This window comes from Eublepharis macularius, chromosome 12 (assembly GCF_028583425.1).
Source record: "Eublepharis macularius isolate TG4126 chromosome 12, MPM_Emac_v1.0, whole genome shotgun sequence".
NCBI classification, from domain to species: domain Eukaryota; kingdom Metazoa; phylum Chordata; class Lepidosauria; order Squamata; family Eublepharidae; genus Eublepharis; species Eublepharis macularius.
Genome location: NC_072801.1, coordinates 3,670,977 through 3,741,892, shown reverse-complemented (window position 1 = coordinate 3,741,892; position 70,916 = coordinate 3,670,977). Strand labels below are relative to the sequence as shown.

Below are 70,916 nucleotides of genomic sequence, written 5' to 3'. Positions count from 1 at the left end.
TTCCCCCAGCAGCCAGATAATCCCCACTGATAATTTAATTGTAAATTAAACTCAGTTTGTTCTGGGGTTTATGAGATGGTTGGGGTTTCATCTACCCAACTTCCCGCGCAAAGGTTTTTAAGCCTGCTCATCCATTAAGAGGTCTAATACTAAATGGTTTTCAGTTTTACCACAGCTCTCATTAACTTACTGAAGGGAGGGGATATTAATTTGCAACTACATCCTGCTTCTTAAAAAATAAAAAAAATCCATAAACCTTCACTAAAAGAACCAATTATGTAATTAAGTGTAATGGCTCTCTGAGCAGCTTTTATTTCTAAAAAGAGGGGGAAAGAACAAGAGAGTTAACTGCATAACAAGCTTGGATCAGGAAATGAACAAGACAACATCGGAGATCCGTTGCTCAACCCCCGTGCACTGGGGAGAAACCAAGGCCCAACTCACAGGGAATTGATTCGTGGACTCCCTGGAGAAGAAAAGATGTCTCTGGTTCTGGATAGGCAAAACTGTGGTTTATTTTAACTGTGGTTAGTTTGCAACACCAGCATTGGAACTTGCCCATGATCACTCCCCTAGCAGGCAGATCCCCCCCCTCCCCACCTAGATGGAAACTGGGAGGGGGGGCTGTTTTTTCTCATTCCCATACTACACATCCAAACCCTGCCCCAAAACTCAAAGCCATCTCTGGTCAGTGGTGGTTAAGTCAGCAGACAGGGAGCAGCAGCGGCTCTCCTATAAAACGGCGCACCCCGTCTTTAAGCCACAACACACCAGAGCATTTTCTGGAGCCCTCCTCTCCAAAACAGTCCACAAGACCCATGACTGGGATAGATGGTCAGGAGCAGAGAACCATGGCCGAGGCAGGCATAGCAACAGCTAAAGAATCTTGTTAGAGAGATGCTTTTTGTGGGTTACTATAGAAACAGCTGCATACATTCACCGCCGCGCGATCAAATGGAATTTACCGAGGAAATGGAAATCAATGCCTCTTCACTCAGCGGCCTGGTCGGCGCTGGGGCTGATTGCTCAGATTCAGCGGGGACTGCAGGAAGCTCATCCGTCCTCAAAAATTGCTTTTCTCATTCATCAGCGCCTGGAATATTCAGGGTTTTTTTAAATTTTAATTTACAACTTTATTTGATTTTTTAGAACTTGTACATAACATAACAACCAAACTAAAACAGAACACACTGTTTCATAACTGACCAGTAACAACTAACAATAACTGAGATTTTGAGCAGACAGATCACTAAACCGTACAGATATGGTATGCTTTATATATACAACATATAAGTCAAACCTTCTCCTCATTAATAGAATAGCAATTGATTGTAAGTCTCCTTTGGGTCTTTTTCGTATTGCTGTTTCTTTTTTTAATAAATTTTTATTGGGTGGGTCAATATATAATCAAATTCAAATACAAATATATTCCATTTCAATTCCCCTGTGTATATTTCCCCTCCCCTCCCCCCTTTTCAATAGTGACTTCCAACAGCACTCCAACCCCCTGTTATTTATAATACCTTATTCCTATACTAAAGTTGTTCTTTTCTTATTATTAGTAAAGATCTTAGTTATATCTTATATCTTATCTTACTTAATTTCTTTAAAACCCCTCGAAAGACCATAATTGTCCCTTAACATCCCATTTCTTTTCCATGTATTTTTTCAACTTTTTCCAATCTTCCAAAAATGCTTCTGGATCTTGCTCCTTCAAATTTCTTGTTAGTTTGTCCATTTCAGCCATGTACAACAATTTCCTTGTCCATTCTTCAATTTCAGGTATTTCTTCTCTCTTCCAGTACTGAGCATATATTATTCTAGCTGCTAATATCATATAATATAACAATATCTTATCATTTCTATTAACCTCTTCCAAATGCAATGATAATAACAACATTTCTGGATTTTTTGCAACATTATAACCAAGTATCAAAGACATCTCAGTACATATTTTGGTCCAAAAGTCTCTAGCCTTACGACAAGTCCACCACATATGAAATAGAGAACCTTCATGCTCCTTACATTTCCAACACTTATTAGATAGCTGTTTATTGGCTATGGCTAATTTTTTCGGTGTTAAGTACCATCTATATAACATTTTATAGCCATTCTCTCTAATACTGGTACATGTTGATATTTTTAAAGTATTTTTCCATAATTGTTCCCTTGCTTCCATCATTTCATTATTACAATTTATAGCCCACTTTACCATTTGCACCTTGACTGTTTCATCTTCTGTAAACCACTTCAATAACAATTTGTACATTTTAGAAAATATTTTACCATTATCTCCCAACAGTAATTCTTCTAGCTCTGAATTCTTGGTTCTAAAACCTGTTTTTCTTTGTTCTGTATCAAATAAGTCTTTGATTTGTCTATATTGCAACCAACCATATTTGAATGGCAACTCCTCATTTGGTTTAAGCTTCAACTCATTATCTGTTACTTCTGTTAAGTCTTTGAGGGTAAGCCATTCTTTTCCTTTATATTCTAAGTTTGGGTTGATCACCTCGGCTGGAATAATCCAAAGTGGTTTCTTCTGGTTTATAAATTTTTTGTACTTTAGCCAAGTCAACAGTAAATTTCTTCTCAAATAGTGGTGCTGAAACATTGGTCCATTTTATACTTGTCATACCACATATACGCATGCCATCCAAATAATTTTTTATAACCTTCCAAAGTTAGTAATTTATGATTGGTTAAAGACACCCATTCTTTTAGCCAGACTAAACATATCGCTTCATGGTAAAGTCGAAGATCAGGTAACTGCATTCCACCTATTTCCTTAGCATCACAAAGAACTTTCATCTTTACTCTTGGATTCTTTCCTGCCCACACAAATTCCGATATCTTCTTCTGCCATTTTTCAAATTGTTTTTTGTCTTTTACAATTGGTATTGTTTGCATTAGGAACATCATTCTAGGCAACACATTCATTTTAACTGCAGCAATCCGACCTAACCACGACAAGTTTAATTTGTTCCTATCTCTTTCAATTTGTGTCCAGAGATTTCCATAGTTATTCTTAAATAAATCAATATTTTTAGCTGTCAGCTCTATTCCCAAATATTTGGTCCTATGTACCACTTCACAGTTTGTTACTTCACAGGCAGCCCAATCCTAAGAGGGGCGGGGAAAGTGAATAGGAACCGAACATTTCGCACTCGGTTTTTAGAGCGCATTTGTACCTGTTCCACATTCCATGTTTGCAAGGTTTTCACACTTAAAAGCAGTCATGGGATGCAGTCCCGCTTTTTGTCCGCTGTATCCCCGATTTTTCCCCCTGCGGACATACCCCGATGTTTTTTTAAGTTCGCTGCCGACTGGCAGCTGGCCCGCATTTTGCTAATGTGAACACTTTTGCCTCCTTTTTGCTTCTCTCCCCCCCCCCTCCTTTTCCCTGGGAGCTGATTGGTTTGTGCAGAATTAACCACTCCCACCCTCCTCAGCTCTCTGAACTCCTTGTCCACCATTTTTTTTAGTAAAGCGAGCTGAGGGTCATAAGGCTGCTTCTTCGTTGGTTTCCTTCTGTATGCATGCTGGGTTTTTTTTCAAAAGCCAGGAATGATTTCTAAGCTTGCTGCTAATTCCCTGATAGCTTTAAAATCAAGGAAAGTGTTAAATAGCTGCTTTCTCCTTCCTCCCTTAGGGTATGCACACACATTCTTTTTTTTTTTTTAAAGACAAGAATGGGTTGCAACGTTGTAATGTTCCTGCACTTTCTTCCTGGCTTTAAAATCAAGGAAAGTGTTAAATAGCTGCTTTCTCCTTCCTCCCTTAGGGCATGCACACACATTCTTTTTTTTTTTAAAGACAAGAATGGGTTGCAACGTTGTAATGTTCCTGCACTTTCTTCCTGGCTTTAAAAGCCAGGAAAAGATTAAATGGCTGCTTTTCCCTCCCTCCCAGGCATGTTTCAGACTTTGCTAAAGAGGAGGAAAAAACTCAAGCATTTTGCACAGCCCTTTGGAAACAAGCCTCTGCTTCCTGGGAGGAGATTAATCGGCAGCATTTTAACCCTTTCCTGGCTTGATTTTAAAAAATGAGAGTGGTACATGTTTTCCCCCAGAACTCTGCCACCAATTGCCTCTCCGGTGGGCAGGGGACAGCCCAATCAGCAAAAAGGGGGGAAGGGTTCCAACATTGCAACGTTACTACGCATGCTCAATCTTTTAAAAAAAAGTGTGACGTGAATTGCAAGTCCCCAAAAGCCCAAAATTGCACCGAGGTTTTGAAATGAAGCACAGACACCAAATCGAAATTGCAGTGGACAGTGTGAAATGAACAGGTGCAATGCCAAAGCCACTGCGATTGGGGCGAATGCTCATAAATGGCGGTTTAAACCGTAAGTGCGAAAAGGGTCTAAGGCTTATGACGGCATATCTGGGCTTTACGCCCGCGTAAGTCGCCCTCCGCCCGCGCTGGGACGTGGCGCTGGCCCGCCGGCGGGCCGGCACCAGCGCAAGCCTCAGGCGGCTGGGCGGAGGCAGAGGAGCGGCGTAGAGCCCTGCGCCGGCGTGGGGGAGGGCATGGGGGGAGGGCCGGGCCAGAGTTAGTCTGCTCCCTAAGCCCCTCCAGAAGCGGGAACGCCCACAGCGGCGCAAAAAAGCTACGCCACGGAAAAAGAAGGCATAGCCCATAGGCGCTCATGGAACAGCGAAAAACCGGCCCCCTCTCCGAGCGCCCAGCCCCGCCTCCATGGCCCGAAGGAGCATAGGATGAGAACTATCCCGGGGACCAATCAGCGTGCGCGCCCGGTGTGGACGAGCCCCCCTCTCTGCACCCAATCACCTGCGACCGCGCCCTATAAAACATCCGGCCAGCGCCGGCCAAAACCCTCAGGTAAGTGAGCACGTCGCCGGAGGCTCTGTCCCTCTGTCCGTGTGCTGAGTGGTGTGCTGAGTGGCGTTGCCCCTTTGAACACCGAACAAGGGTGAGGGCATTCACGGTGGCAGGCACGGAATGCACTTGGGGGACTTTGCAAAAAAGTGGGGGGACTTCCCGTAAAAGGGAAGAAGTGCAAATGCCTGGCTAACCCCCTTTCTACCCTGACAGGAAGAACAACTCAACATCTAACTGGACTCATGCAAGCTAGTTGCTTCTAACTAAGCACAAACAAATTAACCCTTCCGTGACAGAACGGAATGACACTTGGCAAATTAACTGCAGCCGCTCCTGTTTCCTTGCAGGTACCCAGGCTCTGGAGCTCCCCCCAGGTGATGACAGACAGAGCGCTGACAGGTGAGGAGGAGGTTGGGGGGGCGTTCCGCAGATTAGTGCAAACCGCCCATTCACCTGAACCCACCCGCTCACTTGCCGCTTTGGGTGAGGCCCAGCAGGGGTGGGGGGCGACCATGGCCGCCCCTGGCCGCCTCAGAGGCAGGCGCGCCAAAAACCACATGTGATCAGGTGTTTGTTATGACCAGCTCATTCTCTCCCGTAAAGGTAAAGGCTTGCCAAGGCCGCGTGCATCCTCGCCAGACTGCCGTGCAGCAGCTGGTCGCTGCTGCCCTCGACTGTGTGCATCCGCCCAGATGGCGGACTGTGGGGCTTGCATTGCCAGTGGAACAAGGCAAAGCCCACATGTGTCTCTTTCTCCCGCAGGCACGTCCAGGACATGGCTGCTCTCCCGCGTCCCACCCTCCCCAAACTTCCCTGACGGACGGTTGGCTGCAGCCCAGGAAGCACTTTCGCGCCGCGGTCTGCACCTCAGCCCCGCCCCTCGGAGCGGGAAGGAGGGCTGTGTGGAATGCTCTGGCTCCCCGGTCAGCCTAAACACAAGCCTGCTTTTTCCAGTGCAATAAAACAAGTTGTAAAACAACTACCTTCTGTGTCTGTAAGCCTGACTTCGTCCTCTGCCCCTCCCCCAACACTCCCGTCACATATCTCCACCTGCACATCGCCACAAATGTATCTGACAGACCCCGTTCTGACTCCCCGCCCCCCTCCCCTCACAGTAACGTCAGGTAGAGGGTTGGGGCAGGGCATGTCAGCGGGGAGGGGGGAGCCACTGAGGGCGATCAATCCCTGGTAGGGCGAGCAGCTGGCACCTGATAAGCCAGGGAGAGGGTTGCCAGGGGTGCTGCTGCAAGGGGGCGGGAGATGGCAGGGGAAACGGTCCGCTCTCCCAAACACTAGCTCCATCAGCAGAGAAACTAGGGTAGAGGCAGGCGGATGCCATATCCCTGGCAGGAGCTCCCACGCGCCAGAGGAAGGTCGCTCCCGTTGCAGCCGCCGCAACACAGTCCCATGAGCAGCCTCCCCCCAGAGTGGGTCCGGCCCCTCGGGTGCCTGCGGCAGCCCCATTGGCCATTACAACACCCTCCACCCTGCGGCGTCCCGCCTTGCATCCAATCCTGCAGGGCAGTTGCCAGCCTCCCACACCAACATGCCATGGTTGTTGGGAGGGGTGGAGTGTGTCCGAGGCTGCGTGTGGCTCCGCCCTGGCCCGGCACCGTCTCCTGCTTTCAGCATCTGTGGCTGCTTGCGTTGCCTTGCGGGGGGGTGGGACCCACTCCTAGGCTGACAGCCCCACCAATCCTGCAGGGGAGGCTGCTGGCCCCACCCGCTGCAGCAGCTCCACCTGCCCCAGAGGCGCCCATCCCTCGGGCCCAGTTGTGTGCAAGAGGCCGGGCCCGTGGACGGCCAAGGGGGTCTGGCCGCCGGCCTCGCCGGTGAGCCCCGCTGCCACCTTCCGGGGGGTGGGGTGTTCTGCTGGACAGGCAGGGCCGCAGCCCAGGGTGTAATACAGCTGCTGGAGACAAGGGGGAAGGGTCCTGGGGGGGGGGCGGGGGCAGCGAAGCGGGGCTTGGCCGCGTGACCTGGTCACAGCAGCCGGGAAGGCTGGGTGGAGGGGCAGCTACTTCTGAACATGCACTCGCACAGGCACCGGATGGCGCAGGGGGCGAGCGGGGAGGGGGCTGGTGAGGCAGCGCCCAGGCTATCGACAGGCTCCTGGCTGCCTGTCCTTCCAAATGGGCTCTCCCCAGCCCTGCCTCCCCATGGTCCCTCGACACCCTACCTCTCCTGCACGCCTCCCCTTCCTCACGTCTGCTGGGGGAGGTGGGATGGTATAATAATAAAGGCTGATTTCTGTGCAACGGGTGTCTGTGGTCTTTGCCTTGGGATGGGGACGGGGGCGGGCCCGCTGTGTCTGCCTCTTGGTGGCAGCCTCAGACCAACCCTCCCCTTCGGCGTGACTTGGTGGCTGTTCCCTACTGCTGGGACTGGCTGCTGCCCTGGATTCCTCATGGCAGGGCGCCTGCCAGTCCCATGCCAACCTCTCTGGACGCGGCCGCCACGGACTTGGCGCTGCATTGGGCAAATGAGGGAGAGGCTCCTCAGATCACGCCCACCCCTCTCCTTCCCGACTGCGAGCCCCGCCCAACGCATGAGCCGGGGTGAAATGAAATTAAATTTCCTCTTATAACTGCCTTGTATGTGTCCCATACCATTTGGATTGAAACTTCATTATTATTATTTATTCAAAAAAAATGTTTTGTCTCCTCTCTCAAATAGTTCAAGTTGTCCTGATTTTGTAATAAATCTTATTCTCCATCTTACTTTTCTCCAACCCGTTATTGCTTTCCATAATATTGGATTATGGTCTGAACTCACCCTTGGCAAAATTTCCACTTTTTTTGTACTTAAAGCTAGTTCTTTTGATGTCCAAATCATGTCTATTCTTGAAAATGATGAATGCCTCGCGGAGTAGTACGTGAAGTCTTTGCCTTTGGGATTTTCTTTTCTCCATACATCCTCAAGTTGTTCTTGCTGGACTAATTCAAAAAATATTTTTGGTAACTTTCCAGATTTTTTGTTACCTCCCTTTATTTTCTTGTCTATTTGTAAATCCACAACACCATATTTCATATTTTAAATCTTTTGAAAGCATTTCCTTCATTTTTTGCAGCAATTCTTTGTGATTTTCTGCAACTTTTTTCTAATCCTTCAATTGCTGCATCTACTGAGGCTTGCCATTCTCTGTCTGCTTTTTTTCCTGCCATCGTAGGACTCGGCTTCGCGCCTCCCCACGTATCCGCTCTTTTCCTTAAATCTGTTTTGAATTCTTTTAGTTCCTCTCTTATTTCAATATATTTAAATAACTTTTATTTAACAATTAAAAATAGTTCATTTTGATTCCAAAATGTCGAGCATTTTTTCTCTATGGTTTCCTAGCTGCTTCTCTACAGTTACTGGCTTCACTTCATACCTCACTTAAAATGGCATGCTTCCTGTTCCTGTAGTCTTGTAGCCTTTCCAGTACTTCCCTTGTTTTGCTTCCGGGTCTTGCTTCTTCTAGTCGGTCTTTCTGCTTCCTGTCCTCTGCTGTCTTCTCTAGGCAACACATTGTCTGCTCCCCTGTTTACTTCCCGTCTCACGATGCTTCCACTAGTTCACACCTCCTTTCTCACGCTGGCTATCTCTCTTCTAACCGCAAGTATATATAAACAATATTTCTTTTAACTTTTTTAGTCCTTAAAACTTCACCAGCATCCAAAATTTAACTCAATAATTGATCCTTGATGTTTACTCTATTAAATTCTGTCCTTTTAAATTTTTTATCCTGGTCTTTTCACTGCCATTTTGATTTACAAAGTCTGATAATGATCTTTACCTTTCGATGATTCTGCGGGTTGTCTGTGCTGTTTCCTTCACTTATAGTTAGTTAAAGCTGTTACTGGAGCTTGGTTTCTGATGATCTTATGCCAATTAAATGACTCCTGAGGTACTGCAGAGTTAGTAGCTCGCCCTTCTCCGAGGGGACCTCAAGGTGGTGGGGAGAATCCTTGATTCAGACCCCCCCTCACTGAGATCACACTCTCTTGGGGTGCGCCGCGTTCGAGCCCAACTTCTCTGAAGTTGGGTTGGTAGCAGGCGTTTGAGTGCCTTGCTTTCCAAAAAAACAGTTCCCCGGACAGCCCAGATCACCAGGCTGCTTCAGATCCCCATTAATCCCAAACCAGAAGTCAAGCCGTTTGCATTGCTTCCTGATCCCAATCCAAAAACTCCACCAAGGCCACAATCATTTTATCTGTAATGTCCTCACCATCTTCTTCTGGAATGGATCTGAACCTCAAAGCAAATTCTTTTTCTCACATTTCTAACAGTGCAAGGTTATCCAGCTGTTTTTCCTTCTGTATATCATGAGAATCTACTTTGTTTTCTATTATCCCAAGCTTCTCATTGATTTGATTCACTTCTGCAGACACTTGTTTCATAGATTGGTCCAATTTTTTAATTTGCTCAGTCATTTGATCTCTCAGAGAAATAATCCTTTTATCTATTTGTTTCTCAAGAGAGTCCATTCTCCCCTCCCGATTCTTCCCCAACTCATCCATCTTATCAGCCATTGCTGGAAATATTTCTGAAACTGTTCGATTTCTGGAAAATCTATAGACCCATGCTGAGTCTTTTTTGTAGTCACTGTAAAAATTGTACATATTCTGTAATTATCAGCAAGTTGCAGTAAGCGTCTAGGATTGTCAAGCAAGAAAGATTCTCTAGTCAGAAAGTTTCCGCCCCCTTTCCTTTCACTATGGCAACCCTATCTTTCACTCTTAATTTAGACCTGTTAGTCCTGTTGCCATAGCAACCAAGGAAAACATTGGCAAGGTCCAAGCAATTCTTATCTTTGTTAGTCAAAACAATGTTTCCCAGCTTCTTTTTAATGAACAATACTTTTAATCCCAAGCATATTTTTCCTCTAAAAATGTGCAAATCCACAATAATAAATCTTGAAAAAGAGTTCAGTATTTAGATTTTTTACTTTCCAGATCTATAAATCTTCCACCAAGTTGGAAAAAGAAAGATTTATTCAAGCATCTTTTATAGTCTCCTGAAAAAAGGCTGTCTCCCCAATGGATATTATCACATTGCTTTGGAGAAAATATCTCTTCATTGTTAAATTAATTAGTCTCTTCTAACATCAAGAAATGAGGAGTGGAAAGCTTAGTGTCTGTTAATAGGCTCCAGCACAGCTCTGAGTAGAGATAACTGTCCCCGTTTCCGATGGCTAGGGTTTTGAATACCAAAACCTTCGTCTTAGCAATAAAGCCCCTCCAGAAATAATCTTTGGGATGCAGATGGGATAAACTCCAGATATGACCTTTTATTCCAGGTAGATAGTCGAGTGGAAATCTCTCCCACTATGGCAAATTAACTGTGCTGCCTCTCAGCTCTCGCTGGGCATCCACCTTCCTTCACCTCCTCACCAGAACTCTCTGCCAGTAATCTTTAAAATGGACTAGATTAGGATTGTCACTGATCCTGTGCTTTGATTTGCAGGACATGAGAATCTTCTTCCCAGGCCAAGGAAAGTGCCACTGGCTGCTCACACTTTTTTTAAAGCAGTAGAAAAGAGCAAGAGTCCAGTAGCACCTATAAGACTAACAAAATTTGTGGTAGGGTAGGAGCTTTCGTGTGTCATGCTCACTTCTTCAGAAACTGTTTTTAAATGTATTGGAGTAGGCAAGGGTCCACCTTCTCAGGTCAGTTGGCAACAGAGAGAGCCAGTGTGGTACAGTCATTAGAGTGTTGGACTAGGATCTGGGAAAGCCAGGTTCAAATCCCTGCTCTGCTATGGAAACTTGCTTGGGTGACTTTGGGCCAGTCACATGAGACGGGAATCGCCCAGTGAGAGAATTTGCAGCCGAATTCAGGGCGTATGCAGCCAAGGTGCGAGACTGGATGGAGTCAGTGAAAATTTAGTTCTTCCATTCCAGTTTAAACCCAGACTTGGTGGCCAAGGCTATGGTTCAGGATGACCCATGCACTTTGCTGGGATGGCTTCAACTTGCATGTAAGATTGAAAATAGAGAGCAGTTGGTGAAACTGCTCCATCTTCAACATCATGCTGGCCAACAGCCAGAAACAGTGGAGTACTAAAGAGGGGACAAGCCCCGTTCAAAAGTGCCGACAGCTCAGGCCAAGAAGGAAAGGAGGATGAAACAAGGGCTGTGCTTGCAGTGAGGGGGGGGGTCAGTGGCCACTGCAGTGGAATGCCCCGGTGGGAAGAAGACTTTCTCTGAGAAGAGGGGATCCAAACAAGGCTGCTCATTTGGCCACTCAAAGCTAGGAGAAGCAGCAGCACAAATCAGCGAGGAAGTGGTGGCAGCAGGAATGAACGGAGGAAGCAACAGTTCAAGAGGCAGCACCCCCTCCAGCAGAGAAGGAGCAGAAGCACCGCCAATGGGAAACAGCGGAGACCTCCTATGAAGGGCACCAGCCAGCAGGTCCCAGGAGAACCGGTGCCACAGAGGGTGAGACCCAAGGGAACTTTATTTTTTATCCCTATTACCCTAGTAAATCTGCAAAAAGGGACCCATATTAGAGTTTGAGCCTTAATTGACTCTGGGTGCAGCTGAGATTTAATAGCCACTGCTTTAGTAACCAGGTTAGGACTTGACCTAGTGAAGCTGCCAGAGCCTCTCAGGTTCGAGCAAATGGATGGATCCCTCATGAAAGAGACATCCCCCATTTACGAGACTAAGTTAACCCGGGTGGGGATGGGGAGCCACTAGGAGGTGAGAGCTTTTGTAGTAAGCCCTATTGCGAAGTTCCCAGTGGTGCTGGGGGTCCGTTGGCTCTATGATCACGACCCATACATACAGTGGAAGATGGGCCATGTTTCCCAGTGGAGGAGTGTCAGAAACACATGTGGGACTTGAAGTCGGGAACCAGCACCCCCTCCTATGCCTGAAACTGTGTGTTTTACACACAGTGTAAAGAAATCCCCCCTGAGTATCAGGATTTGAGCAGGGTGTTTGAGGAAGAGGAGGAGGAGGTTGATGAACTCCCTCCTCACCGGGCCACAGACTGTGCCATTGAGCTGATCCCCGGGCAAAACCTTCCCAAGGGAAAGCTGTACTCTATGAGCCCAACTGAGTGGGTTGAGCTCCATAAGTTCATTGATAAGAACCTGAAGAGGGGTTTCATTCGACCTGCTAGCTCCCCCCACGCTGGCCCAGTATTGTATCGCAAAAAGAAAGGCAGAGGCTTATGGCTGTGCACTGATTATAGAGGAACTAATGCAGTTTCCATGGCAAATGCTTACCCCCTTCCCCTCATTAGAGACTTACTTGGAGTAGAGGCTAAGGGGAAGATCTTTACCAAACTTGGATCTAAGGGATGCATACTTTCGAGTGTGCATCAGGGAGGGGGGATGAGTGGAAAACAGCCTTCAACACCCCCTTGGGACAGTGGCAGTACCTAGTTATGCTGTTCAGACTCCAAGAGGCTCATGGAGTCTTCATGAATCTGATTAATGAGGTTTTATACAAATACCTATACAAGGGAGTGGTTGTTTATCTGAATGATGTACTACTGTATTCTGATTATTATGACTCTCGTGTGAAATTAGTGAGAGAGGTATTGAGTACTCTATACAAGAACAAGCTGTACACCAAATTAAGTGTGAGTTCCACAAGAAGTAGTTAGACTTCCTCGGCTACCGAGTCTCTAGGCATGGACATGGAACGGACCCTGCCAAAGTCCAAGATGTACTGGGGTGGGAACCCCCTAGAACAAGACGTCAGTTACAGTCATTTCTGGGCTTTGCAAACTTTTACAGACCATTCATTAAGAACTTTGCCCAGACGGCCCTGCCCTTAACTGATCTATTGAAAACAAAAAGGAAGGGTCCAGACAGGTTGAAGCTGAGTCCTAAACTAGCCTGGAACAAGGAGTGCCAACAGACTCTTGACAGATTGAAAAATCTATTAACCTCTGAGCCCATTCTGTGTCACCTCAACAAGAATAAAAAATGTATTGTGCAAATGGATGCCAGTGACATCGCAATAGGGGGAGTGATCCTGCAGAATTTCAAAGGGAAAACTGCACCCCTGTGCAGTTCTCTTGGAAATTTCCATAGACTGAGAGGCACTGGTCCATGTGAGGCAAAGAAGCAGTGGCCATCAAACTTGGATTCTCCACCTGGCGGCACTGGCTAGAAGGGACAAAGGTACCTTTTTGTCAGGTTCTTCCAGGTAGATTTCAATAACTTCACTGCATAAGTCCCAAACTGCACAAGTTAAAGCTTTATTGATAATCAACAAGTTCAACAATCCAGTACAGGTTCATTACCAGGAATGAAATTCTACACCAAGCCACAAGCTACATCGAAGTCTAAGTACAGCCCAGTTCCCCCCTCCCTAGCCCCCAATAGCTATGTGTACAGTAAAAGCAAAGCAACTAGGAACAAAAGCAGAGAGGATGTTTTAGAAAGTTCAGAAGTTCCAAGGTTATGTATCCATGACAACAGTTCTTTTTCTCAGGCTGAACAGGCCGATAAGTTCAGGAGGGCTGTCAGTCCTTGGCAAGTAAATCCCCAAGTTCTCCACAGCAATCACACAGGTGATTTGAGTGAAGTAACTTTTATTAGAGATCTATCAGGTTCAAGGTGCTCAGACAGTGGAATTGGCAGAAGTGACGTATTGAGGGAAAGCATGGTTAGTTATAGGTTAAGGTCCCACCCCCAGGTTAGTAACCTGTTGAAATTCTGGTGCGAACGCCAGAGACAAAATTTATCAGAGTTTAGACTACGATGAGCAACAATAGCAAATTGGGTATGAAATCATCCCTGTTCTCAGAGAAGATACAATTCAGACTAGCTGCATCCGGCCTCAAGGCTGTTGGCTACAGAAGTGAAAGCGTTTAACTTCAAAGCAGAGGTAACACACTGAACTTCCACATAACAGGCATTGGAAGGTACTCAGGACTCTCCATAGTGTCAGAGGATTAATAGGTTGCCCATAACATACACATGGCATGTACTGCAGGGCAGGCACACATGACAAGGGCCCTCCCCCCTTCTCTACACGCTTTCACAGGACAGAGAAGGCAGCTTCTAACATCAGGTTTCTAACATAAGAGCACAGTGTCCATTAGAGTCCAGTCCTTTGCCCAGGCTGTTACTAATCAGGTTGGGGGTTGTCAGGCCCCTGAAGTATGGCAGGGGATGCCAAGACACAAAAATGTTCATGTGCGTTCATTCACTGGTCTTCCCAGTGCATTGAATGAACGCACATGTACATGAACATTTTTGAATGCATTATGGAATTGTGTGACTCTTTTGGTGGTACAGAAGTGGCCCCTGAGGAAGTGGATATTTCGTGAAACAAGCTCAAAGAACAAGCCGGCAGCTTGTAGGGCCTGGGGAACCCCCTGCTGGGTTTTCCCCTCTCTTTTTCCATCTTGACTTCCACCTGGATTTGGAGACCAAAGAATAAAACATTAACAGTCAGTTCACTTTCAGCTACAACGTCACACTTACCTGTATGTCTTCGGCTACAACTTCGCACTTACCTGTATGTCTTCAGCTACAATGCCGCACTTACCTGGAGTTGTCCACTTGGGAACCCCTTTGGTGCTTTTGGGGTTCCCGTGCTTCATTTGATTTGCATTTTGAACCTACTGCATATCAATTAGAGGGAGTCCAGAGCTCTTCAAGCAAGAATACATGCTAATAGAAGGACTTTGATAGCTCTAAGAGACTACCTTGAAGGGATGTTGTGATATTCATGTTTGTATTTGGGACTTTGAATTATGGGTACATGTTTGTACTTTGTAAATAATTGCGTATAGCACATTTTGCCACTGAGCCCTCTAAAGAAAAAGTAACTTTTGTTAATTATAGTATCTTAGTCTGTTATTTGTAGCAGCAAGTGCTGTTGTTGGGTGAGCTGCTGTTTTGCACTTGATTTTTGCCTTCTGTGTGTTACCGTTCCCACCTAGAGGCCTTCCTCTTGAACTTGGCTGACCATTACCTCAAAGGGGTGGCGATTTGGGAATTCAACTGTGCTTAGAAACCTACCTATGCTTTGTGCTTGTAGAAAAACGCCATTCCTGTCAAGGATGGAGTAAGCACTGAACTGGTAGCTCATCAATAAAGCTCTTTAACTCATGCAGTGAAGTCTTTTTGAGAGTTACCTGGCAAACCCTTACACAGAGGTGATCCCGACCTGGAACGCTTTGCAGTCCCTTCCAGCCCCAAGAGGGCCCATGACGACCGGGATGGGTGAGGCCAGTGTGGAGCCTGAAGGCTCACCAGAAGCCTGGGAAGAGCATGCCCCTGTAGAGGCCGGCTAGAGAGTGCAACAGCTGTGCACGGATCCAAGGGCAGTCGGCCCTAGTCACAGCACCTTCCCCTTTAGCACCAGTTCATGAAATATGAGACTTGGGGAGATGTTTACAGCAGTCGATAACAAACCACACCCCTACATGCAAGACATGCCTCTTTACAGGATACATCTAGGACTGCCAGTTCCCTGAAGGGGAAACGAGTGCCACGTCCCCTTTGACAGATGCTGAACAGGATGGTATTTACCAGGCGGTGTTATTTACCCCCATGGAATAAAAAGCATCCTCTGCCCATTTCCACACATTAAGCCTCTGTTAAAGGGACAGGACACTTTTCTCCAGGCCTGTTGGCAACTCTAGATATATCTCACAAATGAGGAAACCCCACTGGGTACATTGTTTTTAAATTTTTACACACACACACACACGTACGTATGCTTCAGGGTGGCTAAGTATCTCTTGGCATCAAACCCCCAAATACAAAAACATAACTAATTTACACCAAGATAGGCATAGCAAAAGGCAGTGTTGTCTAGTGATTAGAGTGCTGGATCAAGACTTGGGAGAGCTGGGTTCAAATCCCATCTCTGTCATGGTGCTTTGTTGCTTGTCTGCATTCCTGGAAATTTCCTAATTTTGTTTATGAAAAGTAAGTATCATTTTAAAATCCAGTGGATAAAACATTGACCTTCACAAGGTGCTGGAATGCTCGAAAGCAACCAAAGCCAACATTCGCATATTTTGGCTGGAAAGCCTGTCTTCTCCACCAGACCTACAGCACATAGAGGATAGTGGCAGAAGAAGCAATGCTTGGAGGAAGAAAAGGAAAGGTCATCTTTGCAGTGCTCCTGCCTCCATCCTGCCCGACCCTCCAACTGCAGATTTAATTGGAAATGGAGGCGGGGAGGGCACGGCACATCCTTTGACACTTTCCAGGAAAGCTCAGATCAAGCAGCGAACCTCTCCTCTCTCGGGCTCCCCCTACCTTGCTAGGCCGTCGTGAGGATAAAATAGAGGAAGCGAGAACTATGTACACCATACTGATCTCCCTGGAGGAACAGGGGGCGGGGGATTAAAATGGATTGGACAATCATACAGAAAGCAGCGAGACCAAGGGTTCCCTGAATGAGGGGGCCACGGCCAAGGGGGTCCCGTCCTCGGCAGCCGTCAGGCCAGCTTCAGAAAAGGCAGGCTGCACAGCAGGGCCACTGAGCGAGACCAGCCATCAGGCAGTTCTGCGTGGGGAAACTAGCAATGGCAGGGTATTTTAAAACAGCATTAATTGCGCTCATTGGCGAGAGGGTGGTATGATTCACATTATTTCCCAGATGGATGTTTTTGAATGCTGCTTTATCGATTGAGGGTCACCAGAACTCAGACTCCAGCCTGTAAATACTTGGTGGTGTTTGTTTTTTAAAGGAAGAAAAAAATTGCGTAAATGCTTTAATCGCCTGACAGCTTTCATGGCAATTAGACAAGCTGCCAAAGGAATTTCAAATTTGCAGAACAGGACGGGTGTACATTGTAAAGATGTGGTTGCAAAACGCACAGGATCCACAGCCAGAGATCGGCCCATCAGTTCTTTCTGCACTTGATGGCTGGATAAAAATGGCCTGTTGGTGTTCTATCGATTCTGCTGTTAACCCTACGAAGTTGAACCCTACGAAGACGGAGGTCCTGTACTTGGGCCATGGGCGATAGATACGGGGATTCAGCTCCCGGCCTTTGAAGGGGCACCACTTGTGCCTGTTTCATCGGTCAGGAGCCTTGGTGTGACGCTGGACTCCTCTTTGTCAATGGAGGCCCAGGTCAAGGCAGCTGCCAGAACTGCCTTTTTCCATCTTCAGCAGGCCAGGCAGCTTGCCCCCCTGTCTCTCAAACCATGACCTAACGACGGTGATCCACCTCCAGATTAGATTACTGTAACTCGCTCTACGCAGGGCTTCCCTTGGGCCTGACCCGGAAACTGCAGCAGGTCCAAAATGCTGCTGCTCGTGTCCTGACAGGAATTTCGTTCAGGGCACATGTGACTCCAACTCTGCGGCAGCTGCATTGGCTCCCTGTGGAATTCCGGATCAGGTTCAAGGTTCTGACCTATAAAGCCCTAAATGGACTGGGACCAGCATACCTGAGGGACCGCCTCTCCCCATATGTACCTCGGAGAGCTCTTAGATCTGCAAGTAAACACCTACTGGAGGTCTCTGGCCCCAGGGAGGCTCAGCTGGCCTCGATCAGGGCCAGGGCATTTTCTGTCCTGGCCCCAACCTGGTGGAACTCTGCCGGAAGACACTCGGGCCCGCCAGGATCTTGTATCTTTTTGGCGGGCCTGTAAGACAGAGCTGTTCCGCCAGGCATATGGTTGAGGCCAGCACTGGATCCATCTAATCAGCCTCCCTGCTGGTCTCCTGTCAGTGTGTGTGTGGGGGGGGGACATATGGTCCATCTGCCTCCCCGTGCTTGAGGAGTTAGAGGTTCACCAACCCACACCTCCACCCTTTTCTTCCCTTGTGTATGGTGGGCAGGGAAAGGGGGAAGGGTGCCCCATCTGGAATGTGGATATCCATGTTTGCACTGAGGTGCTATTTTATTGGTTTTACCTATTGTACCTTATTTATGATTGTAACCCGCCCTGAGCCTGCTTGTGGGGAGGGGGGGCTGAAAATCCAATAAGCACACAAACAAACAAAAATAAATAAATACGTTTTGGTGTTCAAATGAATGGTGGGGGTAGAAGGAATGCAAACTCTTCCCCGACATCGTGTGAGTGCGTAGCTGGGGCGCGGGGGGGGGGGTCCGGTCTCATAAACAGCGTGTTCTGCATCTTGGTAATGGCTCAGTTACAAATACTTACCTTGCCTTGAACTCGTCTTCAGCTCACTCATATGAAGGGGGGGGGGAGTCATGCTCTTTCATTCACAATTCCCATGTGCTTCTGGAAGTGCAGAACTTAGCACCCGAGTTTCAGGGCCCGCCAGACTTCTGAGTCTAGGTCAGAGGGAAATGAACCTCCTTGGAAAAGGCAAACCCTGTGCCCCAGAAGACTCTCTGCAGGGAAGAGTTCGCATTCCTTATACCCCCACCATTCATTTGAACCCCAAGTCCCAATTTCAGTGTATTTCTCCCTTATGCAAATCAAACCTATAGTGCCCCCCGCCCTATTTCAGGCCATTTTCTTTTTGATGATGTAGATTTTCCTCCTGAAACATACATATTTTTGAATGCAAGTCCATAAAATCAACATTATACATTGTGCAGATAGGGCACGCTTAACAACATATTTTGTCTGGGTAAGAACCGCCATGAATATTAAAGCCAAGCCACGTGTCTGCATGAGATGCCAGAGGTCAGGAAGCCCAGCTGGGGACCCAGGACCCGCTGAACCCGGCCGAGGTGACCCATGCAACAGAAACGGTCAAGGATTTCTTGCCACACTTCTGAATTTTATTTCAACAAAAGAATAGGGGAGGGAGATGGGAGCATAAATACTTATGGGGCCTTAATAAGTTACATTCCTATGACTCTTGGTGACTAACATCTACCCCGCTAGCTGAGGCAACGTCCCTACTGGTAACCTGCTAGTCTCAGAACGGTGGGGTATCGGGTACGGTGGGCCATGCATTTCTGCCGGTCGATGAAGAGGCTGTTGGTTTTCACTGCAATCTCCTTCTCCAGACTCATCCGGGTGTCCTCCAGATTCCGCAAAGACTGCTCAGCGTCCAAAAGCTTCTTCTTGAGCGCCTTGATGGACTCATTCAGTTCTTCAACTTCGCTGATCAGCCTGGGCAGCATTAGTGAACAGAGAGAGCAACAGACGGAGCAGCCTTAGACGGAGCGGGACCCTCCGTCTTCCTAGCCCTGCCTTGTTCCCCTGATGGGCAGCAGTTCTCTAGGATCTCAGGACCGGAAGCATCTTTCCCAAATGCTTATCACATGACCCGTTAACAGGAGGCTGGACCGGGAAACTTCTGCCCGGTATACAGGGCTTTTTTTCTGGGAAAATAGGTAGTGGAATGCAGTGGGTTGCCCTTGGAGAAAATGGTCACATGGCTGGTGGCCCCGCCCCCTGATCTCCAGGCAGAGGGGAGTTGAGATTGCCCTACACGCCGCTCGGCAGCGCGGAAGGCAATCTAAACTCCCCTCTGTCTGGAGATCAGGGGGCGGGGCTACCAGCCATGTGACCATTTTCAAGAGGTGCCACAACTCCGTTCCCCCACGTTCCCCCTGAAAAAAAGCCCTGCCGGTATATAACCACTATACCTAAAATAAGTACCTAAAATAAGCCCTAAAGCCCCTGCACTGTGGCCCCTCTCCAGTGATTTTTAAGAATTAAAAAGAGGGAGAAAAGACATCAGCCTCCTTTGTCTGGACCTTAGCAATCTGGCAAATCTCTAGCCTCCGCCTTGAGCCTGGCAGATGTATTGTTTGCCCCACTTTGCTGATGTTGTGAGCCATGCTGCTTTCACACTTCCGAGCCAATCAAAATGTGTCCAGCAACTGACACAATGTGCTTTGTGTGAGCTCGTTGGGGCCAAGATTTTTGCCATGGCAATTTGCCCCACCACAGGGGACACGTCCAAGAAATATTTTTTCTTTGGCCCATTAGGTTTTTTTCCTCCAAAGAAGGAAGCCACAAGGATCAGCCCGTCAGATCTTGCTGCAACCCCATCGCCTGCGTCCACGCATAACACTGAGGTGCTGTGTGCTGGGACAGCAGTGCACCCTCTTTGTTTCCTTGCTCACCCGTGGGCCACCCTGGCACAATTTAACAAACTAATGCATCCTACACTTAAAAAGACAGAAAATTCCCTTATGAAATGTTCCTCCCAAGGAAGCGGAGAGTTTCAAGGACATTCCTGAAGTAATGGCTTGCCTGCTAGCTTTCCAGCTACAGTCTGGAGATGTTTACTATGAATCCATTCAGCTGCTGCCTCAAATAATGCCAGCTAATCAGGTGGGCACAGCTGACAGCATGAACAAACTGGGCCCAGAGGGCAATTTCCCTCAGGGGGCCATCATCAAGGGGACAGCGGAAAGAAGAACAGTCAGTACCTTCGCCCACATTTGGGGAACACACACAGAGCAATGACTGCGACGGTGATCAGCCAATGGGACATTACACTCTCCCCCGTCCTTCTAAATCTTCAGGCCACCAGCGACTCTGGAGAGGGGGGGTTGCATTTGGCTGGCGGAGAGGGGGACGTTTTGCATGTGCTTGAGATCTCTTGCTTGCATATGGGTGCCCGTTAACTAATGCAGGTGCTGACCTGGATAGCCTGGGCAAACCCGATCTCATCAGATCTCAGAAGCTAAGCAGGGTCGGCCTTGGTTAGTAATTGGATGGGAGACCTCCAAGGAAGACCAGGGTTGCAGAGGCAGGCACTGGCAAACCACCTCTGTTAGTCTCTTGCCATGAAAACCCCACTAGGGGTCGCCATAAGTCAGCTATGATTTGACAGCACTCTTTACCCACCACCAACTAATGTAGAGTAGTACTTCCCCAAGTGCATGTTCACACCCCAAAGGATACATGGGTGTGGGGTGTCCGTTTCGATTGGTGGCACATCAGATAGCGGTCTACTATGGCAATCTTACTTAGCATTACAAGACAATCAAAACTGCCCTGGACTGAATTCCCATCTCCACCCGCCAAGCTGAAGGTTACACACACCTGCTCAAGGAACCTCACCTGAACTGGGCAGCATCTCTGCAGAGCTCAACATTTGGCCTAAAGGAGCGGTCATACAGTCTCGTCTGAGCCACTTTGAGGGGTGACTCCTTATCTTTGATGGCCTGCCTGAGTGCAGCAATGTTGTACTCCTGATCCCCGATCTCCTTAAGTGTCTGTCAAAACAAACATTCATTGGAAGCAATACTGGACCACCTTGTGGAAGTCGCAGGAGTGGAGCTCTCGCTGAGGAGTGCCCAGCTGTCCAGAGAGTCAGGCGGATGAACGGCTTTCCCAACTCGGATGCCCCCTGAAATCCCTTTAACTTCCCATTTGAGCACAGGCGCTGTTTTCCCCGATAAAATATGTTTGTGTTGCCATCCCTTGCTATGCAAAAAATGCAAACTATGATACTCATTAGCAAGTGATAGAATAAGAATAACAACAACAACAACAACATTCGATTTATATACCGCCCTTCAGGACAACTTAACACCCACTCAGAGCGGTTTACAAACTATGTCATTGTTATCCCCACAACAACTATCACCCTGTGAGGTGGGTGGGGCTGAGAGAGCTCTGAGAAGCTGTGACGGGCCCAACGCCACCCAGCTGGCTTCAAGTGGAGGAGTGGGGAAATCAAACCCGGTTCTCCAGATTAGAGTCCTGCACTCTTAACCACGACACCAAAGAGCGGCTTTTTTAAAAGTTTCAGGCTGGGGAAGTCGCTCTGGAAAGAGGTGGTGCTACAGAATTTCAAGAAAAATGTAATTTGCTGATTTAAGGGATAATTCCTTGGTAAAGAAGTTGTTAACGTTTGTTTTATACTGAATGAACCATTTAACACTTAACATCTCCTGGATAATCTTGTGTATGTATACTTTCTTGCTTGTTGTAAGTATTGCTGTTTCTCCCCCCACCCCCCTCAAAAAAAGTGAACATAGGAACTTGTTTAGACACACGTTCCCTTTTAAGGTACTTAATTTCCTGTCAGAGTGGTAGAGTACTTTGTGCACATCCATGTAGGATGTGGGAGACTCGGGTTCAAATCCCTACTCTGCCGTGAATAGAATGGAGGAAAAGAGAACAACGTAAGCTGCTTTGAGTCCTAATTGGGGAGGAAGGAGGGGGTATAAAGAGCCAATTGGCTCTTCGATTGTTCAGTAAACACAGGCCCCGTGTCCCTGAAAGGCCTACAATAATAATAATAGTAACTGCACTTATATACCTCTCTTCTAGGCAAATTAGTGCCCACTCAGAGGAGTCAACAAGGTCAGTGTTGTTATTATCCTCACAATACAGCTGAACTCATGACACTCATGAGATGTGAACCAGCAGAGTGCTGACCTGCAACCCAACCACTTAGCCGCTACGCGACAGCAGCCAGGCATAAAGGACCGCAGCCTTCCCCCTCTTCTTGTGCCCCCGTATTTTTAGATACACTGCCTCTGTGTCCTGAGGTTCTCTTTAGCCACCGTGGCCAACAGCCTCTTGCACCCGGGACAGAACAGAAGCACCTACTTTCTTCAGGTGATGTTCCAGTTTGTGCTTGGCATCGTCCAGCTCCTCGCAGCGCTTGGCAAAGGCCTCGTTCACCGTGTCGCACTGCATGCGCAGGTCCTCAGCTGTGTCATGGAGGATGTTGTCGATCAGCGCACGGAGGTTGACAGAGGCCAGCCTCTCTCGCTCGGCCCGATAGATGTTGTCGTGGCTGTACTTCGCCCAGGTCTCTGGCGTGGAAGCACTGTGAGAAGGGAGGGGGCCAGAGGGAGGAAGCACATCATAGAGCCAGTAAAGTAGTCTAATATTTTTAAGTCTAGATAAACGAGCATGGGTCCCCATGGCATCAGACCACATCTCCAGAGGCTCAGTGGTCGGGTTGGCATGCAAGAGGTCTAGTGCCAGTGCCTGGCGTCTCTTGACAGAGCCTCTCAGGTAATAGACCAGGGGAAGATCCGGCTTGACGCCCTAGGTTCTTCCCTACCCTGAGGAACCCTGGTTTCAGATAGTTTGGTAAGTGGCGTACAGAAGTTGCCTTGCACTACGGCGCAATTAGGTATGATCCACCAATGGTTTTACAAGGACCAGGCTCCCAAATGTGCCCTGGTTTTCTGAGCCATGGGAGATGGTTTTTGCAAGGCTCTTGGGCGCGGCCTTCCCTACCTGTCCTCAAACTTGGACGAGCTCGGATGGAACTGGATGTTGGTGCTCTGGTTGTTGTAGCGACCACACTTCTCATCAATGTTGTACGTTTCAAGCTTGTCTGACCAGTCCATCTCGCAGAGCTGTTTGTGATCTCGGTTTAACCTGGAGGAACAAAGGACCACATTTATTATCATTATTATTACCACTACTCCTACTCCTACTCCACCTTTCTCACTGAGATCCACCACAGATTACACACTGCAAGTGAATACAATATAATCAATAGCTACGACATTCATTGATCAAAATCCATATTGTATGTTTATTGTTATGATCCAAGATCAGAAATGGGAATCAAAATCATCAACAGACTTATATATTAAATACATATCATAAATATATAAAATATACTAAGCATAAAATACAGGTAAAATTTGCTAAAGCAAAGCCATGTTCTGCATGCCAGGGCACAAAATCTTGCTACTTTAAAAGAAATTTAATTACAATGATTGCCAAGAAGGAGTGAAATATAAAATTGATTTGATCTACCAGGATAATTGGGCGTAAGTGGAGTAATATATACATTTGGAATGTTCTGATAAAGCCGACAGTATAAGAGGACACGCTCAGTTGTTCCTACCATACCAGAGTGACATGGACAGACGTTTCTCGTATGGAATGCGAGCATATCTCCCGTCCAGAAGAGAAGATGGAAGAACATTTAGTCCAGCAAGGGTAAAAGCTCTACGGTGTTTGGGGAATTCCAATGTATGGAAGTATGAGGGTGGAACAAAGTTTTGGCTATAATTCCCCACTGCTGGGAAAAGATGGGCTTGAGATATGGCCAACTGGAGAGAAATATCCCATAGTCTCTGTTTAATTATTGTTTTGGCTTCCTGATAGCCCAGATGTAAAAGTGCTATACTAGAGAAACCTAGAAGCTCCTCTATTACTCCCATCCACTTTGATCGAAAACTATCCACAAAAATTTAAGAAGTTAATCTGGGATGGAGGAGTTTAACTTCAACCAGAAACGTATGGCTAACTACCAAACCGGATCCGTCAAAATTTGAACTAATATACGCACTTTACATGAAAACAATCGTGTGTCCCATGAAAACAACTGTGTGCTCCCAACAGAGTAGCCAGGTTCTCCTAGCCCCGCAGTGGGAGATGTTGTGGGAGCTGGCTCCTACCTTGTTCTTTGTGCGCATACTCCTGGCTTGCAAAATGACGTCACTTCCGGGACTTCCCCAGGAGGCCAAATCAGGTCAGTACAGAGTGCGGCAGTGCTCCTGTGCTATGCGGCGGCCCAAACCTGGGTCAAATTAGGCTGTTGCAGAGCGCGGCAGTGCTCCCGCACTACGCAGTGCCCCAATTCAGGCCCAAATCAGCCTGAATCCTGCCACTGCAGAGCACAACAGCCCAAATCGGATTAAATCTGGGCCAAATCTGAATCTGGGCCGAATCTGGCCTGATTCCAGCTGAATTGGGCTGCTGCAGCACATAGGAGCATACTGTGCCACCCAGGGGGGGGCGCCACCCCCGTTGGCCAGGTAAGCAGGGGTGGGGGGGTGGAAGGTGGGAGCAGCCTGTTGAATAGAAGGGGAGGCTAGATGGCTGTCTTCTTTTGTTCAGGTGGAATAGACGGAATGGGTGTCCCAAAGTCTAAGGAAGTAGAGGAAAGAGAAATTGTATCCTCAACCTCCTCATTATATAGGAAGTTAGAGTGACTCAACACGCTACCATAAGGGCTGTAGAATCAATTGAGTCGCTCCACCTAAGCGTTTTTCTCCCAGGAACTGTACAGAGCTTGTCCTTGAAGCTGTTTCCTCAATACTTGAAAGCGGTGGACTCAAGCCCTTACTTGGTACCGTGTCAGGAGCTCTCTTGGGAGCACTACAGAACAAAGTTAAATCGATCTTAGATGATAAGTTACCATTAGTACCGGCACCATTGTGAACGTGAGCTGGAGGGCTTGCCTTGCTTTTAGCCTCCTGGTCCCTGGGAGGCGTCAGTTGAGAGCTTCAGCCACGTCTCCCAGTTGGTGTATAGAATGTTTTAAGTTGTTGAGAATGGAAGCAATATACTCGAGCTCGTCACGCAGAGCCTCTTTTGCAAAAGTTAGGTTATGAAGCGGTGTTTGAGATGGAAACGCTTTGTTGCCTGCACCTGCAGAGAGGACTGACTCAGGGTCAGAACGGCTCACCTGCTACCTGGGAGCTCCTCAGCAGGCATGGGGAAACCCTCTCATCTGCAGCCGGAGGCAAGATGGCGATGCAAGAACAGCCCTATTAATTGCTCTCCAGCTTCAACTGCCTTTTGATTAACTTTTCCTTATCTGGCTACAACTGGGATAATTGGACTGATTTTTATGTCTCTTATGTTATTACATGGTCTGAATTTTGACTGGCTTGGATAACATAGCAACTGCCCTTCTTGGGAGACTCAAGAGCTGAATACCCTTAATTCCCCCGGAAAGTTATTAAGATATCAATCTCAATTCGATCTCAATGCAATATTCAGTGGAAGGATAAAACAGGTTTTACTTACCATAACTGTTGTTCATCTAGGTCTTCTGTGCAGGCACACATGGGACTGCGCACGCGCAGGCCTGCCGATACCGGAGATTTTAATAGCTAAAAACCACCAGGGGGCGCTCCCGCCTCCAAGCGCGCATGCGCGGCCGCTTTCCCACCGAAATGGCTCCTAGGAGGCGGAGCGCCCCTCACATACCCTCAGTTCCTCTTTCGCCGCCCCCTGCAAGGTAATTACCAAAAGAGTTAGCGGGGAAGGAGGGAGGGCATGTGTGCCTGCACGGAAGACCTAGATGAACAACAGTTATGGTAAGTAAAACCTGTTTTTCATCTACGGTCTTCCTGTGCAGTCCCACATGGGAAGATTCCAAAGCTAAATACCTGGGTGGAGGTGACGCCAAAGCATCACTCAAAGATGGAGTGCAGAACTGCTGTGCCCACCGCTGTCTCCTTCCTATCTAGGATGTCCAGCGCGTAATGCTTCACAAAGGTATCCGCCCAGGCCCACGTCGCCGCTCTGCAGATGTCTTGGAGTGAAACACCCCTGAAGAGAGCCGCTGACGACGCCTGGGACCTGGTGGAGTGGGCATGCACTTCCAAAGGACAAGGTAAGTTAGCAGCAGAATAACAAGTCAGTATAGCCTGGACCACCCATCTAGAGATAGTCTGAGACGAGGCCCGTTTACCTTTATGCTGTCCAGCAAAACAAACAAACAAACTAGAGTCAATCCTAAACGGTTTCACCCTATCCAAATAAAATAGAATGGCCCTGCGAACATCCAAAGAATGAAGGGCTGTCTCTGCCTCAGAAGCCGGAGTTGGAAAGAAAACCGGCAGAACCAGTTCCTGAGACAAATGAAAATGGGATACCACCTTAGGCAAAAACTCGACCTTTGTACGAAGAACGACCTTCTCAGGGTGGAATTTCAAATAAGGGGGCTCGCAGGATAACGCCGCTAGCTCCCCAACCCTCCTGGCTGAAGTAGCCGCAATCAAAAAGGCCACTTTCATAGACAAAAAACGGAGTGGACAGGAAGCCAAGGGTTCAAAAGGCTTAGACATCAAACGAGTCAGAACCAGGGGCAATGACCACTGAGGGACCAAAGCCCGCACAGGGGGAAACAAATTATTCAACCCCCGCAAAAACAATTTAGCAGAATAGTGGGAAAAAACAGATTTTCTATCCACCGGAGGGTGAAAAGCAGAGATGGCTGCCAGATAAACCTTGACTGAGGAGTTGGCCAAACCCTCCTGTTATGATCTTCACTTTCTTTAGGGTGGATTTTGCTTTAAATCTCCCCCTTACACCCTCTGGGTAGTTTGCTGCCACCAGGAATATATTATTCCAAAATGTTTTATTTAAATTCTCCCTTTCGTAACGTGTTTGAGCGTCAGGCTCCTTCGTGGTTCTATGTGGCCCTGAGGATAGGAATGGGAGATAACTCTGGGATATAACAAAACACAGTTTATTTTTTTAAGAAGCGTATTGGTTACATAAAAGTCGTTCTTAGTTCTTCTAGTTGCTTCATCCAAACTCATTCACACAGATCTCTTGTAAGGCTTCACACACAGTTAGCCTCTTCAAATAGAGTGAATATATAGTCTCCCAGACACGCTCAGTTCAGGCTTCCCCTCAGGTTGCCTTTCCCTCACAAATACATGAACACCCTCAGGCTGCACACAGCTCGCCTCTCTTGCCCTAACTGAATCTTTTTTCTCTTCCTCAGTAACTGAAAACCGCCTTCACTCCGCCCACTCTGTCATCAACCAATCATATCACTCACTCATCTCTCTCTTTCACCCCCCACTCTTCACCTATCTCACCAAACATTTAAAGACACATGCACCCATTTCTTGAAATCATTACAAATCCCCCCCCTTCTCCTTTAAGCGGAACACATCTCTTTTCCAGAAGAGTTGTGTGCAGCTTTCTCCGGCTTAGGGCATGTTTTATTGTCTCTGTAGTTCCAGTTAAGTCCACTTCTCACCTCCCACAAAAATTCCAAAATATCAGAAAGGGTGGACTGAAAAGGATCCAAGCTCCTATGACTACACCACACAGAAAATTTGTCCCACTTAAGGGCATAAGACTGCCTGGTAGACAAGCGTCTAGCATTCAAGAGAACATTAGTCACAGCCTCGGAGAAGGCACCCCCGGTCTGATCAACCACGCTGTGAGTTTGAGTCTCCCGATGTCGTGGTGAAGAACCCCCCCCCCCCGCAGGTCAGGAGATCGGGAACCACCGGGAGACGGATTGATCAAGTCTGAAGACTCAGAAGGGAGTGAAACCAGGGTTGCCTCGGCCAATACGGGGTCACCAGGATGACGGACGCCCTGTCCCTCTGGACCTTGCTGAGGACCCGTGCCAGAAGCGGGAACGGAGGAAAGGCATAACACAGGGGACCTGACCAACTTAATTGAAATGCGTCCCCACTTGATTCTGGGCCTACTCCTCCTCTGGAACAATAAGCTAGGACCTTGCGATTTTCCACTGTCGCAAAGAGGTCCAACTCTGGAGTCCCCCACTCCGAGAAGATAGGGGCGAGATACTTGTCTTGGAGGGACCACTCGTAGTTTTCCCTGTGGAGTCTGCTCAGATGGTCCGCCATGGAATTCTGTACCCCCGGGATGTGAACTGCATGCAGCCACACAGCGTGATCTATGGCCCACTTCCAGAGCCTCATCGCCTCTGTGCAGAGAGCCACAGACGCCGTGCCACCTTGCTTGTTGATGTAAAACATTGCCGTCGTGTTGTCTGTCAGGACTTGAACGGACTTGTTCCACACGACATCTGAAAAGGAGATCAACGCATATAAAATTGCCCGTAACTCAAGAATATTAATATGTTCCTCACATTCAGACTCAGACCATAACCCATGGGCATAAAAGCCTGCACAGTGAGCCCCCCAACTGAAAAGGGAAGCATCCGAAGTAACTGACAGATGAGTTTGTCGAAAACCAAACTCCACCCCTTTAAATAAATTAGCATCATCCAGCCACCACTCCAGGGAGGACACCACCCCCCTAGGGACGGAAAGCCTCCTATTTTGAGAATCACGGGCCGGTGAGAACACCGAATTGAACCACAATTGGAAGGGTCGCATAAATAACCTGGCTAGTGGAACCACTGCTGTAGTAGAAGCCATGCAACCCAAAAGGGTCTGGATAAAGCGAACAGATTGGAAACGACACCTCTGAAGAGTCGAAATAAGTCTTTTGATTTTTGAAGCACGCTCTGCAGGTAAGAAGCCTGCATCTCTAACACCAAAATTACTCCAATAAATTGGATGGAGCGCACAGGGGTCAACTTGGATTTCTTCTGATTAACAAAAAGACCCAGGCGTAAGCATAAATTTAAAGTGAGAGACACCTGATTAGATACAGATTCAGCAGAATCACCAACCAAGAGCCAGTCATCCAGATAAGGAAAGATTTGGCAGCCCTGGAGGCGTAAATAAGCCACCACCACTGCCACACACTTAGTGAACACTCTAGGTGCAGTGGCCAACCCAAAGGGCAAAACATTGTATTGAAAAACACGTTGACCATAGACAAAACGTAAAAACTTTCTGTGCTCAGGGAAAATTGAAATATGAAAGTACGCATCTTTCAGATCCAGGACTGCAAACCAAGACTGTCAGGGTAACAAAGTTAAAACCGTTTGTAAAGTAACCATTTTGAATTTACGAATTCGTATAAATTTATTCAATCCCCTGAGATCCAGGATAGGCCGAAGCCCACCATCTTTCTTCTCCACTAGAAACAGGTTGGAATAGAATCCCAAACCAGCTGAAGCAACCGGAACCTCCTCTATAGCCCCTTTCTGCAATAGGGCTGAGAGCTCCCCCAGGATCTCTGAACGAGGGGGGTCAGAAGAAAACACAGGGAGACGTAGGTAAGGTAAACCAAGAAATTCAACTTTATAACCAAACTGGATAATAGACAAAACCCAAACATCGGAACAAATTGAACACCATGCATCCAAGAAAGCACTAAACCTGTCCCCAAATGTGGGGTCAGGTCCCTGTGATTGTCAGAATTGCTTATGCAATTGGTCCTGGTCCTTGGCCTGATGCTGTTGGGAACCAGGCTTGGGACGTTGGCCCTGTCTCCGTCTGGGAAAGGCAGATTGTGGGCTCTGGTAGCTCCTGCACGGCTGGTAAGCATGCCCTTGATAGGGCTGATAGCGGTGTTGTCTGCCACGCTGGAAGGAGCGATAGTATGGGCGAGAAGACTGCTGTGACGGCTGGTGTAGAACCCCATACGAGCGGGCTGTCAGACAGTCGGTCCTCTTCTTAGAGAGGAACTCGTCAGTTTTCTCCGAGAACAGGGTGTTGCCCTCGAACAGCAGGTCCTCAACCCTGTTCCTCGTCTCCACTGGTAGGGCGGTCGTGCGAAGCCAGGTGTACCTGCGCAGTACCACCGAGGAGAGGAGCGATCTAGATGCGGTGTCAACCATACTCCTACCAACATTGATCTGGTGTCTGGACAGGCGGACAGCCTCCTCCTGAATGACCCGAAGCAAGGTGCGCTGGTCTTCAGGAATCTTTGGAAGGAAAGATGCCACCTTCTTCCATAAGAACAATTGGTAAGCCGCCATCATCGCGGCATAATTCGCCACTTTGATGCCAAACGTAACTGAAGTATACAACTTCCTGCCCAAGGCATCGATCTTCCTACTATCCTTGTCAGTTGGAGCCGACAGAGAGCCCTGGCGAGGCCGAGCTTGCATCTCCTCAGTGACAAGTGAGGATGGAGGAGGGTGAACAGCCAGGAACGGATAAGCATCATCTTTGGTTCTGTACAAGCTCTCCACCTTCCAGTTAGTGGCCGTAGCAGACGCAGGTCGAGACTGCAGCTTCTTCCAAAGATCAGCAAACCCCTCAATAAGGGGAAAGGCAATCGAGGGAGTTGATCCCGAATAGATATGTTGCAATATCTTATCGGTAAATTTAGATTCAGTGGAAGTCACTTCAAGGTCCAAGGCTTTCGCCATTCTTTGGAGCAACTCGTTATAGGCCCGAAAATCATCGGTGGGTGAAGCCTCATCAGATGGCCCAATTTCTCTTTCAGGTGACTCCGACAAAGGAGAAACACTGCAGTGGGCACAGGGCCGCGAAGAAACCCTATCCGACGGAAGACGGGACGGGTCATACCCAACATTGGAACCGACTCGAAACGAGGGAGACAACGAAGCACCTCTATAATGCCGGTCAGAGTAGTATGAACTCTCCCTACTAAAATAACGAGGAGCTGGCTCATCTCGACGTCGACTCTCCCTGGATCGGCTCCGGTAGGACTGCGGCGGGCTCCGATAGCTAGAGCAATGGGTAGACCAACTCTGTCGACTCCGAACCGAACGAACCGAGCCCGATTTGTAGGAGGCCGATCAGGTCGGACCCGAAGGCGTAAGAGGCTTCTCGAGGAGTATGACGTCGTCCTCCTGAGTCTCCCGGTCCGGAGGAGTCTTGGACTGCGGACGACCACCCGCTTCTGCCTGCTGCTCCACTTGGACAGGAGTGCAGTCGATCGTAACCGACGGGGGAGAGGTGAGTAGACCTTCCAACACTGCCTTATCATGCTTGCTGGAATGCTTATGCTTTTTCTTCTTCTTTTCAGGAACGGTCTTCGACTTTACAGACGGATCCGAAGTCGTCGGAACCGTAGAGGTTGTTTGAGTCGGAGGAGTCGACCTCGGAACCGACGGGGTCGAACTTCTACGGGCTCCATGGGCGGGTGAAGCCTGGACAGCCGACGAGATCGAAGGAGGTCGACTTGTCAAATGTCTCGGAACCGAAGCGGTCGGTTCCGACAAACTCTGACCCGAAGGGATCCTCTCGGGCCTCGACTCCGAGCGACTCGGAGACGGTTGGGAACGAGGAGTCTTGGAACCCGACGCCACAGGAGGACGAGAGGACGCAGACGGAGCAGACGAAGACTTCGGTGGAGGGTCCTCGACCGACATCGCACACTGCCAGAGGAAGGCATGCAAACGATCCGCCCGTTTCGCCCTGGCCTTGGAGGTAAACGCGCGGCAATGCTTGCACGCCTGAGTGTTGTGTGTTTCTCCAAGGCAATATAAGCAAACGGAATTACCATCCGACCTTGTCATCTTACGATTGCAGGTCTCGCAACGCTTAAACAAGGCCTTCTCAGACATCGCGAACGAAGAAAGCTGTAAACCTCAATGATCGGCGGCGAAAGAGAAACTGAGGGTATATGAGGGGCACTCCACCTCCTAGGAGCCGTTTCGGCGGGAAAGTGGCCGCGCATGCGCGCTTGGAGGCGGGAGCGCCCCCTGGTGGTTTTTAGCTATTAAAATCTCCGGTATCGGCAGGCCTGCGCGTGCGCAGTCCCATGTGGGACTGCACAGGAAGACCGTAGATGAACAACAGGGTACGGCAGTAGGAAATTTGAAAACAAGCGTAAAGTCGAGCATAGAGATGAAATCTTCTGAAACAATGCAGAATTAATTTGCATGACATGTTAAGCAATGTGCAAAGTCTCTAGTGGTGCTTATCTGCATCCTCAGACAGTATTCAGTAGCATAGCATATAATCCCTCTCCCTAGTAAAGCACTGAGCAAAATACAATATGATCAACTGTTAGGACATTCAATTTAATTACACCCTGTAGGAGTGTATCTACATCAACAGACAGTACCCAATAGCGTAGTCTATAGTCCGTGTCCCTTACCAAGGAATCTCTTTGGGTTGTTTTTTAGGATACAGCCCTATAATCTGAGTAGAAAGCCATCTTGAATAATTCAGGTTTGCATAGTTTGCAGAAAGCCAGGAGAATGGGAGCCTTCCTGACCTCCTCAGGCCGTTCCATAAGGTGGAGGGTGCCAGAGGGAAAGCACATGGGCAGGCAGCGGTTGACTTTGCCCAGCTGCAGGGTGGTTGTCATGTCTGCACCCCTGCATCCATGTCATTGTGCTATATGTCCTAGGTGTTGAACCATTGCTAATGCTGTACCTTGTTTGCATTTTGCAAATGCTCTAACACTTTCATTTCTCAAACAGCCTGAGAACCCAGCTGTGTTATCTCGTTTCTTTGAAGCTCACAGAAGTGGCCTTGCACTGTCTGAAATGTTACAGTTTACTCTCATGCATTCCCAGACCCTTTCGCCGCGCAAACCTGCGGTCTAGCTGGGAGGGGGGAAATGAGTGAGCATTTAGAGTTATACTTTCCTCAGGTCTTTATTCCTATCAAGGAAGCGTGTACTGCTTGGATGCTTTCCTGCCTCTGAGTAACTCTATGGACATATGTATGGAAAAGATTGGATTTCTGAATAAAACCACTTAACCAAGAGCTTGGACTTACTTGTTGCAATGGTGCAGGGACCTCTCTACCACATCCTCTCATCCGTAGTCTGACAGTGGTATCTGCAGAAGGCCCAGTTCAGATAAGTGAAGCTGATACTCTTGATGACCTTGAATGGAGCCTGGTAACTGTTGAGAAGGCAACGGAGTGACAGCAGAATGGGAGTGACGGGCATGCTCTGTCAGGCTCCTCAGAGTAAATGAGCTGCAGCACTGCACCAGCTGGAGTCTCCGAGTCAACTATGAGGGAAGACCTATGCAAAGAGTATTACAGTAGTCTAGTCTCAATGTTACTGTGCCATGAATCCAGGTGGCCAGGTCACTTGTGTTAAGGTCAGGGGCCATCTTCCAGGCTAGTCTAAGTTGGGAAAGGGCCTTCTTTGCAGCTGCATTTACTTGTTTCTGTAGCAGCGGTGCCGGATCGGGTATAATCCCTAGGCTCTTAACTGAGTCAGTCAGAGCCAACTAGACTCCATCAAAGTTCTGAGGCACAGTATCCTTCAAGACCTCTGCTTTTTCAACCAGCATCAAGGGTCAAACCCATCCATAATCCTCAAATCCAGTTAGAGGAGATTTCCATAGCAAAAGTTGTAACCATAAATGGGCTTCCTTCCTCAATCCCCAGCCGCACAGAACAGAAATGCACGTTCCCCCCCTCCTCCCTTCACATGATTATCTGCGGGCAATGTAAAGGACAGGCTAAGGAAGCCGTTAAATAATATGGCACTGAGATCACCTCTAAACTGAATGAATTCACACGGGTGGAATCCACACCTGACACTTGCTTTAATGGAAGTGATTAATGGTAATTAGAATGTAACCTAAGCAATGCGGCACAAGGTATGTCAAGATCCCATTTTATGCAAATATTTATCTATAGCAGCACTTGCCAAGAATTTTGCAAATGCCAACAGGTTGAGCATCCAGTCAGGTTTGGGAATTCTAAACAGCTGTTGGCCTCGGGGTGCCTCGGGTTCCTGGGGGAACTGAACTCCCGGGAAATGGACTGTGCTACTTCAGGTGGCGGGGGGGAGAATCACAGGTTTGGAATGCTGCCCCTATGAAAAATACCTTGCAGCTAAAAAATCAGCACCACAAGGCAAGAGGGGAGGGGGGGGGCTTTTCTCCCTGCTGGCAGATTTGTTTTATATGAATGAATGGACAAAGCTTGGATCCCCTCCCTGTGATCTGAAGCGATGAGGTCCACTTTGCCAACGGAAGCTCTTTAATGTGTGAGCCCAGGGCTCCACCTGCCTCGGGCAAAATGACATTCAGCCTGGTGAGCCACCTCAAAGGCTGGAAGTCCATCTATGGAGGCAGAAACTGGCATGGCTCAGAACAGACTTGGCCAGCTGCATGCCATGTCCTGTTCCCTTACAGGTCATTACAAAGCAAGGTGGTTCCACCAGCCAGCCAGGTGTCAGGCTATGGATGGCAGGATACGGTAAACGGGTCTCTGTACCATTGCAGCAAGAAGTCCAAGCTCTTGGTTAAATGGTTTTTATTCAGAAATCCAATCTTTCCATATATATATATGACGATAGATTTACTCAGAGGCAAGAGAGCATCCAAGCAGTACATGCTTCCTTGATAGGAATAGAGACTTAAGGAAAATACAGTTCTAAATACTCAAACCTTCCGCCCACCCCCACCTAGACCACAGAATTGCACAGGAAGGAGTCTGGGAACTTCTTCTGGAGTTTAGCTAGACAGGACAAAGAGGCATAAAAAGAAACTGTGACATTTCAGACAGTAGAAGGTCATTCCAGCGAGCTTCAAAGGAAGAGAGAACACAGCTGGGTTCTCAGACAGCTAGAGGGGGAGAAACGAAAGTGATGATTAGAGCATTTGCAACATGAAATCAAGGCACAGCATTAGCAATGGTTCAACACCTAGAACGATGACATGGATGCAGGGGTGCAGACATGACACCAGGAGGATGCAGTAAAGGGTATTTTCCATCGAACAGCCAGAGCAAAGCCAGCATTCGGGTCTCCAGGTGCAGAACTGCCCTTTTCATCATCGAAAACGTCCCCTGGCCAACAGCCTGAAGGCACAAGCTTGCTCTGCTTGGAGATCAAAACTCAGATCCCAAGAATCATGACTGGCTTCTTCAAAAGCATCTTTGTACCCCCCCATCCCCTGGCCTTCTCCCTTCCCTTCCTCCCCCTAATCCCCTTGCCCTTGTGTCTACCTGTTTCCACCAAGTGAGGATAAACTTTCAGGCCTCCCACAAAGTGGGCTCCAACTCACAAAAGGCCAAAATATGTGGGTCAGTCTTGGAGGTGAACTGAAGCTCCTTGGTTGCTTTGAGGCAAGGGAAAGGCACCTCTGAGCATGCGGGAAAGCTTCCTCTCCAGGCGACAGCCCCCCTCTGTACGAAGCTGCCCATTCACAAAGCTTCTCACCAGAGGCCCCCTCCTGAAAGCAAGGCTGGTGGCAGCTAGAGACGGGGGCCTTGCAGTGGTGACCCGCATCTCTGGACTGCTCTTCCCCACAATGTCTGCTTGGCACCTTGATAATTAACCCAAGGTAAAAAAGGTTTTGTTTTATTCTGCCGTTAGCTGAGGGTTGCTTAAAAGGGTTTCTGGTTGGCTAGTCTGGGCACAGACGGTCTGCCCCTGTTTTTGCAGCACTGCTTCACAATGGATCTGCTTGCTTCCCCCATCCCTTCCTCTTCATGCTCCCATCAGATTAGTTTAAGTCACATTGTTGATTGTATTTTATACTGCATGTTTTAATTGGTTAAGAGGTACTTTGGGCAATTAATTCTGGAAAAGGTGGGATACAAGTCATTGGAATGAACTAAAAAGTAAGAGTTGCCTCTTCTCTTTTTTCCCTCCATAAAGGTGCCAGAAATTATTCAAGTAATACTCGCACACGGAGGTGGGGGTTGCAAAACTGGTGTTCTGCAGACTTTTTACAAAGCTGTTTTACAAGTGCAAACATATACGAACACACACACACACACGCGCGCAGAAAGGATGTTTGGGCGTGACAGAGCTCAGGGTGAGGGTGGCTGGACCTTATTTATTTTATGGGTGAATACACACATGCTTCACTTTACACCCAAGCCTGCAATCCCAGCAATTAATATCCATCATAGAAATAGAATATAGTGACTGGGTTTGTTGGCTTTAAAGAGAGAGCGTATTTCCCAGTCATGACGACCCACAGATGGCAGCATTGGCTAAGAAAACTGAAAGGTTTGAGTGCCGAGTCCGGAGGGGAGCTGTCAAAATGAAACTTCCATGGCCAGAGGCAGTGTAACTCTGAATAGCGGTGCTGGGAGGCAACAACAGAGGGCAGCCTTGGCCTCTGGGCCCTGCTTATAGGGTTTTGTTTAGGTTGTTTACAGAGCAGGAGCAGCTGTTCTGATGCAATATAACATCCTGCAGCTTCTGGTGGCTCTTGATGGCACAGCCCAGGGGGGGCCGATTCTTCTGTGAGTGGAAGGGGAGCTCTAGCTGCACTGGACGAGGTGGCTGGCCTGGGTGGGGCAGGCATTTCTTGGAGGGGGGCAACCTCTGCCTCAGCCACTCAAATAAGCTGCAGAGAACCAGCAAGGCCGGAAACATTTCTGATCTCTTAGCTAATGCTGCCATCTGGTGTTGACGACGGGGAAACACGCTCTCTTTAAAAATATATATATTTGCTTTGTTCAAACGGCTACACACAGATGTTAAGACAGCCCTGTAAGGTAGGCCAGTGTTATTACCCTCCCTGTTGCAGACGGGGAGGGGAGGCTTTAAGGTTTACCACAAGAGCTGGGAAAAAATGTCCTGCTTTCTTTAACCGAGGTTTACTGTGTGGAAAAAGCAGCTGGACTTTTTCTTGGTGTGGAGGAACTACGTTCACCTAGCAAATAACATCCCATCAAGCCTTTGTGCAAGGGACAGGACAGATTTTCTCCAGAAAGTTGGAAACCCTAGAAGGCTCAGAGCAAATGGCTCGTGTAAGGCCATTAATGGTCGAGACGAGCTGAACAGGGACCTGACAGGTCAGAGAGCATTAGCCTCCATTGCTGGAAGTGCCACAGCTAACGAAACACACCTGTAGGATCCAACCTGACAGAAACATTAACCTGAAAGGCATGCAACTGAAAAGAGTTGCAGGCACCAAGGTTCCCTTTGGCACCTGGAACATCAAAAACTAAGTGCCAGCTATTTTCTTTAATTTTATTTTACTTTATTTATACCCCACCTTTGTCCTCATTGGGAAACCAAAGCAGATTACGTAGTTCTCCCTTCTTCTGTTTTATCTTCATAACAACCCTATGAGGTAGGTTAGGGCTGAGAGCGCATCATTGGCCCCACAATTAACCTCTGCAGGATGGATGAGCACGAAGAAGAGGGTCTCTGTGGGAACGGGCCCTCCTTCCTGGTCTCCAGTTTTCTTTGGGCTTTCAATTTATGAATGTATTCACTTCATGTATTCCCCACCTTTCTCCCGAAAGGCTTACACCTCTGTTTGATCCTTACAACCACCTTGTGAAGTAGGTTAGTTAGGCTGATAGAGAAGGACTGATCCACAGTCACCCAGTGAGCAGGGCTTTTTTTCTGGGAAAAGAGGTGGTGGAACTTAGTGGTGGAACTCAGGACCGCACAATGACATCACATTGGGTCAGCTGGAACAAGGGGGGAGTTTGAAGTTGAAATTGCCCTGATCTGCAGACAGAGGGGAGTTTAGATTGCCCTCTGCGCCGCTCCAGCTAAACTCCCCTCTGTCTGGAGATCAGGGGGCGGGGCCACCAGCCATGTGACCATTTTTCAAGAGGTGCTGGAACTCCGTTCCACCGCATTCCTGCTGAAAAAAAGCCCTGCCAGTGAGCTTCCATGGCTAGAGTGGGGATTTGAACCTGGTTCTCCTAGGCCTTAGTCCACCACTCTTGGCCATCACACTGCACAGTCTCTGTGAAGCCCAGCACTTTGAATTTGGCCTGGAAAAGAATCAGCACCCCAACAGAGACCATTTAAAACTGGCAGAGATCAGTGTGCATCTGTGCTCAAAGGGGGGTGGATTCCTTAATGGAACTCAAGAGCTCCACCCCTTGGCTCCCCTCCGTTTTAGCCTCTCCTATTTGTCCTTGTAAGCTCCAGCTGCAGCTCTGTTCCCATGGAATGCTGTACAAATTCTTCTTTCCAGTCCATTGAGGAAAAGAAAATTTGCAAGGGATCTGCCTGCAGCTCTATGTTCTCCTGCTTTCTTTGTGAGAGGTGGGCTCTAGAATGTCAAATGACCTCCCCCCACATCAATGCTGGACTCACCAAAGAAAGACCGCCCCACACCCGCACCCCCCCCCATGGAAAGGCATATCCACCTGGAGGACGATGCCCTTCCACGAAGCAAATCCTCCCTCGCTACTGTGAAGTCTGCCCTGTCTGTTCCCCCTCCCCACTGGGAGCAAGCTGCACTCCTTTCCACGGGCAGTTTGCCAAAATGTCACCTGGTCACAGGGGAAGGCAGAGCTTACTGCATCTGGTTAATTGCTTGCTTCAGAGTCCTCTTCAGGAGCTCCTGGATGTTTCTGATGAGCTCGGCTTCCTGGAAGAAAACGGACCAGATATTAGTAGCGGGAACTATGGAGGGGGGGGGGTTCCTTCGCAACAGTCAATGCCCCCCCCTTGTGATGGGCCATTGGCAAGGCTGTACCATCGCCATGACTTTGTTGGAGCGGTGAAAAGACTCAGAGCGTGGTGCTTGCTGCAGAATTCACCTTTCATTCATTAAAGGAAAAAGTTTCTCGTTCTTCTCTGATTGCAGCTGTGTGGCTGCAGGTTAAGTGGCAGGTCCGAGGAGGCCACGGGGGGGGGGTGCAATAACAGGCCCCAGCATTGTGCTGGGTGGTCTTCAGCCAGTCACGCAGCCTCACTGGGCTGTTGAGAAATGGGGAAGGGAAAACCAGGTGTGCCCCCTGGGTTCCTGGGAGAAGGGAGGGATAAAGAGGGAGGGGCTTTGCCCCTTCTGTACATTCCCTGGAAAACTGTCACCAGTCAGGATAGACTGAGCTGCTCTAGGGAGACTAAGATTTTCTGTTTTAGAAAAAAAACAATTATGCAAAAGAGATGACGTCACAGAATAAATTATATATAGAATAAGGGAAGTTCTGCAAAAGAACAAAGGTTGCTGAATCCAGATTTTTGTAGCCAATTCAGTCTGTCTTAAGCCAGAAACAATCGGATCCATCAAAATGACACTGAAGAATTTGGTTTATTTTAATCACCTCAAACTTAACTACTCCTGCTTAACTTGCACTGGTACTGAACTGCCTTGGTAGCACGATTGGACAATGAATCATACCCTTTAGACTGCAGGAGGGGAATGTCACATTTGGATACAACAAAAAACCCAAGTACATCAAGGAGGAAAATGAGCCCAGCCCACTCTCTGGTGTACTGGTTTTCTAGTTGCAGGGATTTCCCCTTGTTCCCCCCCCACCCAAAACATTAAAAGTTAATTCCTCCCCTCCACAAGCACTAACAGTCTGAAGTTGTGAGGTTTTTTCTAACACTGAAAAAGCCTTTGCCATCTTGTTTATCTAGAATGTTTTTGCCCCACTTTTCTGTCCCCATATAGAGGACACCTCAGCTGACCAACGGCCAATGTTGCCATAGTAAAAATATGTTTAAAAGCTCTCTAAAAATATCACAGACCAAAACAAAGGATCAAAAAACGCTAGTGTGACCAAAGTGCTTTAAAGATCCAGAAGATCCAGAATTACCACGCATGTTATAAAAATTATACTAAACTGGGATCTACCACTAAGAATGAGGCGTGAGAACCAGGAAGAGCAGTAGTTGCAGTCTCCACTCTGGAACAGACTTACTAGGAGACTTTGATCCGGGTCACTCCCTCTCAGCCTGGCTTACCTCAAAGGGTCGTTGTGAGGATAAAATAAGGAAGGGAGGACAGAGAGAGGCCGCAAGGCCGAATAAGCTTGAGTGATACACAAAACGGCCTACCTTAAGCAGTTCCACCTCCACCTGGTCCCGCACCAGATCTGGGGGCTGCCGGCGCTCCCGACACTGAAGGTTGTCAGTGGTGATAGTGTAGGGGGTCTCAGTGGTGTCGAGGGCCCGCTCTAGGCGCACCTTCTGAGCAGCCATCAAGTCTGTCTCGGCCGTGAGGTCCTCGATCTCCTTCTGGAGCTCCGACTTCCAGAAGTGGATATCCTGCAGGCGTTCACCCACTTTTGTGGTCGAATCCTGCTGGGTGCGCTGGGCCAAGTCGGCAGTGTAGGCTGCCAGGTTCTGGGACTCCTGGCGGCATCGCTCCGAGTGGTCGCGGTCAGCAAAGGCCTCGTGGTACCGGATGTAGTTGTTCTGGTGCCATTCCTCAGGCAGGTACTTGGCAGTGCGGAAGCCCGCCGTGGCCAGCCCGCAAGAAGACTCCGGCCCGGTGTTGAGAGCTGCCTCATAGACCTTCATCGGGAGCTCAGAGACCGGGACGGTCTGTGGAGCAGGCTCCCGGGTGAGGAGCACGCCGGTCTGGGCCATGGCTAACCTTCCCAGGCAGTCCTTGAGAAGAGCCGCTCAAGAGGGTCCCACCACCTGGTCCAGGAGAGCCCCGGCCCAGAGGATGCTGGCCTGCACCCGGGCAGGCTTTGCATGGCGTCTTCCTGTTGCTATGGGCGATGTCCCTAGCCAATGAGCAGGCAGGCAGTGTGTATAGAAATCCTAACTGCTGCACGGAAGCTTTGTGTGTTCTCCGGTTGCCCCTGGTGACGCAGGCAGCCAATGAGCCAAGTGGGGAATGCTCACTGGTGCATGGGAGACTGCAGGCATACAAAGACAAGGAAAACATCCTGGGGCGAAGTATGGAAGCAGAAATGTTTGGGCGCTCTTCTGACACAAAAAGCAGCCAGGTCACACTACACCCTAGCTATGGAACACACGAAAATAAAAACAGTCCATCCCCCAAGAAAAAAACATGATGGGGAATTCAAAACACAGGTGATGTCAGCATGGTGACATCAGAGACTAAAGGGAGAAAGTATCCTCTTCTAAATAAGTAGATCTCTTGATACGGTTAGAAATATTCACACCTCTCTACTTCACAGGGTGCCAAAAATGGTTCTCTGCCCAATTCATTTAGCCTCTGTAAAATACGCCACCCTGACCTGGGCAGCCTAGGCAAACTTGATCTCAACAGATCTTAGAAGCTAAGCAGGGTCAGCCTTGGTTAGTAATTGGATGGGAGACCTCCAAAAAAGACCAGGGCTGCAGAGGCAGCCAATGGCAAACCACCTCCATCAGTCTCTTGCCGTGAAAACTGCAGCAGAGGTGGCCATAAGTCAGCTATGACTTAATGGCACTTTCCACCACCAGCAAAGTAGGCCACTATCCCCACACAGGCACACACAACCAGCTACCAGCAACGGAGTATACAGTTCACCTGGGGAACCACGAAGCTTGTATGAAAGACAAGTATGCCATTCAGATGAGCCGCTTCCCCGCCCTGGCTAACGTGTGCTTGCGTTGCCCTGGTTCCCACTGCACGTCTCCACTAAAGATTTGATATCGAGGGAAAGTTTGGAGATGAAAAAGGGGCGTGAAATTCATTCTCGCCATGCAGGGGCAATATTTTCATGCCCTGCTCTTTCTGCATCCCTTCCCAGAGCAATAAAGGGGAGGCCTCCTCCACCCCGGGTTTCCTACTCAGATCCTGCAGTGGATCAGCACCCTGCCTTTGGCCCAGTCTGCCATGCGTCAAAGACAGCAATGCTTTCTGAGCCGAGACGATCAGTCCCCCTGACTCGTTTTCATCCAACCCTTCCTGCAAGCAGGCGTCAGCTGCAGGCGTCTGGCTCTCCCCTCCTTCATGGGAGCCTTCCAATGCCCTGCAAGGCACGTTAGGCTGAGACCTGAGAAGGCCACCCAGGTGCTTTGCAGCTGCCAGGGGTTGGATCCTTGGCTCCCAGGATTCGCCTGTGCCTGAATCAGGAACGAGTATCTCTGTGCTGCTTCTGTCACATAACGGTTTGGCCCAGGAAGGGGAGACGAAGTTGGCTGTTTATAGTTCCCTTTCCCTCCGACTAAAGGGATTTGAACGCAGATCTTTGCAGTCTTTGAGCTAAACTACAAGAGACAAATTACACGAGGACACTCATGTGAAGGAAGTCGCAATGTTAGCTGGGAAGCTGAGTTTTAAAAGACAGATCGGAAGGCTCTGTCAATTTCCCCTCTCTACTGAACCAGCAAAGATGCTCCTCAGAGGGTTTATTTCCTCTTTGCCTCCTAGAAGGAGAGGTGAAACTGACAGAGCCTTCAGGAGGCAAAGAGGAAATTAGCAGACCCTGAGGAGCCACCTTTGCGGCTCTGTAGAGTGGGGAAACTGACGGAGCCTTCCAATCTTTTAAAACTCAGCTTCCTGGCGAACATTGCGACTCCTTGTGTAATTCGTCAATTGTAGTTTAGTCCTTAGTCCAACCCTAACCCGGACTGGGTAACAAGGGTGCATTCAGTTATTCATTTCATCTATCTGCTGCCTTTCTCCCCAGCGGGGACCCCAAATGACTAAAATGGACCTCCCCTCCCCCGTTTTATCCTCACAGTGACTCAGTGAGGCTGAGAGGGTGTGACTTGGCCCCAGGCCAGCCAGTGAGCTTCCATGGCAGAGTGGGGGATTTGAACCTGGGGCTCCCTGATCCTAATCTGACACTCTAACCACTACACCATGCTGACTGGGAAAGGGCCTCGAGATGGGGTGGGAGCAGCTACAGGAAGCCAATATCACAATATTTGCATCTTTGAAATGTTGGAGGGGCCTGTGCAGAGATGCACAAGTTTCTGGTCAGCAGCAGGAAATCGGTTACAGCCAAGGAGAGACTCAGCAGGTTCGTGGGGCGGAGGCAGCTTCTGCTCTCCACATGCATCATTGGAAAAACACACTCAAAACAAGCAAAGCCAAACAGGGCTCCTTTGGCATCATTTATTTGGGTTGCTGGTTTTTTTAAGTGCATTATTTGGAGTCTGGGCACGTTCCCTGCATTGTTTTAAAAGAAACGCTCTGCTCTACCCAGTTTTAACCGACATTTCTTTCAGGGTGGGGGAGGGTCATTAGGCAGAGCAAAGTTAATTGTGCAATTTCCATAGAGAAATACCAGAAAGAGCAGCTGGCAAAGCGGAACTGCGGTAGCATAGTGGTTAAGTGATTGGGCTGCTCTGCTGGTTCAAATCCCACGACTGCCACGAACGCACTAAGCCGCTCCTCTCAACCCCAGCTGTATTGTGGGGATAACAACAACACTTTGTTCACTGCCCTGAGGCACTAATATGTCTAAAAGAGCAGTATATAAATGCAGCTATTAGTGTTGTAGTTATCATAGCAAGCTTTTGGACTCCACAGAATTCTTCAGTATACACCCAAAAAGCCGGGGGGAGGAATGCTTCATGGCTCATTGGAAGAGCCCCTCACTTGCAATTCAAAGGGAATTCACAAAGTGGGGTGCAGAATTAATTGGGTGAAGCAAAGCAAGAAAATAAGAGGGGTGGCCACTCTCCCTTTAAGAATTATAAAACCCAGCAGTTAATAGAGAGAGGGGATCCAGAGATCATATTGAACTAGCAACTGGATAACTTCTGGATAACACTGGCTGGTGAACCGGTGGAACCTTGGACATTTTGACTCTCTGCCACAAGGTGGCGCTTGAAGGAAGAGGAACTCCATGACCAGAAAGGCTTTTCTCTGTTAGAATCAGACTCGATCTTTACAGGGCAAAAAAGGGGGTCTTTGGGGGCATCATTTGCCTCTCCCCCTTGGGTTCCCTCACCCTGCTACCGCTTGCAGAAGCATGGGCACACAAGAACCACCCCAAAGGGTGTGGGGGAAGCTCTGGCCTCCTTCTGCACCTCCCACCACATGGGCCAACCCTGACTTCCATCCGCCTTGCTTTGCATCGAGTGGCTTAATTATGGGTTGCAGCCTCACATACAAACCAGGCTTCTGCTCATACTTGGGAGAAGATTCTCCCCCAAGTACGGAACAGCACCAGACCGCTTCTCACCTTGGCACTGCAAATCACAGCTTCCCTGGGCCCATGGAGCACCTTCCAATTCAGTGGACCTTTTAAAAATCTCACCTTGCTTTTCCCAGCTCAGTCGCCACAGTTGGCTCTCCCTCTTTTTTATCCTCACAACCACCCTGTGAGGTAGGTTAGGTTGACTGGCCCAAGGACACAGCAAGGCTGAAAATATTCTAATTACTGCAATGACCAGCACAGCTACCTAAAATCTCTGGCAGGCCTGCTGGCATGGGGGCTGGCAGGAGAGGGTTGCTTTGATTTCCCACTCCACGTCCTTTCTGAACTGTCTCCCACAGCAGTTCCATGGGGAGACCAGAATTCTTGAAGATACCAGTTAGGTGGCTGGCAGAGCCACACCAGACTCGGGGCCTACCAGATCCAGCTCTGCTTCCAAGACACTGGGGGGCACACAGAAAGGCAGTAGGGTGTGTGTGTCTCATTTTCAATCTCTAAGAGGTGGATTTAAGCTAACCATTTGTACTCTCGGGCTGAAGGAGATCCAGCCTCTAACCTGCCATCAGCCAGCGACAGGGCACCTGCTCGACACAGTTGATGCCTAGGCCATAGCCTGGCATGGCTGGTTCAGGTACCCAGTGTTAGGGAAGATCTTTCTATGCCTGAGCAGCCAAGATCCAGTGCCAAGCAGAGCAGACAGAGCCGGATGGCCTGATGCAGATGTAAGGTAGCTTGAACCCAGCTTCTGCAAGAGGGGCAACAGGCACACCTCATACAAAAAAAAAAATCAGACCAGCCATGTCCCGTGTCACATGCAGGCTGAGTCACCGCCAAAGCGACTGCTGCAACCGCTGGGAACGTCCTCCATGTCTGCATTCCCATCAGCCCAATGAGATTTAGTCATCATGACCGAGATTAAATGAGCTGCTTCACCTGGCGCTGCAGTCAATTCCTTCAGAAGCACAAGCACCACTTCGGCTGTACTCAAGCTTGTATTGTGATTCCTCAAGGGTGTACAAACCAGAGAAGCACAGGCACTCGCTCCGAAACACCTCCGCTTTCATTCGCCTTTTTGAAAAAGTGGCTCATCCTTAGGGCAAAACCATGTCAGCAGAGGGGCAGGCAAAGGTTTTTCACGCATTCAGCATTCATGCTCCTGCCGTGAGAATAGGCGTTTTGTGCATTAATGTAAATTCATCAAGCGTAACCCCCACCGAGGTTGGGAGGCCGGGTGGGTGGGTGGGAGAGCCTCAGTTCTACATGTGTGACATGAAAGGCCGAGCTAAGTCACTTTATTGACATTTTTATACACGGCTCAAAGCTGCTTACATGTAATAAAATACTCAATTGAAACCAAACATTAGAGCTGCACCCCACCCTCTCACGTAACACCTGCTCTTCCCATACAAAACCCTCACAGGTCCGGGGCAAGGGCTCCCCTCATCGCCTCTCCAGGGCCCATCCACAAGGGGGCAGCCATGCTGGAAGAGGGACTTCTGCCACCCTAAGCGCGGCAGACTGAAGGTTGCTGTGTTGGTGCACAGGCACATCCGGGATGAGATCATCTTTCGGTCGCGTGGGTCTCTAGGCCACCAAGGGATTCAGCACCCCCCCCCCGAATTGAATCCAGAAGCTGGCAGAGTGGCCATTTCAGAATGGGCAACACATACTCCAAGCAGCTGACCAGGCCATCAATGGCAGTCTGCAGCAGAGGCACTCTGTGGACTGCCTTCACCTTGGAGCCCCCCATGACATCTTGCTGACACTCACTGGTGAGCATCTCCTCTCTCAAGTGGCAAGCAGACCAGACACAGGACCCCCCTGCCAGGACCCTCCTGGTATGGGATGCCCCAGGAAGAACCAACAGAAATGAACCCCCAGTCCATGCTAAGGGGGTTGTCTCCCTCTGCGTTTGGAGCTGCTGTCACCATCCAAAAGGCCTTTTGGAGGTCCAAAGAGACCCCATTAGAAAGAGGAAAGCCACACAGAAGGGTCTTTGGAACACGGCTCTGGTAACCTGTCATGGGATCAAAGCTGACCTTTCCCCTTCACTGCTCAGAACTGGGATCCAGGAAGCCCCATCTGGGATGAAGAAAGCAAGCAAGCTCAGCTGATTTTTTAAAATTTTTATTAGGGTTTTAAAAAGGTATCTATTTCTCCAGCAGGTAAGTCACATTTGAGGATCGCAGGAGTTCAATTTCAGACAAAGGGGGGAAAAATCAGCTTTGCATTACCTCACTATAGCTCAAGTGTTTTAATATTCAAATTGAATTTTAATAATATGCAAGCCAAGCTCAGCTTCAATGCAGGATATATTCTATGTAATATCTTCCCCACATTCATGTTAAGTTTGGTTTACACGGGGAAAGAGAGAAAAGGAAGGTCACCAGAAGGCATTCACCCAACTCAAATGAAAACAAAAACAGACACCCACCCCCCCATTCCCCCCCAGCTCAGAACACGTTTTAACAGCAGCATTCCAGAAGTCACAGCCAGTGGGTGACATGGAAATACGCTACCATGAAACATTAAAGGAACTCGCCTGCTACCCATTTGTTTGCTGGATGAGGCCACTATGCAGTTGTTTTTTCAGGGGCTGACCAAAAAAGCCGTCAAAATAAAATTTATCCAAGACTTAACACACACACACCCACTCCATTAGTGCAGCCAGAGTATCAAAGCCTGCTTTTCTCTTGACCAGAAGAAAAATGGCACCTGAATAAGAATAAAAAAAACACTGAACATATTTTGTTCAAAGAAGCTAGACCAAAAGCAAAGCTTCGAAGCGTTAGTAAGGAATTTTAGTACATTCTACTTGTGGGGGAGGAACTCCGCATCAAGTGCTGTTTTTTCTTTTCCTTTTGGAGTTTATTAAGCCATAGACAAAAAACTCAACCCTCTCCATCTAGCATCACGAGTTGGGACTCATGCCATTAACATTGGAGCAGTAAGCATACACCCAGGGAGGATTTATCCCAGCCAGCGCTTAGTGGAGCTGCATAAAAACATACCCAACTAATTCTGTACACACCTATGAACTAATTCGGTTTGGGAAGGGGGGAGGGGGCCATGGAAGCGGCAGGCCTTTCCGCCATTCCAGGCCAGTCGGTGCTGGCCAGAGAGCCCACTCTGTCCACGGCGGCATTTCTGAGTCAAGAATCCTCCTATGCAAGTTCCAAAGTATGACTGGAGGTTTTTGTTTTTTAAATATAGTTATATTTGTTGCTATGATTTTGAGACCCTGCAGGGCACACCAGTGCCAAGTGCAAACTCTCAAAAGGCAGACAATAGTTCTAGGCTGTACGCAAAGGAAACTACTTCTCACATACCAGCCCTGTTAGAAGTCCAACAGCTGGCAATCTTTAGAGTTAGCCCCTAAGATCACACCTGACCAGATGTCAAGACTGGGCTTAAAAACGTACTAACATGGTTTCACGAACTGCTAACCTGTAGCCACAGCACCATAAGAGCTGTTTTAGAAATTCCTGAAACCACTTTGCAAATATTTAAAAGCTCTACAGAACAAAAAACAAGATTGCATGTTCCTGATCCTAGAAGCCGGCAGGTCTCTGGCTTTTTGACCCAGACACGTCCAAGGGGGAGGCTGCCAGCGCCAGGACATCTCGAGGCTTGCCACTCAGCACCTCAGAACAGCTTTCTGACTATCTGACCCTCTTTTTCTGCAACTTCAGAGTTTCAAAGACTTTCCATCTTGACAGGCCTCGCCTGCCCATGGCAAACAAAATGGCAAAAAACCCCGCTGTGTGTCTGCCCAGAAGCCAGGTCAACCAGCATCTAGAGATACGGCATAGATCAAGCCAACAGCAGAGAGACTGAACACAAATCCCAGGGCCCGGGCGGGGCCAAGCCCTTCTCCACTGGCCACTGCAGCTTGCTTCATTCACAGCAGGCAGAGAAGTGCAAGCCCTCACTTCCTGGTTTACTGAGACTGTTAGTGCCCCGGGTATTTGACATTAGTCGTGTCCGATACATTCAGAAATCTGTTTTGAGAGTTTATAGCACTCAGTGCCCTTGCCAGCAGACCTTCAACATTTCATCACTTTCCATCTTAAACCCAAGACTTCCACTGCAAAGTGGTTTACCTCTCCGGCACCTGATGAGATTTCTCAGGGACATTTCTTGGGTGGCACTTCCAAGGACCTGTGGCTCGCTCCAGCCAAGGGAAAGTCGGCACCAGAGGCGGTTCGGCAATTCAGGCAGTTTCCTTAAGCAGCCCAGTAATCACAACCATCATAGAGCACAAACACATCCAACATCCTTTTTAAAAAACTGCTCCCACCTCTTTCCCTCCACTCGTATTTCCCTCCCATATTCTGCGCAGATAATTTCTTTACAGGAAGTGTACCATGAAAGACTCCTTTAAACAACATACATACCTGAAATACTAAAACCACCGGTTCTCCACAGAACACCGCTTGCTCACTGCCAATGAACGCAGGGCCTGCTGCTTGCTTTACAAAGGGAACGCTTCAGTTAGACAGGCAAACCGACTTGCAAAGCCCAATTTAAGGTGGCTTCTGGGGAGGAAGCAATTGGGGCAGCTGAGTTCTACCGTGGCCAAAGCAAACCCAAAAAAGTTCCTTTCTGTTCTGATTTGGGACTGTTACATAAACCAACATCGTACCTCTTTTCCACACAGCCAAACGCTTTTGAAACTTGCACACTTACTATAGGAAATTATGTGCCCAATAGTTTTAAAAAGGAAAAAACATACGCAAAAAGGAAGCCTGCAGGTCTTACATGCCACATCATGTTATTTGTTTTTTGACACTGTTGTCAAAATGGCAATACTGTTTAAGCAAATGTTGAAACACGGAAAGAAAAAAAGGACAAAAAAGCATCTCTGTAACCAAATAAACGTCTGATATTTCCTTTTTCCCTTTAAAAGTACAAGTAAGGTCACTTTTAGCCTTGGAACGGATGCACGTTCTGCCTGTGACGAGCTTGCTAGCCACTACACAGCACTGGAAGTCCTCTGCTAAAGAATCTAAATTTGAAGAAAGCAGTAGTTACGAGAAGACTCTGTTGGTACATAAGCTTTCCTTTTTATGGCAATTAGTGAAAACTTGTGTGACTCCGGAGGAGGGAGCTTGTGTTTGTCTGTCCCAGCGAGATGCTGAGGATCGAGTGGCTTTCAAGCAGCATGGCGGGGGGTGGGAGAGGGAGAGGGCCAAGGGCTCTGCTGTTTAGATCATACGATTGCGTTTATGGGTCGGGGAGTCCGTAATGCCATCTCCGCACTGGGCTGAGGTACGCTTTCTAGTTCCACCATTGTCCAAGTGGAGCGCCATTTCTTCGGATATGAAAGTGTTCAAGTCAACATCATGGAGTCCGTTTCTCCTCCGACTATTGTTGGAGCCGCTGCTCACATGGGTGGGTGAGCCCGGGGTGCTCGAGCGAACGCTTATACTAGCCATTGCCCCGCTAAGACCTAAGGAAGAGAAAGCACTTGTTACAAAACAGTAGCCTCCAGCACAAGCCACAGACAGACAGAAATGGTGGTATTTTGCTGATAGTCACCCTAAAGATGGAGGCAGCTCTTGCTCCACTAGCCTGGCTCTCCTCCCACAGAAAGCACCACCAGAGTAGCCAAGCACCAGAAACTATATGACAAAAAACACAGGACACAGAGGATGTGCCACTTCTCACTAGCTGAGGCCTTGGGGTGCTCAAGGACCTTCTGACACTCTGAGGGCCGCCAACTGTAAGCTCATTAGGGAAGGAAGAGTGGGTCCTCTCTACTTCACACATGCCAGAATCTCAGAGCAGAGTTGGAGAACTTTGTGGAGGGTTCTGCCATGTCATGGCTCAAGCATGGTCCCCTCACCACAAGGCCAGGGCCCCCCCTACCCTCGCCTCGTTGATGTCTTAGCCTTTCCACACAAGAACCCATTCGCTTGGATACTCAGTGGATGCATTTTGGTCAGGCAGCATCTGATGACAGGATTCCTTTCTGGGTCCTCTTCTGCCCCCTCGCCCCAAGCACCATTCAGGCAATACCTGGGAGAAAAGCCAGACCTCAGGCTGTCACGAGGACTCAGAGGAATTCCGCAGGGCCAAGGAGTCCAACTGTTTGTCCAGCTCTGCCTCTAGCCTCCCTGCTTAAGCCTTCAGGTTTGTTTGAACGAACTGCAGGACTGCAGGAGCAGCTGTGGGGGCAGGGGCCGCTCTGGCCAGCATGCCAAGAGGTGCATGCCTGTGAGCCAGGAGGGCTGGCTGACTTGAGAGTACGTTAGCATATCTGGGAGCCTGTCAGGAAGCCATGCAAGGCCTGCCCAGGAGGGACAGGTGAGCTCCCCAAAGGTGGATCCATCACAGAACTCAGGACAACTGCAGCACTTCGCACAGCCCCACAGAAGTGTACTCAGCCCACATGGCATCCAACACACCTGTAAAACGGGCAAAGGCGGAGGAAAACACCCGCTGACGAAAGCTGAGCAGCCCCCTTTGTTTAGGGCGGACACACACACACACACACACACCCCGAATATCAGTGAGCAAGCTCAAGGACTCTCCAAAACTCTTCACCAGGCGCAGTGGTCAGAACTTTAAAAGCGTATGCACTGTGCAATATCAGGGAGTCCTGATAAAGGCATTACACCACAGCATTGGGAAACCAAGCAACATTAATGCAGCACCCTCACCCAGGACACATCACGGGCAAAATTTGGGATTCATCTTTCGGGAGTGCCAGATATCTGAGGAGACGGCAGGCTCAGTCCGGCTAACATACGGGAAGAGAACCTAAAGGAACCAGCAGTAACCGAGTCAACTCACAGAGCTCCTCTTTGCACAAGCAGGCACACTGTGACTGGAGTGAGACGCCCCCAACCTGCTGTACCTGCACCTTCCTATGCTTTCTGGGGGAAGTCAAAAGCAGACTGGCTCCATGTTTTGTGAAGGGCTACGGTAGTTCATGCCGTGTTGGTAAAGAGCAGGAAAGGAGGCAAAAGGGAAAAAAGGGAAGGAACTTGAGTGTTCCAACTGTAAAATCCACGGACGAAGCATCAAGGGCGATGCTTGAAGGAAAACCACACCTTGAGATGTCTGGGGGTGGGGAGGGGAGAAGCAGCAGGAATTCGGGGGGGGGGGACATCTTGAGAAACAATGTCTTTTGAAAAGAGCAAAATGCTCCTCATGAAGAAGTTTTGTTCTCTCAACATGCCTATTAAGACCTATGCAGTATGAAGATTCAGGAAGCAACGACCGCACTGGATAATGAGAATTCCTGAGCATTTTGAGATCTATTTTTGAAAATATGCTGCATATGTTTCTAGATGACAAACATGCCCCTGGACTAGTATGACACTGTGCTTAACACAACATACCTGAAGAGATTAGAGCTGTTATGTTTAACTCAACATTCACGTCGGTGAACAGTCCTTAATAGTGTGACTGTAAGGGAAAAGTTTCTATGCCCGAATTGTAAAACTCTCTCCTTTACTACAAGATTTTTGGTCCCCATTTCCAACTAAAAACTCGTATCTCTGCACTTCAGTGACATTTGTCAAAGTGTAATACTTTGCAACTCTCTCTCCTATTGGGCCTTGGTTTCCATTTTAACTGAACAAAACTAAGGTGTTTATTAGATATGTAGCTACAAAACAAGCAGAATCTCTGAATTAAAAAAAATAAGGGTTTAAAAACCCCAAGACAGAAGCATTGCCTGCAAACACAGGCACCACCAGCCAAACAAAGAGACGTCAAATGAAAAGGTATGATGTTGTTTTGCGCAATCTCAGCAGCAACTCGGTATGCTTTCTGCTCCAAGCCCTCCCCAAACCCACCAGATGATCTGAGAGGAGGGGGCCTGGTGTATGGAAAGTGTGCCTAATGTCCTTCCTACTCTACACCCAGCCACTCCCCACAGCTGATGGGGGGGAACTGAAGGGGGAAAGGGGGCTGTGCCACCTTCTGCCCACTGGCCAAGAACAGACTGCACTGAACTTTATCTCAGTGGAGAAGGAAGAAACTTCCCAAGCATGGAACAAGACTGCTTAGAAAATGACTCTCTTCAGCCTGCTCGTTTTATTGCAGGACCGAGCTGGATAAGGACCGTCAGAACCGGGAGCCCCCGCCAGGCCCTTCTGCAGTTCCACTGGGCTCCTTGCGTCCCACCTGCTGGCACTCTGGTCTAATGAGGATGGAGCACAACGAACGGTGTGATCCGAGCACGTTCCCACGGGAGCAGAGCACCAAATGGAGAACACGCTTTGGGCACAATGAACCAGTCCCACTTCAGGTGAATATGGGCACCAGCGGAGGGCACGGAGTTCTCCACAAATTTAAAATGGGCGTGGGCAGGGGTTCCTCTGGAGTTATCACATTTACAATTTGCACTTTTATTGGAATAAATATGAAACCTGACCAGATCCAACACTGTGTTGTGACCAAAACGAACAGTACCTGCACTGTGATTCCAACAATAAAACTGCAAAACCAACCCCACTGCTGCTTCACAGGGCCAGATTCTAGGGTGGGGTTCCCCACTGGCCCACTGTAACGCCCCACAAAGAACTCTGAGGCGCCCAGAAGACTAGACCTGGGGTCCAGCACATCTTTTACCAAAAACACAGGGCTTAACACACCTTGTTCACTTTACCTAAGCTGCCAGAAGATTCTTAGGGGGAAATCTGCCAAAGAATGCTTTTCTTTACCAGTGAGCCACTGTCTGTCTAGGGGACAAGTCCTCCTTCGGACTCACCTCCAACCACAGACTGTCTGGCAAAGCCCTGGGCTCAGCCCAGACAGGTGCATCATGCCCTCGAGGGCAGCCACAGAGACAGACTCTGACATCTTCAGGGCCTGGCAATGTCTCCCTGTAGCAAACAGCCCCATTCACTGGACACAAACCAAAACAGTCTCTCTTCCCCAAAGCAACCAAGGGATTCTGGCCCACCATGGCAGCCACTCTGTGACTGGCAGCCATACTGTGGGAGCACCCGCAACGTGCTCAAAATTCCAGTAGAGCCCCCAGACTGAATTTCAGGGAGCCCCTGTTGCTTAAGCTGGAAAGGTCAAGGACCAGGTCTTCTGCATACAACTGTGTGCTCTACTGTTAACCAGAGACCCCCTCCTTGCAGAAAATGGGGCCTTTTGCCTAAGGGAGAGCCAAAGAGATAAGCTCTCCACCATTTACAACACAAAAGTGCCTTTAAGAGTTTAATGGTCCGTCCACCCCGCCCCCAACTTAATGGTGGACAAGTGGTTATATTGTCACTGATTAATGTGTCTTGCAACTTGTTGGGAGAGTGGGCCAGGGCACAAACAGAAGCATTTCCTGCTCTCATTTCAATGTGGCAGGAGGTGTGGGAAACAATTCAGAGGGGCTTTCGCAAGGCATATGCCATCGTCACCCGTTTCAGCTGCTGAGTCAATGTTATAACTCTCACTTCACTGCTTATCTTAAGGTCTAAAATCAGCAGTGACGGGGAGAAACCGCCAATAGGCTTCCAAGCACGTGCCAGCTTCACTTCCAGGATGACAGCTGAAGTTCTGGACGTAGCTGGAGTATGCGAGCTCACCAACTTAAAACACGCACTCAGCGAGGCTGGGCTCGAAAAGGAAGTTAAATATACTGTGCCACTCAGTCCCGAAGGCACAGGCTAGGAAGAGACTGGACACATTCCTTTAAGGATTATACCAAATGTTCGGATAAAGCTGCCTTGCACCACCACCCCCAGCCCCTCATGAGCCCAAACGTCTTTCAGAATAGCATTTCTGAACTCAGGACAATGCTCCTGACCTTTCAGTGTGAAGAATCAGGAACCATCTAAGCTTACACAACTGTTTCTAAAGCAGTCATTTGTTCCATCTCTCAGCAAGTGACCCAACAATTAATCCAACAGCGGCGCTGCAGCAAGGGAGGAGGTCTGAGTCTGATTAGTGCCGGGACAGAACCCCCACGTGAGCCACCCCAAGCTTTCTAAAGGGGACGCTGGATACAACTTGCTCGTTGTCCAAAAAAGCAGCACTAGAAACAACCAATTTACCTTAACAGTCAACGACTTACAGAAAAGTCCCATAACAGCTCTGAAGAGCATTCTGGGAATATCACATACCAGATCTTTTCTGCACTGAACATCTAAAGCTGTCTTCTTATTTAACTCAATCTGACCCCTATACCACAATTTGAGCATGTCTACTTCCCTTGAAATCTTTTACCTTTTTTACTTGCATTGTTTTATTTATGCCTTTATTGATATGTTTTTATTGCTGTTTGCTTGGTTTTGTTTTACTGTTTTAGTTACAAGCCATGTTGAACAGATCTGGAGAGGCAGCGCATGCATTTTCACAATAAATAAAATTAACACAGCTTTTAACTTACTTGGTTGTATTATTGCAAACACTATTGTGGATCCTGTAGCAGAATGCATCGGGGGAAGGAGCTTTTTGTTTTGTTAAGAGAATAAAACTGAAGATGCTGGAAGAAGTCAGCACAAGCCTCTGATTCTTGCATGGCCAAAAAGGCATTCCAGGCCTAAGCAAAAATTCGCTGGACTGCCAGCCAAATGGAAATTCCAAGTTCATGCAAGCTTAGCTAAGAAGAATCAGGCATTACACGAACCCATAAAGCATGGGCAACAGCCTCTCCCCGTGTTTCACAACAAAATGCCAGCTACCATAAGCCAACAAGAGGTTCTAGGAAGTTGGGAGCTGTTCAATCCTTTACATACCCAAAATCACATTCTCCTTTCATGAGAGCAGCAGAGAGCTGAAAGCCTTGCTCTAAAGCTCAAGTAAAGCCATCCCTCTAGCAACTGGAACTCAAAACTCTACATTCTGCCTCAAGGTGAAGTACTTAGGACAAGCTACTGTCCATTCCCCCCTTTTTTCATATTTTCCAAGTCCTGAGAGATCACATTCATAACAAACAATGTTTTGCTAAGGGGTTGTTGTTGTTTTTTTGGTTTTAGAGGACAGCGAGCCAGTACAACCCATGGGAACTATACCCCTTTAATCCTCAGTGCTAAATAAAGTCCCTACAGAGAAATGAACTTCAGTCTTGCATTAGAGAAACACTAGAAAAACACAAAAGGGAGGAATATGCTGTTGCACACCCAGCCAAGGGGATGCTAGCATCTAGGGTGCTGTTCTGATGCCTTTACTAATTAGTGTTCGCTGCCAAGAGGGCTTCCAAGCTGTTAAAGGGGTGAGAGACCTTGCAGGCGCCTGCACTAACCAACACCCATCCCTGCATGGGAAGACACCAAACACTGCAAGAGCATTACCATGGAGAGCAATAGCTTCTCGGAAGGGCTGCAAGTCTGCCTCTACAGAAGAGCTTGTTTCCGCCGACGTTGCTCGGTTAGGGGATACTACAGTCAGTCTTGGGGGAGCTCTAGAATTTCGTGGTGGGGGAGCTTTCCCACACAGGAAGCTGATTAAGTCTTCTCGGTGAATAGTTCTTCTGCGTTTTTTAACCCAAGCCAACACGTCCTTATTGCGACGCTGGTAGCCAATATGGATCCCTACATCAAAACTCCGCTGATGGGCATCCACACTTTCTGTAAAAAGAGAGATGCAACAGTATTAGGAGTACTCTGGGTCAAGCAGACTGGAAGATGTGTCAACCTGTGCCCAAGGGCACCTGTGTCACCTGTGTCGCTCTGGAACATTCCCCCCCCCCTTACAGATATAGAAGACAAATGTTGTTTCAAAGGAATTTGTGTCAATTTTGAGATCTGCTAATGGCCACCTACAGGAAGGAAGGTTTACAATGATACTGGTGCAGCACCTCAGTACAGAAGCAGCTTATCTGAGGCCCATTTCTGGCCCTCAACTCATCTCCCTCCACTACCTCCTTCCAAGTTTTATGGCCTCTACTTAAATATCCTGTTACAAGAATACAAAAACATAAGCTGATTCACAAGATAAAGGCACACATGTAAGGTAGAAACAAGAGTTAAAAATCCAAAGAAGCTTAAAACAACAATTAAAGGCATACACAAAGCTTACACGATATTCTTTACAGAATGGGAAGTGTAGCTAAGAACGACTTGCACAGCTAACATAGGCTGTGTACTCGAGCCAGATCTGGCCCACAGCCTCACTCCAGCTCTGCCACCTTGCACTTTCCAAGTAGAGGATGCCTGGACACCTGCAGCACCTACCTACAGGTACGAGCATCTGAGCAATCACAGATTAGCCTTCCAAGTCACTTCATTTCAGCTCCAAAAAAAACAAAAAAAAAATTCAACTGCAAGGCCTCAAATGACAAACGTGCCCCTGGTCTGCGAAAGGAGTAGTCACGGCTTCAGAACAGGCCTCAAAATAAGGCTCTCTGTACCGGGGAGCTCAACTACAGGCAGTTTAAGTTGCTACGCATCTGTGATTATTTTAATTCACTACAGAAATTCAAAGCACAATCCAAATAAGCTGACCAGTTGCTTTAACTGTTCCTGTTCCTTTGAGGTAGTTTTAACAATAGCTTCCTTCCTCCAATGCACAAGAACCACACAGAACAGAGACTGCCATCCAAGAATGGCAGTACTAAGACTCTGCGGGGCTTATATAAGCAAACTCCAGTAACATACACATGCTGATATGACCACTTATTTTTCTAACAAAGGCACTACAAGTACCCCTGGAAAAGACAGCCAGAGACAGAGACACGGGACACTCACCAGACCATTTCCAAGACCAGCAGTGATTTACACAGGCATACTCTGTTCTGTCCTCAGCTATATTGACCCAACAGTGCGCAACAGAACAAGCTGGTAATGTGCCGCGGCTGCACTTTGACAAAATGACAAAGCCGGGACAACTTGCTAGCAGAGCAGCTCCAGGTTTCAGCAGCTAGCTAGAGGATTTAGTCTGTCAGTTTGTCCTTCACTGTCGTGACGCGAGTCCTTCTGTGGGAACACGGCTGAACCCACACTTTAAAAGCATGGCTGTGACAGGGTTGGCTGCTACTTTACTGCTAAAACTGTTGCAGGATGCAGCCGACTGGTGAATGGGTTGCAACTTTCAAAAGTCTGGCGATGTCCTAAATTGCTTCCTCTGCACTTCCAAGATGCTCCAAAGCCAGGATTTTGCACAAGCCCAGGTTGCCTTGTGCTGGCTCACACTGCTAGACAGCTTATCAGGAGGGAAGCGGGGAGAGAGTGAGAGAAGCTGATCATCTACATGCCAAGTGCTTGTCGGAGGCCAACCACCTACCCCAAACAAGCCCCAACTGCATCCATGTTCTGAAAACAAGCCGAACAGCCAGGCCAAGCCACTTAGCAATGGAGAGGATCCTTCCACCACAGCTGTCCCTTGACTCATTCCTTGCTATGGCACACCTTTCCGTGTCAAGCCTTTCTTGTGTCCGGCATCCTTGGTCAGCTGCTCATGGCACTTGCTTCACTGGCAAGGGCAGACCTCTAGCTCCTGGCCTCCCTGTCACATGACCACAGCAAGCCAGGACAACCTCCTTGTGATTCTTATGAGATGGTGCCTGGACATAAATGCAGTACTGGGTTGATTTCAAGGAGTTTGTGGTCACATAATTGTTGTTGATCAGTGAATTGGCTACCCAGTTATTCCAGGATTGAGGTACTGGACACTGCGGACCACTTTCTCCAGCCTTCGGATAAACCGATATGACAAAAGGTGCAGAAACTGAAACCTGGTGGAACAAGGCATCTTACTCGGAGCAGGATCCTGGATACACTTCCACGGTCCACACACAAAAAAGGATGTACTGCTGCTTGCTCGTACTGAAATCCCAGTTGTCTAATGTGACAGAAAACTATCTCCAGAACAGACAGAGGTGCGTGACACTGCATTCCAGAGGAGGAGGCCCGATGACAAGGAGAACTTGTGTTCTTCACCCCAGCCAAGGAGTCACATGCCCCTGAAAGCCGAACTGAAAACCACCCTTGAACTTTTTTCTAGGTCTTGCTGGGTGCTTTCTAAAGTTGGGGTTTTTTTGCAGCGGCACAGCAAGTAAACTTGCTCACCCAGCTGTCCCTTTTCAACCTGTTGTTCAGATCAGTTCTCATAGTTTTGGGACAACCGCAGTTACAAGGCTCGAAAAGTCCAGTAGCACCTTTAAGACTAGCCAACTTTACTGTAGCATAAGCTTTCGAGAATCACAGTTCTCTTCGTCAGATGGGTCTGATGAAGAGAACTGTGATTCTCGAAAGCTTATGCTACAGTAAAGTTGGTTCGTCTTAAAGGTGCTACTGGACTCTTTTCGATTTTGCTACTACAGACTAACACGGCTAACTCCTCTGGATCTAGTTACAAGGCTGTGTAATATCTGTGTATACCTTACCGGGCCTTTTATTCAAGCAGTCACACTGGTTTTGAAGAGACTGGTGTGCTGGCAGGAGAACCCCATTCTACAGTCTAAACTAACCTCTTGCCTTAATTAAGGTAATCATAACACCACCTCAGTATTTTAGAAAACTAAAAATACTTTGCATGCATCTGTAATCCTTAAAGAAGCCCCCACAGAAGGTAGATCAGTATTAATTCCACACCAAGTTACTCTATGGCCAAAGGAAGATGTAAGTCAGGGAACTATCAGCCTTGACAACTATGCAACCTCAGTTCTTTGTCCTACACAAGACCCCTAGAAAATTTCCACCTGCCTGACCTACAGGCTGCTGCTCTGTTAAGAATTATCTTGGTGCCACCCACCCAGCATCCTACAATCTGACCCCTCCTGCCCCAATTCCGAGACTGAACAGGCGCCTGCTGCCCAGGCCGCACTGTGGTCTTCAGCACCAGCAGAGTGCACTGACTATCCAGCTGTTCTGACCAGAGGACGAAGCTGTAAAGTGCATCCTAGGACAGGGCAATCTCAGACAATTAGTCTGCAGTTCACTCCACATGAGCCAATACGGCAGCCAGTCCACAACTTCTACAGAGAAACCAGCATTTTATGAGGCAATAGGTAAGCAAAATGGCAGCTGCATGAATCAAGAAAACATCACTGACCAACACTGTTGGCTGAGCTGGCAAAAGCCCTGCCTTGCTGACTAACCCCCTCTTCCTTCTCTCCTGCATTCCTTCCCAGCCACCACACACTAGAAAACACCTCATCTAATTACACCTATTACTCCATAATACATTACTCACATGACAACAGAAAAAGGTAAGCCCCCAGTGTTATTGGTAACCCTACTTGACTGGATTGCCACATCTGGCACCAGCACAGCAGCTGAAGGCTTAACAAACCACCACTCATAAGGGTACACAGCTGATCAGCTGCTCCTCAAGTGGGCTTCCTTAGGGGAAAAAAGGTTGACCATTTAGTGCCATCTCAGCAACAGTCATGTTATTCTCTAGTTTTCCATCCCAAACACAGAAGCAAAACAAGAAACTTTGGGGGTTCCATGGGGCTCAGTAGTACAAGCATCTGCTATGCATGCAGAAAAGCTCAATCCCCCAAATCGTCTGTTAAAAGGAGCAAATAGTAGGTGGTGGGAAAGACCTTTGCTACCCCCCAAAATTGCTACCTATCACAGACTCCAACAAGGAATCTGATAAAATAACAGCTCAACTCCAGATAAGGGAGAACAGAAGCTCAGAGGTGTCCTACTTGATCAGGCCAGTGGTCCACTCATTCTGGCAACTTCCTTCACACAGGCCCCTCTCCAAATCAAGCTAGTCCACTAAAGGCCAATGATATAACCATAGCACCACAAACCGAACAACAAAAACAGCTTGACTTATCTCCCCTGATCTTCCCAGCACCGAGAATGTTCCGTGTCTCTTCCTGGCTGTTCGAAAGAGCCATGGGCTTTGTCATCTTCCTTCTGAATACTGCCATTTATTTGAAAGCCACTATAAACAGCACAGGTCTGCCACCACAGCGGGCTTCCCCACATCAACCTCTGCAAAGTGAAGGTACCAAGACTTAAAGGGGGCTCTTCTCTGCCTTGGCAGCCTTAAAGTAATGCAAACTATCCAGTGTTGAGGAAACTATGCAGACAAGACTCAATCTTAGAAGCACAGAAGTAAACCTTCTTGTCACTCTCTAAAAGGCCAATGTCCACCATAGGAAGAAAGCCACAAGGCCAGAAGAGAAGTCAGCCTCAGGAGATGCATGATGGGAAAGGCGCTCAACCACACTATACTGTGCTACGTATGGCAGGGAAGCAGGGAAACACTCTCTTGCGTGTAAACCCCCCCTTCAGCAAAGCTGTATTCTTGAGCTACAGGTACAGGTTGTCTCTAGGGCAGGGAACCGACCCTGAGAGAGTGGAGCAGAAGGACACTCACCACCAGCATCCTTTAACCATAACAGGCCCCCAAACTTCCTTTTTATTCTGCAATACATTCACTCTTGTACATCTCTGCCCCATCTTCTAGGGGCAGCATACACGATTTGTTTTTCTCCCACAACCACCCAGTGAGGCAATTTAAGCAGAGAGAACAAGTAGGTAGAATTTACTCAGCAAGCGTTGCAATAGAGCTGGGTTTGAACCCAAGTGCTCCAGGCTAGATCTTGCCCCCTTCTGCTTATCCTTCTTTTCCTCTCTTCCAGGATGGTCCTGCTGTGTAACAACAGGCCCACCATCTACTTGAGCATTCCCAAGCTTCCTGGCCAGACCCAGGTCTTCCTTAGAGTAGTGCAGCCCTGCGAGGCCTACACCCTCCACCCAGCTTCCATCATCCCCCATGTAACTGTCTGCAATGCCACCTTCCCGGCTCCAACAGGCACACCCACAGCCAGGGCTGGACACCTGGCGGCCTCGGCCACCTGATCTGGAGACACTTGTTGTTGCCACAGGCACACGGGAGTAGGCGAGGCCCCTGGAAACAAACGCCAGCCCAAGGCTGCCTGGGCCAGAGCACAGCCAGGCTTGCCTCGGAGTCCGGGCAGCAGAGGCGAGGCGAGGCAAGGCAAGGCAGGGGGGAGAGGGGCGGAATCCAGCGCCGAGCCTCCCGCTGTGAGAGCCCGGCAGGCCCCCCCCCCACAGCCGCCCCCCCCCCCGCGCGGCGCTCACCTTTGTAGAGGTTGGTGACGGCGGTGGCGGCGTTCTGGAAGGGCACCCAGAGCGACAGGCCCGGCTGCTGGCAGACTCGGTCTGTGGGGCGGGGGAGAGAAGACGGGTCAGCCCCGGCCCGGCCCGGCCGCGCCCCTCCCTCCCTCCCTCCCCGCCCGGCGCCGCTCCGGCGCGCTTCCTGCCTCGGCCATGATGGGCTTCGCCATTTTGTTCTGTCGCCCGGACGGAGGAGGAGGAAATGGGCGGCTGCGCCTTCCCACCACCGGGGCGGGGGGGGGGGGCGCCGCTGGGCCTGTGGCCGCCGCCCGCGAAGCCTCCGAGGCGGGGGCAGCCGCGGCCGGCCGGAGCGAGAGAGGCGCCCGGGGAGGGCTCCTGGGCCCGGCGGCGGCGGCGGCGGCGCCTCCCGCCCGTGTTTTCCGCCTCGCCATTTTGTCGGTGGGAGGGGAAGGCGGACGGGCGGGGCCGAGCGGCGCCGGGGCGCCCCCGCCTGCCGGACACGGGGCGCCGCGGGGCTTCGCAGCAGGGGCCCGGCTTTGGCCTCGGCGCGGGGCCGGGCGGGGAGCGAAGGGCCGGGGGCGGAGGCGGGAGAGGCCGCCTCACGCCATTTTGTGCCTCGCCCGCCGGGCCAGGGCGGGGAGAGGCCTCCGCGGGGAGGGGGGAGGGGGGAGGCCGCGGCCCGCCCGCATCGCGCAGGCACGTGGGAACGCCTCCGACCCCCCCCCCCCGCGCTCGACACGCGTCCGCGCGGCCAGGCCTCCGTTCACACGCACAAAGGCGCGCTGACACCCCCTCCCCCACCCGCCCGGGGGCGCCCCTCAACACCCCCCCCCCCCGACGGAGGGGGGCGGGCAGCCCCGCCAGAGGCCCGGGCCAAGCGCCGCGTCTGCTCCCGGCGCACACAAAGGCTCCGGCCAGGCGCTGGCCCGGCCTGGCCCGAGCCGGTGGAACCCCCCGCCCCGCCCGGCGCGCCCGCCGGCCCCGGCGCACCCACCCTTGTAGAGCTGGGCCACGGCGGTGGCGGAGTTCTGGAAGAGGTGCCAGAGCTTCTGCTGCTTGTGCTCGGGCTGGGGCGGCGAGGCGGCGGCGGCGGCCTCGTCGTCGTCCTGCAGCTCGGGCGGGAGGGCGCCGTCGTCCTGCTCGGCCTCGGCCAGGCACTGCCGCTCCCACTTGCTGAACCAGTGCTCGGGCCCGTGCAGCTCCTGGATCTCAGCCTCGCCCTCCTCCTTGGCCGCCTTCTCCTCCATGGCCGCCGCCGGCCCCTCTCCTCGCCGCTCGCCCCCTCGCTGGCTGGCCGGCTGCCCGCCCGGCTACCTTCCCGCGGCCGCCTCCGACGGCGCCGCCATGAGCAGCCTCGGCCTCATCGCAACCCGCTCGCCGGCGCGTCCGGCTCGTCTGCCGCCTCCCACCGCACTGAGCCCGAGACGCCGCCCAGAGCGCACCAAAAGGCCTCCACCGAACTTGCTGGGCGTAGGAGAAACCCGCCTCCCCTCGCCTGCACGCAGCCACTAGCCGGCGCCCTCCGAGAAATTGGCGCCCGCTTATTGGGCAAATGACGTGCCCGTCAATGTCATAATGGAGGCGGAGTCTTAATCGAGGCGCTTCCCCCCCCCCCTCTTCCCTTCAAGGTTGATTACGCTAGCAAGAGGGGAAATGGGAGGCGAATGGGAACGCTCTGCGCAAGCGCTGGAAGGCACTGACGGAGACCGAAAAGAGAAGGCCCGCGCGCAGGCGCAGTTGCTCTGCTCTGGAGACTGGATTCCGCACCCCACCCCCCCCCAATATTCGGAGAGGAGGGTGGGGGGAATGAGGAGAGGGCTTTGCGTTGCAGGCCAGCAGGTGCGGGTCGTGCCTTGCGCCTTCCGGACTAATAATTATTCAGTTGCACATTGATTATTTGTTCTCATAACTGCTGTAGATTCAGCCAAATAAGCAACTGAAAGGGAAGGAAGGAAACGTGGGCTTTTATTCCCTCCTAGCCCAGACACAAACAATACCTAAATAAATGATGGCTCCCTCCCCCATCTGTTAAGCCATTCTTGCCAAAGTACACTCTGAGCTTGCACACCGAGGGTTAAATCTTGACATATACTGACAGTATTTAAGCAGCAGGTGAGTCCCCATCTGGACAGGTAGTCAGATGTCTCTGGATTCAGAGAGACCTGTGCAGCCTGCTCCTCCTGGGCACATGGCAAAGGATTGCAGTCTTTGGTACTTGGGTTAGAAGGACTCTTCTTCAGGCAGTGTTGTGCAGTGGTTAGAGTGATAGACTAGGATAGCCAGGTTCCCATCCCTACTCTGCCCCAGAAGCTCACTGGGTGACCTTGGGCCATCACACAGACGCAGCATAACCAACTTCACAGGGTTGTTGAGAGGGTAAAATGGAGGAGACGGGAATGGTGTAAGCTGCACTGGAGTCAGTAAATAAATAAATCCTACCGCATTGCCAATCTGCAGGATCTGCGCAGCTGCAGTCCTAAACACCAAAACTAGGATGTTGCAACAAAAATCGGTATTTTTAGAAATGCCACCAAATTTAGCAAGCATATTTAAGCAGCCTGATGTTATATATGTTTATTTAGAAATAAATTTCCCTGCCCCCATTTCAAAGGTGCTTGTTCCCTGATAAGAGTGCTTAGAACTGCAGTCTTGCTATGTTTAGCCTCTAGAAAGATGGAACAATTTCTCAGATTATTCACATGAGGACAAGCTATCAATTGAGTTAAACTGAGCCTGACATAAATCATGTTGACCTGAAATTGGAACAAGTCACTGTGGTCTTTACTTCCATGGAATTATCATTCGAATCAAAAGGCAACCAATTCTTTACTAGAGTATTCAATATAAGGATTAAAGATGGTTGTAGTTAAGAAATGAATCCAGTAGTTTCCTCCATTAATAGGAAACACATCTGCCTGTAATTATGCCTGAGAGGCTGTGTTAAAGAAATACCAAACAAGAGGATTGGAAGGAATATTGGCTAACTGATCTGGTTGCACATTTCCCTGTTCGGTAGCTGTCTTCCCTTGCTATCCCTGCCCTCTCTCACTGCCCAGGGAGATGAAACCAGACAGAATAGTTGTTGAAATATGGGAAGAGATGAATCAGGATTAAGCCCACCTCTCCATCAGCCTGCATTGGCACTGCAACGCTTGAGCATCTAACACTGAAGCCTTAATCTGTTTGTATCTCTCCTTAGAGAACTCTGAGGAACTACTACAGTCTCAAGAGAGAATTCTCAACACCCTACGAAATCAAGATCCCTACAGGAAGAGACTCAGGTGCACATAGTGCAGGATTCTGTATTCAGCTGTGGACAAAGAGATGCCATTAGGAAGCCCATGAGAAGCGACAGCCCTCCTTTTTGGCCATACTGTCTAGTTGTCAGGAACTCTCACAGGCCAGACTCGAACTCTTGGGAGAAGATCGGGAAGCCGGGAGGGGGGGGGCCTCTGGGCATCACCAGGCTCCCTCCAGACTGAGCCCTGGGATCCTGGCCCATGGGCTTGCCCCAGCTCCAGGCAATTATGCCAGCCTCTTTCTTTGTAAGGCCAGACCACCTGTCTCCTGGGTTCTCTTCTCACCCAGCTGGAGCAGGGGAAACAATAGGCGGAGGCCCCTGAGAAGCAGTACAATACTGGTGGTCGTGGTCCTGCAACCACGTCAGATCACTGCTCCAGCACATTTTGTTCTTTGCAAGACCACTGCTCAATCAAGCCCTAGCTGGATAAAGCATAGGAGAAGGTGGGGCTGCTGACTTAAAGCTGGGGGTCATCATGAGCCAGCCTGACTCAGTGAACGTGAGGAGAGGAGCTTTGTGTAGCCAGCCCTGACTCAGCTGAAGCCGGTGATCAGAAAGAACAGCTGCTGGCTAATCAGAGTCCACAGCCAGCAGCTGAGGCAGAGCCGCCGGCACCCTCCAGCACCAACACCACAGGTGAAGCCCAGCCAGGGGCTTACACACACACACCCCAGATTCACCCACACCCAAAAGGTGCCACAGACAAAGGCAGAGTGTCGAGCTGCAGGACAGGCTGCAGTGCCCTTCTCCTGGGATGACGCCAGCTGCTTGTGGATAGTGACAATGAGTAGCATCAGGATAGAGCCCAAGCAGCTGGCTGCAAACCACACCTGGCTATAAAAGCCAGTCTAGAGGAACTGCCAGGCGTGGAAGCAACGTGTTGGAGTCCTGCTACTGTGCCCTTGACCCGCACTGTGCTCCTGTAGCTTTTGAACTGTGCCCTGTCTCTGCCTGCATCTAGACCTGACCTTGCCAGTAACTGACCTATGGACTTGGCTTTTGGACTTACCATGGCTTTGAATTTGTAATCTGACTTTGGACTGGACTTTGACTACTCTGCTTGTGTTGGCCCAGCCCACCACACTGGGTTAAGGCTGGGCTAAGGCTACAGTCTTGGCAGCTCAGCCAGTGTGTGTCTATGAGGCTGGATCTAGCTAAACCTGGACTGTGATCTTGATTTCTATGCTGATCTGAAGACCAGACCCAGTTCCTGTACAGGTCGTTGCTTGCAAAGAAATCCATAGTCTACATCAGCACCTCGTTGCCAGGGACAAAACAACAGTAGAGGTATATTGTATCTGCAGTAGGAAGGTTGATTTAAATATTTCTTTCTGAATTAAAATCTTTTGTTTGGGGTATTTATATCTTGCCTGTTCTGTAAGAGCTCTCAGTGGTGCATGTGATCCTCCTATTCCCCTTTTTATGTCACAACCACCCTTAGCTCAAAAAAACCTCTGAGATCACACTGCAAGCTTCGTAGTATAACAGGGACTTGAGCCTGGACTTCCAAGTCTGATTCTCTAACTGCTACTCCTTGCTGGCTCTCTTTTTTAAAAAGCCATCTAGCCCTGTATCAAACCCTAACCAAACTACAACCCCTAGGATTCTTTAGGGGTTGCTACAGTAGCTCAACTGGCTTTCTGGCTGGCCTTTGCTTAAGCATTGTTTCCAGAAACATGGCTGGGCTCAGGGCATCTGATGCTACCCCAAAAGTAGCCAAGAATCAGATTAATTTTTATTAGTTTTTTTTGTGTGAAGCATCACAGTTGGGGGAAATACAACAGAAGCCAGAAAGAAACTCTATGGACCCCGCAGTGTCGTGATTTTGATGCTAAATATATTGCCACACTCAGCTGAGACACTTTGCACTGATCGCCTGGGGCTGAGGAACTGTGCAATGGAAACAAAGTCTTATGGGCATCTGTTCTCCTGCATCCATACTGTTGGACATGAAATAGAACTATCTTAATATACCTAGTGCCTTTTTACCTTGCCTTTCTCCCCGGTTCCCAGGGTATGTGTGTGTTGAAAGAAGGCAGAACCACAGCATCTGACGAAGAGAGCTGTGGTTCTCGAAAGCTTATGCTACAATAAAGTTGGTTAGTCTTAAGGGTGCTACTGGACTCTTTACTATTTTGGAACTACAGACTAACACGGCTAACTCCTCTGGATCTATGACTATCTTGCAGAGCTGTTAAGAAGATAGAAAAGGGGAAAGCCATATATGCTGGCCTAACCTTGGAAGAAAGGTTTTTAAAAGTCCTGCAGCATGGTTTAAAAATCAGCTGGGAGATTGATCTCCTTACTTCAACTAGTAGCCCCTTCCAGAAAACTGGAGCAACAAATCCGGTTATCAAAGCCTGACTGCGCCAGGCTTTGAGACAGTGCCGAAAGGAATGAAGCGACAGCACAGGTCTGTAGCTGGAAAGAGGCTCTTTTATACTGTTTTCAGAAACTAACTGGAAAGCTGGCACAATATCCATCTGATGGTAGGTGCTTAGAACCAGTACTTTTACCGTCATTCTGCAAAAACCACTTCCCAACCCATACCATCTGCATGTGTTGAATCCTTTCATATTTATTATTATTTGTATCAGTTTAGAAGTGTTGGGTCCTGCCTTGCACATTCTACAGTTACTTTTTTTTCGTTTGCATCCCATGACTGTGATGGTTCAAGAAAAGAGAAAATGAGTTTAAAAATAAGGACCCAACACAGCTTCTGATGTAGCTTAAAATGACAACAATTCTACAGGTTCAGGTGGCAGCTGTGTTGGTCTGTAGTAGAAAAGTAAGATTTGGGTCCAGTAGCACTTGAATGGGTCCTAGATCAAATCAAGCCTGAATTCTCCCTAGAAGCTAAAGTGACGAAACTGAGGCTATCGTATTTTGGTCACATCATGAAAAGACAAGATTCTCTGGAAAAGTCAATAATGCTAGAAAAAGTAGAAGGCAGTAGGAAAAGAAGATGACCTAAAACAAGATGGCTTGACTCAATAGAAGAAGCCGGGACCTCCAGTTTGCAGGATCTGAACAAGTCTGTTAATGATAGGACGTTTTGCAGTTCTTTCATTCATAGGACGCCACATAACACACAGCGCTTTAGAGACCAACTACATTTCCAGGGTGTCAGCTTTCAAGAGTCAAAGCTCTCTTCATCAGACACGCTGCTGGCTACAATACATAGAGCCTAGGGGCAATGTGCAGAAAATTAGCACCTGTAATGCAAGAAAAATCCTGTATCCTGATCCAACGCTGGGGACCCATTGTTCCAGATTTGCAAATGAACTCAATTTCAGCAATCTTGCATTGGAATTTTCCTTTGAAGCTGGCTTCCCAACGCTCTAATTTACAATATCCCTGCCACCCTCTGCAGGATTATAAAGGCCTTCCCCTTTTCCACTCCTCATATCTGACAAAGGAAGCGCTCTCAAAAGCTCAAACTCTGAAAATCTGGTTGGTCTTTAAGATCTGAACCTAACAACTGTACACATGCACAAAAAATTAAAGTAAAAACAGGAGATTTTCTGTAGCCACCCTTGAAAAATTCTCTTGAATTTGGTTTTGCAAAGCCTTTTAAAAGGCAGGAGAGAAGCTATTTCCGACCCCTTTATGGAGATTGCAATGTTAGTCATGTGAATCTACTGCAGCAAGATAAAACGCGAGTCCAGTGGCGCTTTGAAGACTAACCACATCTATTTCTGTGTGAACATTCACAAGTTACACTCCAAAAAAAAAAAGCAAGCTGTGACTCAAACTCTCATATAGGCCAAATCCACACTTCCTTTTTGTTTCCGCGCCTTTTTTGCAAGCGGTGCGCTGTTCATACAGATACTCACACGCTTTCCCATTCCGCGTGTTCCCCGCCATCACCTCACCACAATTGAGCCTTCCTTCCAAACCACAATAGTGGCGGAAATCCGTTTTCTCCCTGCCTTTTTTTTTTTTTTTTGCACAGTGCAGAAAGGTCAGTATACCGGTAAACCAACTGTAGTGAGCAGCGATTTGCACAGGAAAAGAAACGGTCACCGGAGCATACGCATGTCACACGGGGACTGTTTCCCTACTGTGTCCCGCCATTTTTAAGAGTGTGAGGAGCCAAGCTGAGCAATCCTGTATTTCCCACAACAGTCGTCTCCAGTAAACGGCAGGTGCGGAAAACAAATGTATTCCTGAAAGCTTAGGACGCAGGTGGGAGATTCTACCATGTGCGAAAGACAGAATGCATCATCTCGTGGTGTCGCATGGCTGTGCTGCGAAGCATGCCAACCACAATCTGAGCCATCATCACAAATATCACACTCGGAGCATCCATGTTGTTAACTACTAAAAGCAGAAAACCACTCTGAGCAGCAGAATTTCTGGACAATGCCTTTAATGTGACAATCTAATTTCAAATTTGCCCACCATACCAACCAGACAATTGTTAGAAAGTGATCTGTGATGAGCAAAAAATGAGCCAATCAAAGATGAGGGGGAGGATACATTGCCATTTCTTAAAAGTTGGAATATCGGCATACCGGAAAATTGACCTTTTAAAAAAAAAGGGGGGGGGTAGTGACGTGCGCCGTCAATTCTGACAGCGGAGGATGGAACCGCCCACTGTAACGCTTTAGTCAGTGGCATGTGGAGAAATTATTGCGCCATGAAGACGCATTGGAAGGGTGAATGTAGGGCTGCCAGACCCCCAGTGGGGTGGGGAATCCCCCGCCCCCACCCTCCCACCCCTGCCCCCACCTACCTGGCCAGCGGGGGGGGGCGCACCTTCAATGCGCGCCACCCTGCGGTGCTGCGTGCCCCCGCGCACAGCAGCAGACAGGATCAGGCCTGTTTTGGCCTGGATCGGGGCCCCTGTGGAGCGCGGGAACGTTCCTGCGCTCCACAAGGGCCCACAACAGACCCAATCCACACCAAAACGGGCCTGATCCATGCCAAAATGGGTGCGGATCGGGCCTGTTTTGGCTTGGATCGGGCCCGTTGTGGGCCCGTGCGGAGTGCAGGAACGCTCCCATGCTCCACAGGGGCCTTAAATGGGCCCGATCCATGCCAAAACAGAGTGTTCCTGCGCTCTGCAGGGGCCCACAATGGGCCTTATCCACGTCCAAACTGGCTGCGTGGTGACGTCAAGTGACGTCATCACGCTTGCAGGAGCACGTGCGTCCCCCCCTCAGGTAAGAGCCAGGCCCTACTCTCTCACTGAGAGATCGAGGGGGCCTGGCAACCCTAGGTGAATGTGATGATGCACAGCATGGTAGCGGAATGAACCCGATTGCCACGACTGTGCAAGATAAGCGGATGCTGAGTGCGTGTGGATTTGGCCATAGAAACCAATGTTGTTAGTCTTCAAGGGGCCACCGGACTTCTGTTTAAGGAGACTAATCCATTTGACAGCAGAGACCCGAGGCTGAGCACCAGTAGGAAGGTGCTGCTGTAAGTGAGGGTTGAAGTTCATAGTCCGTCTTTAGGAAAGCTACCTTCAGAAGCAGGACTAAGAGAGCCAAGGCCCGTCTGGGTGGCTCCAACACATTGATCAAGTGGTGTAGCAGCTCAGGTGCTGCACAGTTCATTTATTTAGCATATTTATATTCTGCTTTTTCTCCTTAGGGAGGGGGGTTACCCAAAGCATCTAACAAGGCACAGGAGGGAAACAAACCAAACAAGAAAGGGAGTGGAGAGACTTCTGACCGCCAGGCAAGTCTCTCGATCTTCTGCCCAGCTCTTGGTCCAATCCTTAGGCTAAGAACCAAAGGACAAGAGCCCTGCAGCTCTTGACTCTGAGCGCACCCCGGCCTTATACACCTGTTTGCAGAAAGAAGACTAAACTCAGCTGTCTCTAAACTCAGACTAAACTCAGTTGAAGAGACTGCTGGTGTTTTTGTAATACCTATTTGTTTACAATAAGATCATGACCTGAAAATTTCCTTCTGCCGCTCCGCCACCCCTGCCATTTCTTCTCCCTATGTTGCTTTCGCTAACTTTGCAGTGTCGTTGGTGATGGAGCATATCTTTGTTTCATGAAACTTTGTTTTTTTTATAAAAAAAAAGTCAAGTGTCCTCTTTTTAAACACTTTAATGGGATTTTAATCTTACATTGTATGTATTCTACTGTTTTTAACTATCTTTTAAAAAATTGTCATCTGCCTTGAGTCTCAGTGAGAAACGTGGACTTGAGATTAAGAAAATCCATCAGATGCATTGATTTAAATCCATTTCCCATGCAGCTAAGCAGACACGGAGGGAGGAGGCGACTGGAAGAGAAACTAGGTTTGCATTTTGTGTTGATTTTCATGGAAGATACTGACAGAGGAATCTTGATGTCCTGTTGGATCAGCGTGAGGGTAGTGTAGCCTTGGCTCTGTCCTAGAAGCCTAAGAAGGTGTAGTTATTTTTCCCTTTTCACTGAACTCAGTGGGAGTAAGGTTTACTTACGCCCTCTCTTTTGCTGGAGTGCAGATGTGTTATTGATATCAGGGACAGGCTCATGGACTCAGTCGTGCTAGGCTCAGGGTCATACTCACGTGATAAACAGGCGTAAGCGACTGAGCTGTCATCTTGGGTTCTCCATGAAATGTTAGTCCTTCTGGGGCATCCCTTGACCCTCTGCAAATCTGGGGGCTTGGCAAATGGCAGGCCTTCCCACACGGTGGAGCAGGCTGTGACCACAATAACCAAAGGGGTCAAATGGAGAGCATGGGCTGGACTAGAGGGACAAGGGGGAATTAGTTTATTGTCATAAATCTGTCACTAGAGGGCGGCCTGATAGTCCTTACAGGCAGAACAAAGGTAAGAAAACATCACAAATAGTTTGGTTTGAAAAAAGGCTGGGAGGGAAAAATGGCAACTTTAGAACAAGGGGGGAAAATATCTAAAAAAAGGTTGCTGTGGTAGAACAGCCCCACTGACCCGTTACCACTGCCCCTTCT

The 70,916-nt window shown here is 49.0% G+C and overlaps 2 protein-coding genes across 2 annotated transcripts; both read right to left on the bottom strand.

Annotated features, from left to right (window-relative positions):
* Nucleotides 1-18,509: 18,509 nt before the first annotated feature.
* TEKT4 (tektin 4) lies at nucleotides 18,510-41,511 on the bottom strand. The gene is made up of 6 exons (XM_054992349.1): nucleotides 39,716-41,511; nucleotides 38,227-38,297; nucleotides 22,910-23,053; nucleotides 22,268-22,490; nucleotides 20,768-20,922; nucleotides 18,510-18,859 (listed from the first exon to the last, which is right to left on the bottom strand). The coding sequence occupies exons 1-6, from the start codon at nucleotides 40,247-40,249 to the stop codon at nucleotides 18,643-18,645; spliced, it is 1,344 nt and encodes a 447-aa protein (XP_054848324.1). The 5' UTR covers nucleotides 40,250-41,511; the 3' UTR covers nucleotides 18,510-18,642.
* Nucleotides 41,512-45,842: 4,331 nt separating this feature from the next.
* Nucleotides 45,843-62,096, bottom strand: HAPSTR1 (HUWE1 associated protein modifying stress responses). Its single transcript, XM_054992617.1, has 4 exons — nucleotides 61,690-62,096; nucleotides 60,699-60,779; nucleotides 54,984-55,259; nucleotides 45,843-49,183 (listed from the first exon to the last, which is right to left on the bottom strand). The coding sequence occupies exons 1-4, from the start codon at nucleotides 61,940-61,942 to the stop codon at nucleotides 48,939-48,941; spliced, it is 855 nt and encodes a 284-aa protein (XP_054848592.1). The 5' UTR covers nucleotides 61,943-62,096; the 3' UTR covers nucleotides 45,843-48,938.
* Between the last annotated feature and the right edge of the window lie 8,820 nt (nucleotides 62,097-70,916).

Excerpts from the sequence above, each read along its gene's own strand:
- HAPSTR1 (XM_054992617.1), bottom strand. The coding sequence starts at position 61,942 with ATGGAGGAGAAGGCGGCCAAGGAGGAGGGCGAGGCTGAGATCCAGGAG. Across the intron at positions 55,260-60,698 it reads CGTCACCAACCTCTACAAAG|AAAGTGTGGATGCCCATCAG; the intron begins GTGAGCGCCGCG and ends CTCTTTTTACAG. Across the intron at positions 49,184-54,983 it reads AGAAGCTATTGCTCTCCATG|GTCTTAGCGGGGCAATGGCT; the intron begins GTAATGCTCTTG and ends TCTCTTCCTTAG.
- TEKT4 (XM_054992349.1), bottom strand. The coding sequence starts at position 40,249 with ATGGCCCAGACCGGCGTGCTCCTCACCCGGGAGCCTGCTCCACAGACC. Across the intron at positions 22,491-22,909 it reads TCGTCCAAGTTTGAGGACAG|TGCTTCCACGCCAGAGACCT; the intron begins GTAGGGAAGGCC and ends CCCTTCTCACAG. Across the intron at positions 18,860-20,767 it reads AGAGATGCTGCCCAGTTCAG|GCTGATCAGCGAAGTTGAAG; the intron begins GTGAGGTTCCTT and ends AATGCTGCCCAG.